The sequence below is a fragment of the Haliotis asinina genome, chromosome 4 (assembly GCF_037392515.1).
Source record: "Haliotis asinina isolate JCU_RB_2024 chromosome 4, JCU_Hal_asi_v2, whole genome shotgun sequence".
Taxonomy (NCBI): Eukaryota; Metazoa; Mollusca; class Gastropoda; order Lepetellida; family Haliotidae; genus Haliotis; species Haliotis asinina.
Window position 1 is genome coordinate 70989798 of NC_090283.1, and position 72089 is coordinate 71061886.

Here is a 72089-nt window from a genome sequence, read left to right on the forward strand (position 1 = left end):
ATAACTCTTGACTTTTGATTTGCAACGTGGGCTGTGGGGTAGCCTAGTCGCTCGTGGAAAAGCTTCCACATAACTCTTGACTTTTGATTTGTAACATGGGCTGTGGGGTAGCGTAGTCGCTCGTCACACCGTATACCCTGGTTCTATTCCCATCATGGGTACAGTGTGTGAGGATCATGTTTGGTGGTCCCATCCGTGATATTGATGGAATATTGCTGAAAGCGGCGTAAAACCATACACAGTCATTGATTTAGTAACGGGCGGCGGGGCAGCCAAGTGGTTAAAGCGATCGCTCGTCACGCCGTAAACCGTGGTTCGATTCCCCATAGAGGTACAATGTGTGAAGCAAGGTTTTGGTGTACGCTACCGAGATATTGCTGGAATGTACCCCTACACAGTCACTGATGAAGTAAAAGGGGCGGTGGGGTAGCCTAGTGGTGAAAGCATTCGCTCGTCACACCGGATTCGATTCCTTACGTGCGTGAAGCCCGTTCGGGTGTCGCCCCCATTGTTAAAGGCACCGTAAAACTAACCTCCCTCACCCACACCTTGATGTAGTACCAGGATCAAGCACGCGACAGCCTTCTACTTACCGTATTAGATACAATGTTATACAATTTCAACATGGATTACACTGCCAGATAGGATTATATATACAAAAAAGTCGTTGTTCCTGGTTAACCTCAACTGACATAAACGTGCCGGCAGTGCCTGACCTGCATGTAATGTGTTGGGTCAGAAAGATGCATGGGGGTCACAACGCTGGTTGATCTCTTGTACACGTCATGCATCAACTTGCGCCTGCATGTACATCAACACGGAAACGTTGTCGCACCTTGTCATGTTGGTGGAGTTTTATGATGAATGGGATTGTAAACAGCCCATACACCCTGATCTTTGATCCGCAGATCCCGATATTTTCAGGATCTAGAAATTAAGGTTGACATAAACACATTCCACATGTGACGGAAGGGCAACGTCATTAGTCATACAAGACTAACGTCGTTCGACACGATGTACGTCCCAGGGGCGTCTTCATTCCCATTGAGATCCTGGCACGGCGTAAAATGTTCCATTTCTTGTGTTTCTTTTCAAATGGAAACGTTAAGCGTTTTGTTAACGGTTTTCTTCACAACTTCTCATGGCTATACATCGTACCGAAGATTTAACACGTACAGCGTAGATCATAGTCTGCGTCTGTGCACGGCGGCGTCGGTGTCCAAGTCGTCTTTCAGTTACAACATGTATTCATCAAATGGTACGTAGACACAAGTTCTTACCACAATTGTTTACGTGTATTTTGAAACAGTTTGTTCAGTGACGAAGTTTAAGTGTAGTATCAGCTTGTAGATATTGGCAGACACCTCTGTAGAAACGATTTAACAGCACAAGAGGGTAATCAAAGATGGCCAAACAAGTTAAACTGACAAAGAAACCCTAAGCAAAATCCTAGTAATTGGTTACCAAATAGAGTTTTGATATTTCTATTAGCGATTCCCGTGAAGATCCGGGTAAGTATTGATCTTCAGCAACACGTTTGCAGCAAGAGAGTATAGTCAGGGGCTCTTTGACGTGGTTAGTACACGTCATCGTCTCTGACGTGGTTAGTACACGTCATCGTCTCTGACGTGGTTAGTACACGTCATCGTCTTTGAGTGGTTAGTACACGTCATCGTCTCTGAAGTGGTCGTGACGTCATCGTATTCCAACTGCGTCGATCGATGTTCATATTATTGATCACTAGCTTGTCTGGTCCAGATTCGATTATTTACTGACCACCAAGATACTGCCGAGAGCGGCATTAAACAAGACACAGGAAAATACTCAGTACTTATGTATCAAGTGGATGAGTTAATCGATTGAGGAACATTTCTCAATAACACGTTCAGCGTAATGGAGACTGGTTGTTACACAAGTATGGCTGGAGTTGTTGGCTGGTCGTCGAGGTAGTGATGTTGTCACTGTCATGTAGTCGTTGGTGATGGTCCAGTCGACTTTATTACTCTGTAACTTGTTATTGCCTACTCATGGCCGCAAGGGCTGACTGTCAGGCTCCAGTCAATGCCTTTATCACTCACATGGTCACTTTAGTGAAAAATCCCCTCGGTGGGTAGACAGACACGGGTCAGTGACGGTCCAGCATGTAGTCAAAACAAGCCCTGACCACTCAATCTCAATCGACACCATGGCGTTAGTATAATTGCGAAGTTCAACACAGAATGTTAATGTTATATGCTTTTCTACCTTAACATTGTACACAGCTGATATTCTGAAATCATAGACTACAGAATAAAGAGATGCATCGATTTGAGTGAGTTTAGTTTTACGCCGTACTCAACTATTTCCCAGCGATATGGCTGTAATCGATTTGAGGCCTGAACAATATGCACATTTCCGAGTTCTCTAAACCATGCAACGCCCTTATGCTGCTGAAAGTAGTAGGAAATTGGTCCCAAATTCAATCATACATCATGGCTGGTAACTTCAAAATCTTACCAGCACAAAATGATTTAACCAGACCAAATATGGTGAATTTACTCAGATGTATGGAACATCTAAACTTTGTAACAGCCCAGACTGGCCCGCTGTAAAGTCAGAGTGTCCGTCAAAATTCTTGCCCGTATTAGACGGTCGGACTGGCTTTGTTTCATACACTGGTATATGTGACAACGTCGTGAACAGTGGAAGCTATTTACAAAGAACAAATACATGATAGTACATTTTTCACTATATGCCAGTGCAGGTGTCTGTTGGACATTACAAATGTTAGTCCTAATATCAATTCCGCGCCATGTTTTTGACATCGATAGTGACATACATACGTGTAGAGAAGTTCAGCATTCATATCTGAGTTGTCAGTAACTTTATCATCGGAAAAATGCAGGCGGAAAACCCCACTCAGTATGTATTGATTCCTGGGAGTTGTTAACAATCATGACCTTTTCAGGTTATTTACTATATACCAAAATGTACAATATCGGCAGTCAAGCATATTCCATTCAAGAAGCATGCAATGTCATGATAAGCAATCGAATGAATAGTAATTACCAAACTATGTTAAGTGAGTAAGTTCAGTTTTACGCCACGCTCAGCAATATTCAAGCTATATGGCAGCGGTCTGTAAATAATTGAGTTTGTATGGGACAGTCCAGTGATCAATAGTACGAGCATCGATCAACGCAATTGGAACGATGACATGTGACAACCAAGTCAGCGAGTCTGAACAAAAGATCCCGTTCGTGGACAAGCATGGGTTACAGAAAGTAAATTTTAACCCGGGCCTTTCCGGGTCACCAACCCGGGTTATGATAAAGTCAGAAAGGATACTTTTGTTCCACACGATGTTCCTCAGACTGGCTAGGAGAAATGGCTGTGTCAAGGATGAGGGTGGTTCAGATTTCAGTCATGCTTTCATTATACATCGGTTTGAATAAGATGAATACTCGGGCCTACTCCGCCATACAGGCAGTGAAACAAACATACTCAATGAAGCCCATATTGCGGTGTGCGGAATAGTTTCCAAATTGCGCTAGCCAGTCAGGCTAGATATGGCTGAACGATACTAGCCCACAAACTATTTCACTAGCCCCAAATCTGCACGCAGAAACTAAGCCAAAGATAACACAAAGATAAGCTGCTAATATCATGAACATTTACGTCAGGCCATAATCTTGAATGATTTGTAAGTGTACTGTAACTTAACAAATCGGAGAGAGTGTGATATGTGCACACAATGATCCCATGAAAATTCACTAGCCAGTGACTGTGGAGATTTACTGGCCCAACTGTTTTTTTAGTAGCCATGGACTAGCGGGCCAGTCACTGTTTCGCACACGTCTTAAATTTGTGGCAGATCGAGATTACCACATGAAATTTAGCAACCTTTCTTTTGTGAAACATGCACATTTCAAAGACTAGATGTCTGTCTGACAGTTTGCTTATATTGCAGGTCCACAGCGATGGCACCTGATTTCTTCCTGCTGTGGGGGAGAGAAGCAGTCCCCCGTACATCTGACTACCCTTGGTGCAGTCTGCTATCAGCCCTACACTCTCACATACAGACAGCCACTAGCTACTTGGGTGTCGTCAGTTACATATAATGATGGTAGGTCATAGTTGTGTGTACAAAATTACCTTCAGTCTTACAGATCTACAAGTCTTACCACCAGTGTGCGAAATAGTTTCTAAATTGTGCTAGCCAATCGGGCTAGCTATTCCTGAATGATACTAACGTGGATGAGGATAGGATATCATTAAGCTGCTAATAGTATGACCATTTTTAGCAGGGCGTAATCTCGCAAGATGTAAAAGCTCCTAATAGTATGACCATTTTTAGCAGGTCATAATCTCGCAAGATGTAAAAGCTGCTAATAGTATGACCATTTTTAGCAGGTCGTAATCACACAAGATGTAAAAGCTGCTAATAGTATGACCATTTTTAGCAGGTCATAATCTCGCAAGATGTAAAAGCTGCTAATAGTATGACCATTTTTTGCAGGTCGTAAGATGTAAAAGCAGCTAATAGTATGACCATTTTTAGCAGGTCGTAAGATGTAAAAGCTGCTAATAGTATGACCATTTCTAGCAGGCCGTAAGATGTAAAAGCTGCTAATAGTATGACCATTTTTAGCAGGTCATAATCTCGCAAGATGTAAAAGTGTATTCTAAGTTAACAGGTCGAAGAGTGTAACATGTTGACAAAATGACCACATGAAAATTCCCGAGCCAGTCGGGGGAGTGAGTGCGGAGAGTTACTGGTCCGACTGATTGTTTTACTAGCCACGGTCTAGTGGGCCAGAGGCTATTTCGCCCACTGCTAACCACAAATCACAAACTCACCGGGTGTCTTCAGTAAAATACGATAACTGTGTTGGCTGTAGATACATACAAATCAATGTAGCACAGCACACAACTGGCTTCTACAAAATACCAGTTTGGCCAACGGCTTTCATAGAATATGATACTTGAGATCAGAGAAGTTTCAGAAATATTAGATAATTTGACTATCATTTATTCAACAATAACCACACCCTAATGTAATATTGATGCATTTATATCATTGCAAATTCATTATGATGTGCAGAATTAAGTTGCAGTACCAGTTTAATGACGGTATAATGTTTTTTGCAAAAAAAAAAATGTTTTTTTTTTAAAAACTCACTGGCAATTGCCATAAAGTCAGTGATAATAATATACACCGAACTGTAAGTGCTTATAAGTGAATATCAAGGGTAAAAAGATCTTCCTCTAACCATTTGTCTTGAAGTATTGTGGTATGTGGTTTGGTATGATGTGTGAGAAACAGATTACTTTACTGGTGTCTCTCAGATACCATTTATCATAAAACGAGTTTTTTTCAAACGTATTTAATTAGCGACACTCGTTTAGAAATGTCAGTTTATCTCTGCCGGCGATTTTCACTTAATTGTTTACACAGGCATTACTGGTTGTTAAAGTCATTTAGAATTCATGCCTAGAATCAAAAGTTTAAATAAATTGAATCAGAAAATATCTAGATTCGTGTTATATTTATTCTATACGTGTTTCATAGTATGAAGAACTGTTTATGTTGCAATCAGGGAAACTGCAGGTGTAAAGGTAACAAGTAACACGTTTCTGTTCGACTGAACCCCGAGAAACTTGTGTATGAGTTTTAATCAGTAAAGAAGTCCGTTATGACTTGACCTTAGGTCATCACAATGGAGTAGCCAATCAGGGAATTAGAACTCGATCTCACACATATATGTGTGATAGCAGTTTTCTCACACGGGTTTCTCACCTATATAAGAAAAAAATAATAAGACTTACCTCAAGACAAGTGGTTGTCCTCGTGTATATAGGTTCAGGGGCTTCCAGAAATGTTCTGGCTTTTTCGGCTGATCTTGGACAAAGATTGTAATTATTTACTACATTGTTTAACGCTGTAATATACCCATGGACTAAACTAACGCAACACCCCATGTTTTTCATAGCATCAATATGTTACCATGTGCCAGCAAACCTAGAACCGTATCCAAACCTTAATTTAACTTACAAACTGGACACACTCATCCTTCGGGAATAATTACATGCTAATTCTAAACGAAAAGAAGAACGAAAGCCTTAAGTCCTCTTAAATGCAATTCTGTCAAACAATGACTGCGTTTGTAGTGTTGATGATGTCGCACAACGTTAACCAGTGTAGTTATTTTTGTTATACAAACGGCGATGCGTAAACCACTCTCTTTTTAACAAACCACTTGACATGACCGGGTGAAGCCGTGTGATTCTGAGAAGGGCTAGACCCTCGCCAGGAGTTGTCACCTGTGTCTGACCTGAACGCTGACGTTTGATGATGTTTTTTGGCAAGTCGTTGATAGTCGAACGTATTGAAAGTAGCACGTGCATTTCGAAAATCAATATATGGTGCGACCGAAGATTCAAAACACTCATACAAACACATGTAATTATAGCATGCAAAAATCATGGTGTTGCGATACTATTTTCATGTGTATACGTTACAATGCCGTTTAAATAACATGGTAAAGTTACTAATCCAGTGATATGAAATGCAATGGAAGGAGAACTCATGTTTTCCATTGACGATGTGAGCCATGTCTCCTGTATGTCTACAGGTCAAACAGCTTCAATGACCTTTCCCAAAGGGAGACTATCTCTGTGTGACGTGCCTCATCGTGAGGGTAGCCGGTTCACCCTAGGGGAGATACACTACCATGCCGGCATCACAGAAGACACAGGCTCCGAGCACTGGGTAGAAGACACGGGGTATGCGGCAGAGGTGGGTAGAGCGAGTGAATGTTGAAATCAGAGTTAGTGAATGAATGTTGCTTGACTCCGCATCGGCAAATTTGCAAAGAGATTATTCAAGTTTGAATGTTTGGAGAAGAAGGGTCACGCGTGACATTTGCAAAACGTTTTATTTAAACAAATCAAATAAAAATATGGGATCTTGCATGGTGGATACTCTTGCTCTTCTCGATACTGAATGTATGTAGAGGGGGATCCTGGACTGAAGATGGACTTTAAGTTCGTCAACTCTCAATACTTACTCTTTGTAAAGTACATTGCAAGGATATTCTGAAGTCATTCCATTATTATTTTGATATCCTTTCACATTTTGGTATTTGGATATTCTGCTTTTGATTCTTTGTTATTACGATATCTCATTTTTATTCTTATTCATTATGATATCACGCTTTGATTCTTTATTATTACTATTTCCCTCTCTGATTCTTTTGTTATTATGATGTCCCGCGGGTCTTTATCATTACAATGTCCAGCTTTTGATTCGTATATTCATGATATCACTCTGTTTTTTATTCTTATTTATTTTGATATCACGCTTTGTTTTGTTTTTTCATTATGAGAATATCCCGCCTTTATTCTTATCTATTACTATTCTCATTAACACGATATCCCGATTTTTATTTTTATTATTACTATATCCCACTTTTAGTTCTTTTTTATTACGATGTTCTTCTTTTAGTACTTACAGATTTCCGAAGTATTTCCGTATCTTTACTGTGTTATGAAAATCTGTTCACATTAGAAAATAAAACCTGTTCATAATTTAGATAAACTATTTTTGGAACTTGTAAACAGTAACGGTGTTGTCCAAGGCGCATTCTCACATATTTGTCTTTTCACAAGACGCGCGCACAATTCAGACGATGCTGTGTGACATTTTACACGGCCCATTCATTCTATCAGGAAGTCATTGTGACACAAGAGCTGAACAGTGGGTGAAACATTAAACAACGCAGAGAGGTGGTTGAATGCGTGTGGCGACGTCAATGTTTATACGTTTATTTTGAGAGTTACAATAATGGCTGTAAATATATGAAAGTTGATGTCCCAGTATTAACCGAAATGAAAAACGGACAGATACATACTGAGTGAGTTTAGTTTTACGCCGTTTTTATCATTAATCCAGCAATGTCACCGCAGGGGACACCAGAAATGGGCTTCACATTTTGTGCTCATGTTGGGAATCGAAACCGGTCTTCGGTGTGACGAGCGAACGATTTAACAACTAGGCTTCCGCCTTGCCCCAGAAAGGTAATGACGTAATAGAACGTCAGTTAATTCTGTAATACAATCAAAACGAATTCCCATGTTGTTATGGGGTAGAATTTATCATTGTTTATCTTTGTAATACCCCCACGTGATCTTTCTGTCCTAGATTCATCTAGTGCACTATAACAGGAAGTATAACGGTATCGCGGAGGCGATGTCCAAACGGGATGGACTTGTTGTCATCGCAGTCCTCATACAGGCGAGTGGCGTGTTTCATCTTGTATTGTGTGCTCACCGTAAAGATTACAGTCGAATTACAGATTACAGTCGTATCTGTGTCCACAGAAGCGCTCAGAGAAAGATTGACCCACTTTACGGTAAAGTGAGTATGCGACTTGGGTTTAACGCCGCTTTAAGCAATGTTGCAGCAACATCACGGCGGGGGACACCCGAAATGGGCTTCACACAATGTTCCCATATGGGGATTCGAACCCGGGTGGTCGGCGTGACGAGCGAACGCCTTAACCACTACACCTTTACGGTATAGAACATACAAAGACATGATCTCTTTTTTGGCAAACGTCTACAAAACTTAGGAAGAGAACGATATAACAGTACACTTATGCGTTTTTATTGCAATGGAATTTATTCTGTATATTTTTTTAACAGTAGTACGTCTTTGACCCATGCTGATTTTTAAAAAAATGTAGTTTAAGCTAAGAGTTGGCAGAAGTCGGGCTCGTTCACGTTACCATAGGAACATCACCGGTTGCAACGTTAACTGATGTAAAGTAATCCCGTAAGCTGGCGTTTAAATCTGTCACTTATATATGTAAAGTTTAACTATATGGACTTATAGTAGGCCAAAACGGTTCCCTACCACACTCCCTAATTAGCCGATTGAAATATATACTGGACAAAATAAGTTAGGGATATTGGTATTTTTAGCATTGATTTTTTGTCAGTGTATCAATGCACAAATGGATCATTATTCCGAATTTCAAAATTTACGTATATCCCTAACTATTTTGGTCAAGCATAAGCATAATGTGCTCAGCATCTATGCCAAACAAAAGCGACCTTCCCAAATCTCATACCAAACAGCTGGTGATTTATCACGTTTGTTGTTTTAGGAAGCCAGAACGTCCCCAAACAGCGAGTTGAGACGATATGTCAGACTGGTATCCAGGTTGAAAGCAAACGGTACAGTGTACATTTATTCACGAACCGACCCGTTAAGGTCGTAAGAGGAGACTAACGGGATCGGGTGGTCTGGCTCGCTGACTTTGTTAACACATGTCATAGGTTTCCAGTTGTGCAGATTGATGATGCTCATGCTTTTGATCACTGGATTGTGTGATCCAGACTCGATTATTTACGGACCACCATGTGGCTGAAATAGTGCTGAGTGCGGCGTAAAACTAAACTCACTCATTCACGAACCAAACTCATGTAAAACATAAACTACCAGTGTAAAACATAAACTACCATCCGCCTCTTGATGAGCGTTCCTTGAGATATATGTTCATTGTAGTGCAGATTTCACAGAAAGTAAACTATAGCACCTACAGCGTTGTATCGTTTCATTAATTATCCGACTCTTGATGAGCGTTCCTTGAGATATATGTCCATTGTTGTGCAGATTTCACAGAAGGTAAACTATAGCACCTACAGCGTTGTATCGTTTCATTAATTATCCGACTCTTGATGAGCGTTCCTTGAGATATATGTCCATTGTTGTGCAGATTTCACAGAAGGTAAACTATAGCACCTACAGCGTTGTATCGTTTCATTAATTATCCGACTCTTGATGAGCGTTCCTTGAGATATATGTTCATTGTTGTGCAGATTTCACAGAAGGTAAACTATGGTACCTATAGCGTTGTATGGTTTCATTACTTATTATTACCACTGTTGAATAATTCACTAATACTTCGTATGGTTAATATATATGCTGCAAAGAAAAACGAATGGTGATCCATATTAAAAGTATCTGAACTCGGAAACAAAAAATGAATTGTTATTTGCAAGACGCACAGAAAGTACAGTGTAGAAGCGTATCCTTATAGATGCAAAACTCAGGACATCAATGAGGCCTCTGCTGCTACTCCCGCGCAATAAGGAGTTCTTCATGTATGAGGGTTCGCTCACGTCACCGCCATGTTCAGAGTCAGTATCGTGGATTGTCATGAGGCAGCCGCTTCAGCTGAGTACAAAAGGGGTACGTAATGAAAGGTTCGCTTGCATTTTACGTAAATATATACCATTAAAACTTTTGGGGAATATTTCATTTGGGGTGACAACACTGGTATTTTAATCACTTGGCATTTTGTATAAGGGGCATGGTAATTCCAATTTCATCTTGTCTGTAACACGCCAATTTCGTACAAGAGTTTTTCAATGTCAAGGTAATGTCGAGGTCAAATTTGAAAATTACTCTGAAATGTGTCAGTGTGTTGCTGTACATTTCAATGACAAAATACAGACTGAAAGTTGCTGTTGCATTGGTTTGAACTGAAATAAATGGGGTTTGGTGACGACACGTGTGACGCCAGGGGCAGCTACGTGCACCTGTCATGCTGGAAGATGGGAAAAGACGAAATCTTGACCTTTCAATCAGTAATTAATAGAATTTCGGCATGGTGATGGCAAACCAAAGTCGACAAAATGCGAACACGGCGGTTTCAATAAAACGACTGTGTTAAGAGACCGTGGCCAAGGTGCCTGTTAAACTGGAGATGAGCTTCACAGAGCTACGTGTGTTGGGGGGCTGGATAGACAGATTACACAGATGGAACCTCCATGCCAAACCTCCAGGTTGTGTCCAACCACTGACGAACCGGGACCGTCACAATGCTGTTAGACGTTGGGGGATGGGGTAGCCTAGCGGATACGGCGGTCGCTCGTGACGTTGAAGACCCGGTTCGATTCCCCAAATGGATACAATGTATGAAGCCTTTTTCTTCTGGTGTCCCCCGCCGTGATATTGTTGGAGGATTGTTGAAAGCGGCGTAAAACCAAACTCACTGCCAGACGTCGTTGATGGCGGCAGCGCTGGACCAATTGTCACATGGCAAAAGTCATGTTTTCGGACAAATTAAGGTTTACTTTGGACTTCCGGATCCTTGACATGCGCAACAGGCTTATGACGTAATGAATGTTTTAATGCCTGACGTTAGACAGAGCAATTGTTTTGAGGGTGGCTCAGTAATGATGTGGGGTGGTATCACTGATTTCGGCAACTGTGGTTCGTTACCAAGTTTATCTTTGACAGTGGGGCAGTTGATTTTCTGTATAATACCTCCTCATTTCCTTTTCAGCTGGAGATTTTGAGGAAGCTTCCAACAAAAAGTGGCCAAGTGTTGGCGACGTATACAAACGTCCGGTCGGAACAAAAACTCAACAACAGACTAGTGGAAACCAATTTCCCTTGTTCAGATCCCCTCGATACCTTTGACACACTGCATATATAACGGAAGTTTGTTTGAAAAACAATCGGAGGTCATTCTGGGTATGAAGACTGGAAATCATATGAACAAGTGTTTTGTCAAGGAGTTTTGCTGCGAATCTTGAAGTATGCATATCAGTGACGATGCCATCCCGAACTCGCGTGCCTGTATTTCTTCAAGGGGAAACTGACGTGCCTATGCGTGTGAGGAAGCACATGCCCACCGCACGAACACCATGAAGATAAGTTTTTCGTTTTTATTTATAAGCAAAGGATCATGTACATGATATTATATCTTGTGGACATGTGTAAGTATATAAGATATAAAGTATATACACATTGATATGTACAATCGGAAAGATAACTCTGTTTCATATACAGGTGTGTTAATGTTATTAAAGATAACAACATACTATTGAAAATAACATGGTATTTGGAATTCATCTGGTCAATGCTTTTTCAAAACACTGTCATTGACAATCCCAAAACTGTACATTGAGAGATAAACACAGAAAAAGGGTAGTGTAAAACTCATTTTTTTTCGGTATCAGAGCTGACCATTTGCGCTGATAAAAACAAAGCAGCGGCGAAATTGATATCGATGCACCAACCGAATATGGTTGCCTTGTCAATGGTGCCACAAATGGACTATCAGATCATGATATTTCACGTGCGTTGCTTTGCTATAGATGATATGTCCAGAGAGATGGTAATGTGTTTTGATGAACATCACCCTGTCTGACTAGTGACGTCATGGCAACGACTCATAGACTGTGATTTTCAGCATGTCGCTAATGGAGATCTGGTATATCAGGATACTGGGGTTTAATTGTTATTTACAGTGTAGGTTTATATACCCGAGGGAATCCTGAGATAGTTTTTAATGTCCAGTTGTTGAGCTGTGCCGAAGAAGACCTCAACATACATCACTGTGACTTATACAATGGCACCTTAAGAAAGAGAGATCATTTTACTATGATGAACCACAGTGTTAATCACTGTAAGGCTGCAAAGTTTTTTTTCGGTGACGAATGCTGTAAAACGTATGGGATGCTTTTGTGCATGAAAGAACAATATTACAACTCGCACTGTTCTGTTTTCTTCGACGCCAAACACCCAGATTGTTTCCCCCCACGAGTTCAGCATGTGAAGTTCAAGACAAAATTGTGACTGATGCATATGTTGAATTCTCATCTTATTCAGAAACCATCGCCCGATGTTGTCTTTGTTTCCAGGAAAAAGATAACGATAAAACCTGAAAAGAATTGATGTGCAGGTTACCACTGGCACATGGACAAGTTTTAGCGTTGACAAGTCTACTGTCTGATTAGAATGATTGATTGTGGAATAAGACGTGAACACCTGTACTTTAGACTGACAGTATTCCGAGACAGCAGAGCTAGCAAACCGGAGTAAGCTCTATGTTTTGAACAAACACTGCCATTTAGCAAAATAGTCACATGCAACGCATTTGTAATTACGTTATTCTCAGTTAAGTACACTTTTCTTAACGTTTGGGGTTGATTCCGATCCGGGATTCGAACCCACGCTTCCAGAGTCTGGCACCTGATCACCAGCACATGAGGTCAGCAATCTAACCCACTTAGCTACCACGGCTTCCACACACAGTGGAAGTTTAATAGCTGGTAGTCTGGATCTTGTGCTTTTTGTACCCCTGGTTGAAACTGTAAATGAGCAGTGCATTTCCATATATCGTTTCGTATCTAGAAAACATTTTGTCTACGTCTTACCGGCTGCCGTGAAACCAGTAGACAGGAAGAACAATCCATGCCAACCAATGGAATCTTTGAGAATTTGACCGAGGAAGGCACTTGTAGCTCCTGTAATGATCTGATGTAACAAGCAAATATATTTGCAATCATCTGATAACATTTTACAACTACTGAATAGAATAAACCCAAATGAATAGATCTGAAGACTGTAGTTATCTAGTATGTTAAACATCACCTGTATAGTATGCTTATAGTACATATTTTTCAGATTCAAAGTGATGAGTGAAAAAGGTCGTGCAGATACAAGTTGTAGACAGCTGTCTGTTTGATGATAACATCTAGTGCAGAAAATCAATTATTTTCTCCTACATATTATATTAGCATGTAAATGCATGAACAATGACTTCAATATCAGTGTTATCATGTCTGATCAGATGTCTAAATACCTGCTTCAGTGAGCGTTGTGAAACCTTAATCATCGTGGCTTGTTGATCAGAAACAGACAATTAATTCTTTTCAGGGATCTGTCATAATCGCCCCTTACCCAATACTCCTGTGGATATATAGTGTCAAGAAACCACGTGATGTACCAACCAGGGACTACAAAATGTCGGTTGTGTGCAGGAAGCGGCGTAAAGGTTTTGATAGTCTGTTGATTTACGCCGCGGCGATAATAATTGTAATAATGATTTAGCCTGAACCAGACAATCCAGTGATCAATAGTATGAACATTTGAATCTACGCAATCGATCCACGCTGTTGGAGAACGATGACATGTGTCAACAAAGTCAGGGAGTCTGACCACAGATCCCATTTGTCGTCTCTTACGACAAGCATGGGTTGCTGAATACCAGCTCTTACCTGATCTTCACGGGTGAAAGTGTAAGGGTCAATACATTATCTTACCTGGGATGTAAAAAGAAGGCCAAAGTTGACGCCGACGTAAGTGTTCCCATACATCCGGGCTATTGCAGGTGGCATGATGGAGAAGACGCCGGAGAAGGCAAAGAAGATGAGGCACACCCAGGCGAAGAACATCGCCCTGTCTGTGTACTCACACCCCAGGAACGAGGCAATGAGACAGGCGAATGCAATATAGATGCAACGGGCTGCAATCTGGGGAAACAAACGATGAGCAGACCGTGCGATAATACATACCACAGATATGGAGAAAGGTCATGAAAACACTTAGCAATGCTCCAGCTATATGGTGTCTGAATGTAAATGATAATGTCTGGACCAGACAATCCAGTGATAAAAAGCATACGATGATCTGTGCCAACCAAAAAGCCAGCGGGCCTCTAACGACAGACAGGTTGCAGAAGACCAGTTTTAGCCTGGATCTTCACGGGTTCCTCCTATTCAAAGAAAATGGAGATGAAGTGTCCGTAATGTGCATTTATATAATAAATATTGACGTTTCTTAGGTTCGCATGCTGAAAAAGCAATATGGACAGTGAGTGAATGAGTGAGTTGAGTTTTACGCCGCACTCCAGCAATATTCCAGCTATATGGCGGCGGTCTGTAAATAATCGAGTCTGGACCAAACAGTCCAGTGATCAACAACATGCGCAATTAGGAACCGATGACATGTGTCAACCAAGTCAGCGAACCTGACCACCCGATCCCGTTAGTCGCCTCCTGCGACAAGCGTAGTTGCCTTTTATGGCAAGCATGGGTTGTTGAAGGCTTATTCTACCCCGGGACCTTTACGGGTTCTATATGGACAGTGATAATAGACATTGCAAGCGGAAGATGCAATTTGACTCTTGAGTCAGGGGAGACATTCATTTATATCCTACTTCCATATCCATTGCCAAATTCTTTTATTGTACATCTTTTAGTATTTCAAATATGTCTTAGTGTATTTCTTTGTGATATTACACATTTCATTCAAATTAGTTGAGTTATCTGATTTTCTATCAACTTCTTTCAAATATTCCGCCGAGGATAAGTTACAATTTGATATTTAGCACCACAACATTAAATTCCCTTCACTAACACAAAATGAGTAGTGGTAGTAGTAGTACTAGTAGCGATAGTAGATGTAGTAGTTGTAGTAGCATTAGTAGACGTAGAAGTGGTAGTAGTAGTTGTTGTAGTTGGAGTGGTAGAAGTAGTTGTGGTTTCAGTCGTAGTAGTAGTGGTGGTGTGGTGGTAGTAGCAGAAGTCGTAGTAGTAGTGGTGGTGTGGTGGTGGTGGTGTGGTGCGGTGGTGATGGTAGTAGTAGAAGTCGTTGTAGTAGTGGTGGTGTGGTGGTGGTGGTGTGGTGCGGTGGTGATGGTAGTAGTAGAAGTCGTTGTAGTAGTGGTGGTGTGGTGGTGGTGGTGTGGTGCGGTGGTGATGGTAGTAGTAGAAGTCGTAGTAGTAGTGGTGGTGGTGTGGTGGTGGTGGTAGTAGAAGTCGTTGTAGTAGTGGCAGTAGTAGTGGTTGTTGTAGTAGTTGTAATTGTTGTAGTACCTTAAAGGAGAAGCGATCCATCATGAAGCCCCAGAAAATACTGCCGCCTGCATTGAAAACTGATGACACAGACCCCACAATCGCCAGAAAATGGTCATCAGAAATGAATGTCTGTCCATACTTCTGGATATACATAACAAGGAAAAATGATTAGTATGACTTTGAATGCTGTAGATTTAACGAATGTAACATTTGAGATAACTTAAACACAAACATTATGTTTACTTTAAGGCCAATCATATTTTACACTTTTCCTTAAGCGATGAATGTACCTTATATTGCGAAGAAACAAATACAATCCCTTCTCCGCCAAACAGGAATATTAGCCACAAGAGGTAGAAGTTTTTGGACTTGAGGACCTTCTGTGGTGGAACATCTGCACCAGTGCCACTGTTCAGAAATATGGAAGGAGTTAGATGTTAACACCAGATCAGTAATATTCTAAACACATATATAAACAATGGTGATCTATTTATATATATGATATTCAAATTATTTCGGTTGTTGTAATTGTGCCTTACATATTGAAATATACAAACCCATCCATTCGTCGTGGAAATGACGTTCGTGCCAAATCAGGTTTTGCACGTGCAGTCGATCACGTGATCTTCGCATCAAAGTTTTCTTCATTTGGAAACAAAACACTTTTAAACCACAGTTCTAACGGTACTTTAAATGCCATGATTGTCAAATGTGCAACGTGAACGTGCCGTTGGCACGTTGCATACGGGAAGATCAGTTATTGACGTCTCAAGAACAATGGGATGCAGTCGTCATACTGTGTATGACTTGCGAGGTCGTCTACAACAAACTGGCACCACTTCTGATCGCCCAAGGTTGGGTCGTCCACGTGTGACGTCACGAACAGAGGACCGTTAACCTACGTAACAGATTTATGCCGCTACACGAACCAAGGCTGAGATGTTTAGAGGTCGACTGTCCTCACAGGCCATTCGTAATCTGTTGCGGGCTGCCAATCTCCATTCGAATTTTTATTCTTGTGTCTTGACATTCTGTATACCCATGTTTTGGAACGGCGGTGTAGCCTAATGGAACTGATTGTGGCACTGTCAGTGTATCGAGTACATCACACAGAGCTCAGCAATGAAATAATAACAATTTAACCAGCTTACCATCTCTTGTTCTTTTATAGTGCGCTGAAGAAAGAATGTGAAGTTTCTTTTTTCACTCAGTATATTTCTTTCGATCAAAATTATAGCCATTCAGAGACTGAGCAACAGCCTGTACATACAGGGCATGTTACATCAAGAATAGGTATTCTATTCCAAGCCACCCGTGAATTTCGGATTTAAAACTGGCTTTCAGAAATGTCCGTTGTAAGATGCAGCTAACGACATAGGGTGGCTGGGTACGCTGAAGTGGTTGACTCATAGATCGATGATGTCAGTCACCGGATTGTCTAGTCAAGACTTTTATTTGCAGACCCGTGAAGGTCCGGGGTAGAATAGGCCTTCCTCAACCCATGCTTGCTATGAAAGGCGACTATGTTTGTCGTAAGAGGCGACTTACGGTATCGGGTGGTCTGGCTCGCTGACTTGGTTGACACATGTCAACGGTTCCCATTTGCGCAGATCGATGCTCATGTTGTTGATCACTGGCCTTTCTGGTCCAGACTCGACTGGAATATTGCTGAGTGCGGCGTAAAACTCAACTCACTCACTCACATTTATTTAGAGGCATCCGGCATGTGGTGTTATGTGCTAACAAAGAAACCCACTATACGTACCCAACAAGAACTTAACTGATACCATAACCTTAATCCTCATCGTCGTCGCCGTCATCATTATCAATTTTGAATTATTGCGGATTGTTTTATAGAACAATTAATCATATCGGTGCTGCTTTACAGTGAATCTGATGTATTGCCTTAACGCATTTGCCATCGTTTCACACAACCATTGTAAACGCGACCCAGCTGCTGTGCAACACACACGCCTGTCCCGACTCAGCTATTCATGTACAAAGTAATGACATGTAGAACATCAAAACATGCCGGGTTACACGTGTCACGTCTTTGCATTAAAACGCTACAGTATACGCTGGAGGCAGTTCTTTCAAGGGGACCGGTTCAAAGTAGGTCTGTCTACATAGAGAATATGTAAACACATTCCAGGGGTCGTTCTGTGAGAAGGGTAACGATCGAGGAGAGTGTCAGTGCTTACGACTTACGACAGTGCTTTGAGTGGTGGTAACTATACACACGCACGACAATGTTCAACCATGGACCGATGTGTGCGTGGTTTTAGGATGACATAAACACTGCGTAAGGTCAGAGTGACATGTCATTCACTTGTTAATAGTTGGGACAACAGACATGCAGTATAAGGGCACATGTTCAATGGGGTAGGGCTTTGTGAATCGCCATGAAAGTACCTGTCAGGGTAGCACGTGTAATGAGTATCTATGCACGAACAACCCAATGATAACCCTGGGGTATTAATCGCAAATAGAAATGTCTGGGTTGAAACAGAAATGTCTCAACATGGAAACAAATGAACTCAGTAGTGAAAGTTTGAGCTGTACTAATAACAAGCCAGGTCGGCAGTGAAAGCCAAACCTGAACACATAACAGGCCGATTCAGGAATGAAACCCTGCTCCGTCCTGCAAACACATAAAATCAGCAGTGAAACCACGAGTTGTGCAATGAACCGATTCATTCAAGAGTGAAGCCCCACACTGTACAATAAACAGATACATGTAGCAGCGAAACCCTAAGTTGTACATCAAACAGATACATGTAGCAGCGAAACCCTAAGTTGTACATCAAACAGATCAAATCAGCAGCTCGCTGACTTGGTTGGCACATGTATTCGGTTCCCAGTTGCGTATAGCGATGATCATACTGTTAGTCACTGGTTTGTCTGGCCCAGACTCGATTATTTACAGATCGCCGCCATATAGCTGGGATATTGCTGAATGAAGGCAAACTCACTCACTCACTCACTCAAATCAGCAGTGAAACCCAAGAGACAATTGAACAATAAAATAATTATCTAATTTGAGATTTGTGTGTTTGAAAGTAACATGAAACATGTATATCACAGAATAATATGTCTGGTTTATCTTCACAAACAAAATCCACTGAGCATTAAAAACAAAATAACGGTGAAAGTTAAATGAACAAATCACAAGTCAACGATGACACAAGCTATACGTGAATAATATAAGCATGTCCTGCCCTACCGGTGATAACCCGCCTATCACACAATGTGCCTTACACACACTGTCTCAGTTCACCCAGCTATAAAAAGGGCACCCGTAAGGATGTGCTGGCAACACGAGTGTTTATTTCATTGCACCTAAAAGGCAACATGACTGTATGATCCCCAGGGAGTTGAAAAAGTACCATAGTATCCTATGACCGGGAATGGTAATGTTCGTAGCGCCGTGAACAAACTATGAGCGCCGAAACAATGGACAATTACTGTTACTACTTCTACTTAACAACGTGAATGTTTAATGGAGTATTTCTGCCATGTGACGGCTGTATACATCTAGACAGTCAATTGATGGATCATATGAGCCAGTGACAAGATAGCGGGTTTAGTGATTTTGTTGCAACTGCTAAAATACGATTATTAAGTGTTGAGCAAACTGGCAGAAATTCTGTGATTTATGAGTGAACTTACTCATTGTCTTTGTTTTGAACAACTGCGGTCTCTGGGGTTGATTTGGTCATCTCCACGTCGCCAGAAAATCCTTCGTTGATGTTGCACATTTCATCAGCAGTCTTGTAGCTTTTTACTTCAACCTCGGCCTTAAACAATAGGTGTCGTTAAAAAAATGTTCATTCAAAATTTTGTTTAAATATTACACAAGTGCAAGGTTGGTGATTCGTGTTCCAAGAATGTGACTACGTCTGCAAATATCAAACTGGGACCATACAATCCAGTGATCGACATCATAAGCACCAATATATGCAATAAGATCGATACACATGCAGACATGCTGTTGAACACAGGAGCGCCTGGCCCAGAGGCTATTATGTATAGGACCCGTGAAGGTCCAAGGTTAGAATACGCCTTCAGCAACCCATGCTTGTCGTAAGAAGACTAACGGGATCGGGTGGTCAGGCTCGCTGACTTGGATGACACGTGTCATCGATTCCCAGTTGAGCAGATCGATGCTCATGTTGTTGTCACTGGATTGTCTGGTCCAGACTCGATTATTTACAGACCGTCGCCATATAGCTGAGTGCCGCCATTGCTGAGTGCGGCTTAAAACTAAACTCACTCACTCACTATTATGTATAGACTGCGCCGTCATATATCTTGAAACAAATGAATATATTTCACATGACTTGGTGACATGGTTATGCATGAACAGCTGGTTTTATCAGTAACAACAATTTTTATGTCGTATATCATTAACAATCCTATCGACGATATTTCACTTTATCGATCTCTTTAGCCAGCACTAACAACCACTGTTTTTATGTACCTGGGCCTCCTCGGGCGGGTCAACCAATAGAAGGCATGAAAACAGCTGTATCACGGCGTATGTTCCCCCGAGCACCAGGAAGCAGTAGGGGACCCGGTCCAGGACCACGTCCTGGGAGAAGTAGCTGAAGAAGAGGTACAAGTTGTATGTGCAGACCAGCCCTTGCTACAAAACATTGTGTGTCTGAAAACGCACTGCACAGTTGGAGACAAGCGCCACAATGGCTTTGTATTTTAATGGTGTCACATATATGGTGAGTTTGGAGATAGTCACAGTTTCATATTTTTAATGTTATCGATGAACAGTTCTAGACGCTTTCAAGTAGAAACCCTTTAAACCAAAGAACCATCTCAAAATGGATTTCAGCACTTTCTCATGAATAAATATATCAATGCCAGCTTAACCACGATTATAATCATTATGATAATCGGTACCTGCACGTATTTACTTATGTACAATAGTATATGGCATTTACTTTTCAATTCTCATGAATAACTATATCAGTGCAAGCTTACCTGCACGTATTTACTTATGTACAATAGTATATGGCATTTACTTTTCAATTCTCATGAATAACTATATCAGTGCAAGCTTACCTGCACGTATTTACTTATGTACAATAGTATATGGCATCTACTTCTCAGTTCTCATGAATAACTATATCAGTGCAAGCTTACCTGCACGTATTTACTTATGTACAATAGTATATGGCATCTACTTCTCAATTCTCATGAATAACTATATCAGTGCAAGCTTATCTGCACGTATTTACTTATGTACAATAGTATATGGCATTTACTTTTCAGTTCTCATGAATAACTATATCAGTGCAAGCTTACCTGCACGTATTTATTTATGTACAATAGTATATGGCATTTACTTTTCAATTCTCACGAATAACTATATCAGTGCAAGCTTACCTGCACGTATTTACTTATGTACAATAGTATATGGCATCTACTTCTCAGTTCTCATGAATAACTATATCAGTGCAAGCTTATCTGCAAGTATTTACTTATGTACAATAGTATATGGCATTTACTTCTCAGTTCTCATGAATAACTATATCAGTGCAAGCTTACCTGCACGTATTTACTTATGTACAATAGTATATGGCATTTACTTCTCAGTTCTCATGAATAACTATATCAGTGCAAGCTTACCTGCACGTATTTACTTATGTACAATAGTATATGGCATTTACTTCTCAGTTCTCATGAATAACTATATCAGTGCAAGCTTACCTGCACGTATTTACTTATGTACAATAGTATATGGCATCTACTTCTCAGTTCTCATGAATAACTATATCAGTGCAAGCTTACCTGCACGTATTTACTTATGTACAATAGTCTATGGCATCTACTTCTCAATTCTCATGAATAACTATATCAGTGCAAGCTTAACCACGATGAGGATGATTGTAGTGCAAGTGATGGTGGTGGTGGTGGTGATGGTGATGAAGATTATGATTATCATCATAAATGTCTGGGTATTGGGATGACTTAAAATTTGAAGTCTGTTACGATTTTGATGATAATGTTGATGACGACGACTGTGATGATGATGACGACGACGATGGTGGTGGTCATGATGGTGGTGATGATGATGATGATGATGAAGACGACGATAAAAAGCAGTAGCTATCAACACATGTTTTCTCACTTGTCTCCATCACCCGTATCGTCGGGGCTGTAGTTCTCTGGGTTGACATAGGCAGTGATAACCTGGTTGAACACAAGAGCCCCAGCTCCGAACCCTGCTATGATGGAACCGCTCACAAGTCCCCTCCAGTTCGGCAACCACTGATAACATAATACATGCAGGTGAGGGGTGGGGTGAGACGAGGTGAGGTGAGGTGGAACTGAGTGATGCGAGGAGGCGAGGAACTGGGGGTTGGGGTGAAATGGAATGGGGTCGGCTAAATTTGGGTGGGAAGGGATGAGATGAGGTGAGGTGTTGTGATGGGTGATTTGGGGTGGCCCGAGGTGAGGTGAAGTGGTGTTGTGACGGGTGATTTGGGGTGGCCTGAGGTGAGGTGAAGTGGGGTCGGGTCGGGTCGGGTAGAAACGGGTAAGGTGGAGTGGACTTGGGTCGGGTCGGGTCGGGTCGGGTCGGGTCGGGTCGGGTCGGGTCGCGTCAGATGAGGTGAGGTTATTTACTTTTGTGTGTTTGATGTATTCTAGCGTCATGGCCTGTATTTTATTATTGCGTACACTTACACTTCAGCTTCGTGATGGGTCACCATAATCAATAGTCATCAATAGACATACCATATTTGGACCTCCGCCACATAGCTGGAATATTGCTAAGTGCGGCATAAAACTAAACTCAATCACTTATGACGTTTAACCAACCTTCATGGCACAACCTAGTGGTATAGGATACGCTATACCCGTACCCATGCCAAACATGACGCCGTATGTGAAGACTGTGGCGATATAGGAACTCTTGACAGCGAAGTAGGAGAGCATCACTCCCAGGCTGCAAGAATGAACAGGAACATTCATATACTCTTCAAAAAAATTAGGGATCTTCATTTTTTCAATTTACGATTAAAATTATTTAGGGCATTTATCTGAGTCGATCAATGTTGATATGATATCTTTTAATGTTTTGCGAGTGCATCACCATTTGCTCTTTCTTACAACCATTGTTATTTGGAATGTAGTCGCTTTTGAAAGATGATTGGTGTATGGCATGTAATATGCATGTATACGATTTTCATTTGAAAACAAACGACAAGAAACAAACACTAGCAAGTGTGTGATGCAAGACGGGAGTCAAGATTAATGTTCTGTGTGATTTCTCGACCTTCTTGAAAAAAAACCCCGTCAAAACCAAGAATGGGTCTCTATGCACGTGTATGGGGTTACTGAGTTGTGCCCGTGCATATCATGCGTTGTGTCTTGGGGCGGTAATAGAGGGAAATGGTGTTGCGTTCATAAGATGTCTGTCCTTGAAACGTTTGTTGACGTTTACACTTCCTATCCAAATTGAAAGTCCATTATCCTCTACTGTTTTTGAAGAATATATTTTACCGTTAACACAGCTCTTATGATAATCATCTGACTTCATTCGGTATATGTGTTACCTGTGATCAAAACTTGTTATTTGTACAACGTGTATGTATATACATCTATATGTTAGTATATGGCGTATAATTCTCAATGTTTGGTTGTAATCACCAACTTGCTGAAGGGTAACATGCTACAATGAACCGTCGGTGATTTCCATGAACAAGATGTCGATATATATACATCTTGCTTTGTTCATATTTACCAACTTCTAGAATTCCCTTAAAACACAAATTATGATGTTTTCATTGGCATAAACTATTCATTGTAAAGCTAAAAATGTAAAAGACGACCGTAAACCTAATGCAGCTGCAGGTGAGTGTGTGAAATGACATTTGGCTATTCCTATGTTTCGCACCTTAAATCTCCAAAAGTTATTTACTTATGACATCCAAGTTTATGGAATGCTCTCTCCTCTCCAATAAAATATACAGATTCACTGTCATCGTTTAAATTAGAGTTATCTTAAAAATGACAAAGTTCCAACATATTTTCAATTTGATGAAAGATAGATAAATATACTACACAGAAAGTTAAGGCATTCATGTAGTTCATTACATGCTTGTCTTTTTCGTGTTAATTTTCAGAGTAAAACTTGCAAATGTAGTGCTCCACTGGAAGATGCAAACCATTTCTTCTTAAAATCTCCACAATCTTTCCAGCTGCCGTTTTGGTCTGAAGCAAGACTTTGAACTATCAAAAGTTCACGTAGACATTGATACCATTCTGTACGGCAACCCTGCTCTGTCAAATACTGTTTATGAAAATATCTTTACTCATGTGCAAAAATACATTGTAGGAAGTAAGCGCCGCGATTAATGATTAATATGTCTTAATATCATATTACACAAATGGCGGACGATAGCAACCGTCGACCAATGAGAGGGCTTTCTTTGACCACACCCCATTTATGCGGCCTTATCGTCCTTGTTATCGTCCGTCATTTGTGTCAAGATCGTTTAGCTGAGGGTCAAAATCGTCTTTCAGTCGACTTGTGGAAATAACAGTAGAGAACTGGTGCGTGTTTTGAGTGGTGATCGATAGGCCAGTCACCCATGCTTATCTTTTTAGATTTTAGTTTTGATAGGCTGCATGTAGTGGTAGCGTAGCGATCAGCAAAGCAGGCGGGTGGGGTACACTGAAATGTACGGCCTTGTCTAGATATATTGTACTATGAAACGTTTTAAGTCGGGGGTCATCTAAACACTTTTTTTATGTTTTAAAAAAACCCCTTTAAACCTCGCAATGACACGTGGGCCTGTGAGAGGGTGGCAACAAGTTGCACAACTTGTGCACAATTCCTTTCAACATTGGATAAAATATGTGCAAACAACAACAAACAAAGTTGTTTTACGCCGCATATATACAAGACTACCGCCAGTCTTAAGCAGCTACAGTATGTGCGTGTGTGTGTGTGTGTGTGTGTGTGTGTGTGTGTGTGTGTGTGTGTGTGTGAGAGAGAGAGAGAGAGAGAGAGAGAGAGAGAATGAGTTTAGTTTTACGCCGCACTCAGCAATATTCAAGCTATATGGCGGCGGTCGGATCAACAACATGAGCATCGATCTGCGCAAATGGGAACCAATGACACGTGTCAACCAAGTCAGCGAGCCTGACCATCCCGTTAGTCGCCTCTTACGACAACCATAGTCGCCTTTTATGGCAAGCATGGGTTGTTGAAGGCCTATTCTACCCCGGGACCTTCACGGGTCAGGCAGCTACAGTGTAGATACAGGTGAGTGAGTGAAAGCTGTTATACGGCGCATCGGCAATTGTGCCGCTATGCCGCGGATATATACAGGTGATGACATTCCATTGTTGCTTTATATTTCCTGACCTTTATTTCCTGGCTTTATTTACTGACCTCATAGTCCATGATCCAATGAGCGTTGTTATCCTGGGCCCAAGCTTCCGTTCGAGCAGACCTCCTGCAAACATTGTGATCCCTTGGCCTATCATCATACATGCTTGTATCCATATCCCATCGACATAGCGGAGGTCACTCGGGGAGGACCGTCGTCTTATGTACGATATTATGTAAGGGCTGAAGTTGCCTGGAATCGGAAATATACAACCTTTTTACCCCTAACTGTTCAATTTAATAGTGTCGAGGGGGAAATGAATAAAAAAAGGCGATCAGATCTCTCTTCGAGATGTTTAATATGCAAATATTCTTCCAACAAAAACATTAGATATCAACCGTCGATTGTACATATATCGATGATTGATTTGTCCACTAACTTGGGGGAACGAAAATAAACTGCACGAGGATCATGCGTCAAATTACTGAAAAGCATGTGCAAATATCGTGCATGTGAACTGCTGCATTTGGGTGAAAAGTTTCGTTAAGAATTCCCCAAATGATTTTCGTCATTTTTTGAACTCATGACAATAATCTTTTCAACGTTTCGAATTTGTTTTACAATGCATCAGTTCGAATGTAAACAACACCTTTAAACAGTAAGGAATATTTTGCAAAATTGTGTTTAGAACAGTTTTGTTAAGTAAGTGGCTATATTTACAAACAGGAGTCTAAACATTTGATGGTAAGTATATATGGTCTGTGAAGACATACATGACGAAAATAGCTTAACGAAATAACGGTAATGACACCGGGTGTCTACAGTCATGAATGTTCATAGTCTATCACAAGTACTCATGTACCTGTGAAAATTCGGGTTAGAACTACAACCAATGCTTGTCGTAAGAAGCGACTAACGGGATCGGGTGATCAGGTTCCGGACTTGGTTGACACATGTGTTCGAATCACATCTGAGCTGATAGATGCTTGTGGTTTTGATCACTGGGTGGTCTTCCAGGCTCGATTATTCGCAAGCCGTTGCCATATGGGTGGAACATTGCTGAGTGCGTCGTCAAACAACAAACAAACGAAAGAGGCGACATGTCATTTAGTATTGTTGATGATGAATGTTTATTCCCGAACAAGTGACATCTGTGAGACCATAAATCTACACCTGGGCTGTATATCACAGAGCGTTTGTTACCGGTTGTACCTGACATCCAGCAGGTGTATATGCACACATCTAGGTCACAGACACTGATAACTGAATTATGATATTCACCGTAAGTATTAAAAAACACAAGGTTGTTTGGACATGGCGGTGTGTGTTTCTGAGCATTCAGCACAGGTCACAAACCACGTAGTATTATGCAACGCTGGACGAGGAGATATCTACATGGGAGCCCGTGTTTGGAAGCTTGATTCCTGTGAGTTTCTAAAACTGCTCCCCTGTCCTGCAAGGAAGCGCGTGTGATACACGTAATGTCGCCCTAGACGAGAGTTTTCTCAAGCTTGCCTCAGTTCATTCAGCAAACAATGAGTACCCAATTGGATAGGTCATATTAGCCATCTTGTCCTTCACAGACTGTTTGGGTTATCCAGTATAATAATATTTCAGTTGATGCCCTCTCCGCATGATATGAAACTTGTTAAGCCTCGCTTTTCGCACTGACTGTGATTATAGTTATAGAAGCATATGTAATTTTAATACTCACCGTATGAGTAGAGTGTGCCAAGTGTGAGGTGTATTAAACACCCTGCGACAATAATAACACATCCTCGCAAGCTGCACTGACTTTTTCGAAATGTGGTGGTTTGATTGTTACATGGCTCTACAAACACACCGTGGCTGTTTCCTACAACGTCCGCGCTGTTTTGTTCCAGCACGTGCGCAACATCGTCCTCTCTGACGTCCGTGCCTCTTTCTTTAATATTCTGCATATCGGTAAAGGTTTTCGTATCGGTATGGTTTAATCCATCACTTCTTTTTTCCACCGACATTTTATCTTACACGGTGGAAGGTTGTTTGTACCCGGCCTGATCACGGGACGGACAGATGACGGAGTAGGATTGAGTTTGACAAATGTACCACCGGGCTATTTATACCCCACAAGTTGTGCTGTGGCTATATTGTCCTATGGCTATATTTTTATTCGTTGTAGTTGAACCGTATGAACAACCCGCGTAGCTTAGATGGTTTGTGTGTGTATGTACTTGTCCTTTCAAACGTGTTGTTCAGGCCGAGTGTGAGTGAGGTCGTTAATTGATATTATATTGTTACATGTTATTCCTGTGTTGTTGGCAGCACTGTCATGGCACAGTGACAAACTATCAACATACCATTCTTGTTCAAGTCCATTCTTGAAAATGTGGACCGTTGCCAAAACCACAAATTACCCTCATCACACGCGCACACACAACTATTCATACGTTCCCACGCAGCTACAAACATTCACACAGCTACTTACATACAGAGCTAGACACATTCAAACAGCTACTCACACACAGAGCTAGACACATTCACACAGTTACTCACATACAGAGCTAGACACATTCACACATCTACTCACATACAGAGCTAGACACATTCACACAGCTGCTCACTTACAGAGCTAGACACATTCACACAGCTACTCACACAGAGCTAGACACATTCACACAGCTACTCACTTACAGAGCTAGACACATTCACACAGCTACTCACACACAGAGCTAGACACATTCACACAGTTACTCACATACAGAGCTAGACACATTCACACATCTACTCACATACAGAGCTAGACACATTCACACAGCTGCTCACTTACAGAGCTAGACACATTCACACAGCTACTCACACACAGAGCTAGACACATTCACACAGCTACTCACTTACAGAGCTAGACACATTCACACAGCTACTCACACACAGAGCTAGACACATTCACACAGCTACTCACTTACAGAGCTAGACACATTCACACAGCTACACACATACAGAGTTAGACACATTCACACAGCTACTCACATACAGAGCTAGACACATTCACACAACTGCTCACATACAGAGCTAGACACATTCATTCACACAGCTACTCACATACAGAGCTAGACACATTTTACACAATTATTCTCTCATGCGAAGCTACACACACATTTACACTCTCAAACTGCTACTCTCACACACAAATGTACTCTCTCTCGCACACATCAACTCTCACACACATGGCTACATACAGTTACACTCACACCCATCTACTCTCACTCACAGCTACTCTCAGACACACAGCTAGACACATGTAATCTCTCACAAACAGCTACACATATGTCTCTCTCTCTCTCGCTACACACACCTACTCTTACATATACATCTAAACAGGTCTCTCACACCCACCTACTCTCTCACACACTGCTACACACATTTACTCTCACACAGCTGCATATACGTAGTCACACACACAGCTACACACATTTACTCTCACACAGCTGCATATATGTAGTCACACACACAGCTACACACATTTACTCTTACACAATTACACACATTTACTCTTACACAAGCTACTCACACACAACTACACACATCTATTTACACACACAGATACTCTCAGACATATCTACACACAGCTATTTACACATCTGCTCTCACACACCTGCTATCATACACAGCTACTCGCTCACGCAAATGCACGTATCTTTTCTCACACATCTACACACAGCTACTCTCTTTCTCCCATGCAGTGTTTAATACATCAAACAAATGTGTCGTTTTTCCAACTTGAATGATGGACTCGGTGCGGTTTTGATGTGTTTTGTTGCTAGGTGGCTGTTGCTGTTGCTGTGGCTGTGGCTGTGGCTGTGGCTAGTGTTGTGTGCACTGGGCGTGTAGTGTGCCTTGGTTCTGTATTCGTATTGGCTGGTGCTGTCAACAACCAGTCCGTTCAGTATTTTACGTGCGCCTCAAACATTCAGTTGCGCGCAAAAGCATTCCTATATACAAACCAGTCTAAAAGGTGAACCGCATCAATTCGCTACTGGTAGTCGAGTCTTGTACGGACTCATTTGATAATTTGGCGAAGTTCAGAAGAGCAGTCTAAGTAAACTGAGTCTCAGTATATTTCGTTACACCCCACCACTTAGTCGAACACAACCTAGTAGAAGGTCGCGTCAGGTAACCCTTGAGCGACCAGTGACCATCCAATCAAACGCGAGACGGTTAAATAGATTTAACCAATCAGACAACGGCTACTATTTTGGGATCGGAGGTACTTTCAAAATATTCAGGTCACTGACACAGATCTCTCCACAAACAAAAATTCGCATATAACACAATTATTTGACCTGCAGTATATACGCTTTGGGCTTTCTGTTGACATGGTTACCATAAGCTAATATTTCCGCATGATGACATCCTTGAATATTGCCAAAAACACTATTTTCAGCGACTGTTTACTCACCGTTGTCATGGTTGTACGTACGCCGTGTGCATCACCTGGAAGCGAGCGTAAGCTAAATAGCATTCGGAATCGTTCGGGTATGAATCTTTTCGAGATAAAAAGTTCAAAAGGTATGTGCAAATGTGCATTTTCGCGATTTGGTAAGCTGTGTTCTGATTGGTCAATCTCAAAAGTTTCCTGACACGACATCTCATAAGGTTTTGTTAGTCAGTGGTGGAGTGTAACGAAAAATACTGAGACTAAGCTTACTTAGACTGTTCAGAAGAGAAGCTTTGAGTACTAGTGTTGGTGGGCGGCTGTCGTACGCCTATTTAGCCCTTAGTCTTACTGTCGACCCTGGGACGATGTTAAGAGGGTATAGATCCTTGTTGTTTCAGTTGAACACCTTGGTAACATAAAAACACAATGCCAAACCCAGTTCCGGTTAACAAGGTGTTTGTAAGTAAATGTATATATATTTATAGCTTGTCAAACAAGCATACGTTGAAAATCATAATATACCAGTTATTGCAATGACACTAAGAACAGTTAAATTTCAAGCAAGGCGTTTGCTGTTTCGGTGAAGTATCGTCGTCGTCGTCGTTGTTGTTGTTGTTGCTGCTGCTGCTGAAAAACAGTATCTAATCTAATCTTATCTCAGCAATAGGAAGTTCTTAATTCATTGACCTTTCTTCAGAAATCAACGATATTAAGTTAAATTGACAAACCATAGACAGTACTCGTCCTGGTAGTTTGAGTCGCTAACGTTTGCTACTATCATTATTTTTCTTTGTAACACATTTAGTAGGTGGTCAAATGTAACAAATGTCATATTTGGGTTTATACTTTCTTTCCTAAAGTACAAATTCTAGTACTTCATAGGTTGAGTCCCATCCGGGATTCGAACCCGCACCCTCACAGTCAGGCACCTAATCGCCAGCACACAAAGTCAGCCGCCTAGCCCGGTCTACCAGACGTTGCGGTGGCTGAGCGGGCTAGGCGGCTGACTTTGTGTGCTGGCGATTAGGTGCCTGACTGTGAGGATGCGGGTTCGAATCCCGGATGGGACTCAACCAAAATAGTACCACATGTCATGGCACATATCGAGTTCTACATGCACAAAATTTACATAACTCAATTCAATTTCACAGCAAATGTTAATTACTATATCTGACACACAATGCACATTATTTCACTTGTACACGTAACTTAAAGAAGACATCAATATCTCCCGCCACACTGCTCTGTTCCTATTTGGCTCAAACCAACAACAATTCATGTAATTGATGTGGTGCAAACTCCGCTGTATGTACAGCAATACGTGAAATTTGTACAACAAGATAAATTATAGGAGATTGTAATTTGCTAAAAAACTTGGGGGATTCTGCAATTTGCTTTTGGGGCACAAAATTGCATTTCAAATACGATAGGGGTCGAGTGGTCGTCTAGTAGTTAAAACGTTCGTTCGTCATGTTGATGATCCGGGTTCGAGTCCAACCATGGGTGCAATATATGTACATTTCTGATGTCCCCTGTTGTGGTAGTGCTTGAATATTGTTTAAAGCGGCGTAAAACTCAATTCAAATATCAAAGCATTACATTTTACATATTGTATCAGGAGGGAGCAATGATCAAATTTAACAAGTTGAACAGTTAATTCAAGCACATTCACACAAAACTAGGCATTCTGTCATTGGTATAAGTATCTTGTTTTCTTTCTGTCTGGTAATTAGTTCACCCCGTTCGCAAGCACAGTTTACATTCATAATCATCATTGTATCGTTACTACAATGAAATGGATAGTGTTCGGCAACGCATGCTCAGCCATCAAGTATACAATACCGCCTATTATGACGAATACCGATAAAAATCACCATTTATTATTAATTTGTTTAACTAACAAAACCAAAACGTTGGAAATATGGCGCGTGAAAAATGGCTTTACACAATTCAAAAATGTGGTTAATCAATGTGACAAGACAACGCTTAAAACTCACTCCTATAGTCTATAAACCACGCACCTGTCTTTGTCGGTTATCAATTGTATAAACAAATGTCATGTCATCTCAGAATGGTGTATATTTCACGCAGGTGTTCACAGGCCGATGGGTGTCATGGTAACGAATTTAACCAATCGGGATACACTTCCATTGCACGAGCTTTCCGTGCATGCAATCCAGATTTTGATGGAAGCAGACGTAACGCAATGTATGATATGCACAGATGTGTGTCAAAGGAATTCGTACATATGTCAAGAATTCATGTTAAATTGGCACTAGCGTCAGTTTTGACCTTGGCTTGGGCAACTGAACGAGCACTGCGTTTTTTATTTGGGCCGTACTGAAGACAGTGAACAGAGAAATGCTCATCATTTAATCGTGTGGGAAAGACGTTGAACAAAACGACAAGGTAAGTGCACATATGTGTAATTATGTATAATATGGGAGAATGCGTATTTATTCCCAATATATTCACTAGGCCACGATTTCTCTAAACAAACTAAAGTTTGAGTTTAGGCTTAAGTTAAAGTTTTTACTCAAAGTTGAAAAAATGTATTTCCCAGAATGAACTCTAATGGATATTAAACTCAACATAGTAGACTATCTGACTTTGATGGACAGATTACTGAAGTTGTTTGTGTTTGTTATTTTTGAAAATGCAGTTGAGTTAATTTCAAATTGTCAACGTCAGTTTGAAATTTGAGTAAAAGTTTGTTTCGTCAAATCGGATCCAGAACTTTGATAATATTGCGTTAAAGTAAGTGAATGGATTTATAGATAACCCCGTGTTATATGTTAGTTTAACCCAATCTGTATAGATCTAGGACGTCGTGAAGCATTCTGGGAATATTCCTTGCATATTGTTCCCCACTTCACCTAGGAGATATCGTCGGATCTCACACAAGTGATATCTCCTGTAGAACACAGTTTTGGATGATAAAACCACATCTTCACGTTGTGGATCTTTTCGATATCTATAAACAGATTGTCAACGCTGCTTGTGGCGCCTTTATTTCTTGATAGGATGTTCAAATTTAGTTAAATCAGTGATGTGAAAACATGGTTTTCTACCTTTTTATGAACACAGCAGAAAACATATTTCCCGTCCACTATTTAGTGCACTTTATTTGTCTATAGATATGTATTAATGTAAACAAAATCACAAACCAATCACAGCACTATGACCTATTTGATTCTAGTTTGTAAGAGGTAATTGAGCTTGTATACAGAATGTTTCCATGGATGTACCTTGACATACCAAGAATATTCAGCACCTAATCTGCAGCAATTTTCTGTGCAATTTTTCTCTTCAAAATGTGTTCACGATCCTAAAATTACAGTGAAGGTCCCGGAGTAGAATAGGCCTTCACCAACCCATGCTTGCCCAAAAAGCGACTATGCTTGTCGTAAGAGGCGACTAACGGGATCGGGTGGTCTGGCTTGCTGAATTGGTTGACACGTATCATTGGTTCCCAAATGCGCAGATCGATGCTCATGTTGTTATCACTGGATTGTTTGGTCCAAGCTCGATTATTTACAAACCACCGCCATATAACTGGAATATTGCTGAGTGCGGAGTAAAACTCAGCTCACTCACTCACTGTCCATATTGCTTTTTACATATATGGACATCCTTGCTTCTTAAACAGAGGTAATCTTTGTTTTATTAGATTTGAGATCATATCCCCGGAGGACAAACCATTAATTATGATCTATTTCCTTTTCTGAAATTCCTACTAGTGTCATCAAAAATATACACCTTGAAGTTTACTCATCTGCCAGTGGTATAAAAACCCGTTAGGACTGAAAGTAACGAAGTCAATGTACGCACACAGAGTTCTCCCCTTTTCCGAGTATTCGATTTTTAGAAATAGGACTCGATTCCAGGTAGACCCGACCAGGATTCGAGTACCCGAGTACCCGTCCCAGCCCAATAACAAGGGTACCAAAATATACCCGTTGTTTACTAAAAGAGAATATCTTATAAGGAGAGTTATACGTATTTTCATTTTGTTTGTGTATAGATGTCAAATGGTGGGCAGAGGTGAATGACATGTTCGGTGTAGATCACGTGTGAGGTTTTATGAACTAGCTATAGAACCGTATAGACTTTCAGACAACCGTGTTAGGCTGGATACGGACCTGTCAGTATAATTGTACCCTTTAGGGGCAGGGTCATTGAAGTTTTCTTTGGAAAGTCCACTCTAATTTTATGGAAAACGTAAACATAAGTGCATGTGTATATTGTAGATCGTGTTGGTATTTATAAATGTCTTGTTAACCTTTGTTCAAATTACGTTAAGTCTATGATCTGCAAGCAAAAACGTTACCATTTATAATGGATAAAACTAAATAACAGAAATAGAAACAAAGCAATAAATTACTTCCCTTCTCTGATGTGTTTTAGACCTATTTATTTTGATGTAAAAATGTTTTATTTATTTTGGGCAGCTGGAGTATGGTATTGAACTCGTAAACATTCCACCAGGGATGTATCTAGATCCGCACAGAACCTAATATTCAGATCCAAGTCTGCAATTCTCACTGAACATATGGATGTCAGGATTATAGTAATTCAGAATCTAATTTTTGAACTTATCATTTTTTCCCAAATTACCTTTCGGAGTTGGCACCTTGTTTGAAATAGTAATTCAAATACAAACTTCTGGTTCAACTTCATGAAAACATCATTCAATGAACTGGTCTTTTACTATAGGTACATCACAAAATGTACAGGTATATCACAAAATGTATCGGTATATCACAAAATGTATCGGTATATCACAAAATGTACAGGTACATCACAAAATGTACAGGTACTTCACAAAATGTACAGGTACATCACAAAATGTACAGGTGTATCACGAAATGTACCGGTACATCAAAAAATGTACAGGTCTATCACAAAAATGTACAGGTACATCACAAAATGTACAGGTACATCACAAAATGTACAGGTACATCACAAAAGTGACAGTAGTAGGATCAGTATTGGAGAAATAGGAAGGCAACGTCGAACATATGATCGGTAGTTTTACCTTCACTTATCCAGCTCAAATTATATACAATATAACATAACTATGTCATTTTAATTTTAATAGACATTTTACAGTTATTCTGTAATGCAAATTAGGCACAAGTTATATCTGCAAAGTTCAAATCATTCATCGATAAATGTATACTTTGACATATTCAGTAATTGTTTCTAACTAAGTGGTAATATTTTTCATGTGATTAGAGACTACATGCCACAACGTACCGCTAAGATATTTCACATAGAAAAACTGTTGAAGTGGGGTGTATTACTTATTAAGTGCCCATTATGCACACAAACACTGCATTTACCGTAGAGTATAAATGACCGCTCCATGTATAAATTTGAACAATGACTATAAAATTTTTAGGGCATTCTCACAGGTTTTGCCTGTAAAGCAACAGCCAAAAATGTATTGGCATTGGAGAAATAGGAAGGCATTGGTGCACATAAACCCATTTGATATATACTTATGTCGTTCAGATATCAGTCAATATTTTGGTCACTCCACTTTCCGAAAAGACGCCAAATTACACAAAGAATCCGTTGCACAGAGTTTTTATCGGTGCAGGATAAAACGTGGATAGATTTATTATTTTTAGCGTATAGCAGTGTCTATCTTTTTTCAAACCGCCTATGTATTTGCACTCGAATGTATACCATCAGGTGGGAAATTTAACATTCTACAAACCCGTGCCACTTACATTCGGACGCTTGACATAATTTCCATAGACGCTTATATTAATTTAGTGTAGCATAAATAATGTTCCTAAATCTAGTTTTCGTCAGATTCAAGCCAAATTTTGCACATTTGTGAGGAATCATCGTACCTATAATCCCATAATTTCTGTTTGATTTCCGTTGCTTATTTATCAAATGTCAACATTTTAGTCAACATATGTACAGTGCCGTGAACTCTCATGGCGGCCTATGGGGCATCATTGTGGAACCATACCAAAGTTGATAAATGTGATGTCATTAGTTAAATAGTGTTCTGAATATTGGACTGAAATTATGTGCCCAGACCAGAGATAATTTCACATTTGCCTGCAAAATTTTACAAAGATCCATCCTCAACCCACTTCATGAAAATTATCTATGTTACACTGAAATAACATGGGAGTCTATGGAAATTACGAGTGTCCGAATATACGTGGCACGACCCTGTACATTTCCGTGTAATTGAGTAGGTAGATCCAGGACCAGGGTGCCGTTCCACTATCCGATCTTAGCCCTACGCCAATCGTAAACCCCTACAATTCCAGTCTTAGCGTGACGTTACGATCGGCATGGCGTTCCTCTAACCAATCTTACCAAAGCCAATCGTAAGGTTAAGATCCAAAGTTGCTCATGACCGACTTAGGATTGCTAAAATCAATCGAAGAGAAACAAAAACAAACTTTCCTTATTGCCTGTGAAGAAGAGGAGCAAGTCTACACTACTCTTAATGTGTCAGTTTCCTATGTAAATGTTATTCGAACAATCAAAAACATTCAAAGTATAAATACACATGCCTCATATCCGCATATGATATGATATTGAACAAGGCTAAATGTAGAAATTAGTTTCATGAAGAAACATCTGTTCGATACGCAAAATATACACCATGTAACGCTGAAAGTGCAATCGGAAACATAGGGTCATTGTGAATACTCTTGTTCAGCTGACCTTCACCTCAAGGAAAATACCTAATATGTACAACAATATTGACGTATGACATCACTGTCAATGACCGATTTCTTGCAAAATGGAGGATTTGTGCGAGAACTCTTCCCTTGATTCAAGGAATTCGTTTGTACATAAATATGAGATGTAAGTAATCAGAATGAATCTGACTATTTGTGTATTGTTATATGCTTTTATCGTTTTCATTGTACGTAAGACGAGAAGCCAGAAATGAAGATGATTACCGTTGTCGTTCTGCGTGATTTTGCGTCTGTCATGGCCTCACACTGCGCGGAAACTTTGATAATTTCCTTTAAATTATCAGATCATTGCATTGTATCTATTTCTAATTTCCTATATCTTGCTACGATGCTTTTCCGTGCATATTCTAAAGCCATTAAGCCATTCAAAACAATGAAAAGACGGCTGGATGCCAGAAAAATTCAGTAAATTGGCGGAAGTAGTTAAGATCGGTTAGTGGAACGGGACCCAGGCCTGTTGTGCCCTTAATTAAACCAACAATGCCTGTTATTCGGACATAGATCTACGGCGGAAAAACTCGTCTGTGACGTAACACGTAAGCTCCGCCCACTAGTGTTCATTATGCACTTTAAAAGGCAGCACACACGCCAGCGCAATTCTCGTAAAATGTTCACTTTTCAAACCTTATGAAAATATGTGCCAGAAACAAAACACGGCGTCCAGGATCACTTGCACAAAGCGATCTTAGTGTTACAAAGATTGTAACTCCCATTCTCCAGTCTAGGCTAAGATACGTGAAGAAGACTAGGGGGATACCTTAGCCAACTATTTTGTCGTTGAGGCCTAGCGGGGCGAACGTGTGGAGTCTGAATGTCCACCTAAGTTCGATTGATCTCCTCTTTAAGGTGGTGCTAACAAGTTCAGGGTCTTCTCTGAGTTGTGCGATGATCTCATCATCTGATTTGCTATGCTTTTCTGAATTGAAATGAATCGCAACTGGTTTATCGCTGTTGTGAGTGATGTCGGCGAAGTGTTCATTCAGCCTCGTTTTGAAGCGTCTTTTGCTTTCCCGTACATATTGTTTTTTTTCCCACTTTTGGCAGGTGAGCAGATAAACCACAGTTTTGTTGGCGCATCTGTGTTGTCGTTTGCGGTATTTGACACCAGACACCAGATTTTGCAGTTGTGTTTATGACACGGGTCGTCAATGAATGTGACTATACTCGGTGGCTGATCTGTGGCGTAGTTTTAGGGTATTCTGGTGAGCCTCGTACTAGTGGTCCTTCAGGGTTTTATTTTTCCTGTAGGGGTGAGTTTAGCACGTTTTGGCATATTTGTGATCCTGATAGGAAATGACATCGCTTTCTGATGGAGGCGTTGAGCTCCATGTTCACAGGGTTGAAATCATTTCAATTAAGAAAAGCATGGCAAATCAGATCTCACCTATGAGATCATCGCACAACTCAGAGAAGACCCTGAACATGTTAGCACCACCCAAAAATTGGAATTTTTCTTTGTTTGAATTCAATCAAGCGAACAGCGTTCGTTTTCATACCAAGTATATTTCTATCCGCTTTGTCTAGACAGTTGGTATTGGTGACAAAGACCATTTGTAATTTGATTCTAAGATGCTTTGGGAGTTCAGTGATGCATTTGTCGCAGCTAACTATGAAGCATACATGATGTAATAGGCGTCTCAATACCGGCCTTGTCGAAACGTGATTTTGTAAACACTATCCATTATGGCGGAAAGCGCACTTCGGCGTTCGTGTAAGTGTATTTACGAAAACATCCCAACCCATACTGGATTCATCGGCGAAGTTCCAGAATTATCATTACTGGTTACATGAAAACTTGATATCAGTGATCATTAATATGCTATTTTTGAAATTCATTACTCCCAGTAATTATCCGATGTTCACATTTCAAAACATACTGCAAATAACGCTGTGAATCTCGTTTTTGCACAGTTTGAAAGTTGATGACATTTACGATGAAGCCTATTTTGAAAGGCAATTTTAAGCACTTTAGCTTGGTCTGAGATAGTAGTGGATGGTATCAAGAAACAGGGAATTTTCAGCAGAATTCAAAACTGTGAAGTATTTATATGTGGTATATTTAGAATTTTATTGGACTTCAATGTAATGGGGTGAAGGGGAAGGACATACTAGTATATAGTCTGGTTCATAATTATTGAGAATTTTTCTTCTTACTTTGAGCTATCCTAACACCTCAACTGATTCACTGATACTTAAAACTAAGTAATGGTATAAGGGAGGTAACTCATCTTGGCCTACTGAGTATAGTACAATTAGAGTTACCTCCCCTGAATTTGTAGCAGACGTCATTTTCCTCAGCACTGTCAACAATGTCTGCTGAAGATAAAAGAAGGTTGATTTTTGAGTTGTGTAATCAAGGAATTGATGATGTAAATACATTGGCAGAGAGAACAGGAACTCCTCTTTCTACTGTGTATAGGATTAGGAAGAATTTTAAAGAGGGAAAGGATTTGGGGCACCAGAAAGGAGCAGGGAGCCTCAGAAAATTGGACTTCTCAGATCGCGTCCGGCTGGGAATTTTAGCGTCTAAAAAGCAAAGGGCAAGCATCTCCAACATCAGGTATGAAATGATAGAAAGGGGATCAACAGTTGTATCAAAATCTACAGTTAGAAGAAATTTGATTGATCTTAGATGGGAGAAAAAGACTGGAATTCCTTCTCCTCTCATGAAACAAGAACATAAAGACAGGCGTGTTGAGTGGTGTTTGGCACATGAAAACTTTGACTGGGAAAATGTGATTTTTACTGATGAAAGCTCAATATGGGTATATCCCAATAATGTGAAAATATGGACAAAGTCTGCGTCAGCACCGTTGTATCGACGACCTAAATACAGCCCAAAGTTTCATGTATGGGGAGGGATATCCTTATTAGGAACGACCCCGCTGTGTGTGTTTGAGGGAAATCTGACAAGTCAACGCTACACTAACATATTAGATAATTTTCTCCTTCCAAGTGCACATGTGTTTTATGGAAATGACTGGATTTTGCAGCAAGATAATGATCCTAAACACACCGGAAAACATGCCAAGCAGTGGTTTCAGGAGAAAAATGTGACTGCATTACCATTTCCTGGATATAGTCCTGACTTAAATCCCATTGAGAACATTTGGGGGATGATGAAGGAATGTGTGAATCAAAAGGGGTTGACAAAAATTGAAGACATGAAGAGAGAAGTGGTCCGATACTGGGACAGCATAACTCACGAGACACTAACCTCTCTGATAGGAAGTATGCCTACCCGTCTTAGACTGTGCCGTGAAGCTCAAGGAGACTTGATAAAATATTAAATTGTTACCTACACAACATGAAAAGGTCAGTTCACTTTTACAATACATTCAATTTTATCTGATTTGTTCTCGTTTAATAATATGAAATGCTTTAGCTATTCTCAATAATTGTGAACCATACTGTATGTCCCTGTGGCATCCAGGGCCTAGATTTTCGAAGCTCCCTTAGCGCTAAGATAGTCGTAAGTCTAAGTTAATGTTTCGCACTTACTACTATCTTAGCCCTAAGAGAGCTTCGAAAATCTCGGCCCAGGGAGTTAAGGGCCGCGCAGCCATTGCAGAACGGTCTGATGAGTTCATTTCGAACGAAACGGGTCACCCCACTGCTACTCACACATAGTGCCTGTCTCACTCCGACGGGGCCCACCGTCAATTTCACTAGGCTAAGATAGTCGCAGGGCTAAGCGGTACGTCGGGGACAGACAGCAGGCATAGTACCGAGTCAGCTCCAAAGGTTTTGCAACAGCGTGGATCATATGTGACGTCACAATAACACGCATCGTCATTTATTAGATGACGTCATGGATATGATGTCACGTTGTAACGGCGACACGTTTGATCTCTGGAGTGAGGTGAACGCACACACTCCGACGCAACGATAACTTAGCATAACACGCACGTACATCCTAGTGTGTTCTCAAGATAAAGCGACGGAAAAAAATTGGATTCCCTTACAGCAGGATTTATGTCACATTTCAGTGAGTATTGAGTGACAGAAGTAACATTCACCGTATTATCCATTCGAGTGTCTTGTTCGACCCCAAGGGCACCCCTTCCAAATTTTCTATTACAACTTTTCATATGCAAATATAATTTATAGTTATCAATGTTATCAAAGAAAGCCAAATATTTGTTGAAATTATCCCCACTGCCCCATGTCTCTAGCCTTTATGAAAATTTATTTTCGAGTGATTTTTGGAACAAGCCCCTGGATGCCGGGTTTTCCAAGTGAGGTATGTAGAGGAGGGACATATATGTCCCTGTGGCATCCAGGGGGTTAATGACGACGAATATGCTTTGATATTCAATGTAGTTGTTATTCGTTAACTCATGCCAACACATGCGGAATACTGTATATTTAACCCTTTAGTGCTCACATGTTTCACACTTCCCTGCTGCCAATAGTGTCGTCGGACCATGATGTTATAGACCAGCAAGTAAACACTGAATTGTCAAGCACGAAATAATCGACTGAGCTCGTACGCATCATAGACAAGGTGTGCCGCGATTTTTTGCCATTCGCTTACCTTTCGTGAAAGCCCGAATAGACAAGTAAATGATGCTTTTTGTATATAAAATGTTTACGAATCACGTGTGGTTCATCAAACTACCCAGCCGTTTGAATAATATTTATTCCCACTATTCTGTCGTAAAAGGAGATATAAAAGTGTGATTATAACATTTTCAGAGTATCGACGCCATTTTGCAAACTGTCTAAGTGGGCTCCTGATCATTTTTAACATCAGGAATACGTACCCCTTAATGTTTCAATACAGGAGTACTGGAAAAGAAATAGGAGTACATTTAGAATACTGAATGAAATTTAATGGAGTATCAGTTTTCTTGTTGTTCGTTTGATATATGCAACACGGCATTCCCATTCTTGGGTAAACAGGTTAATAAACAATGAAACAATACTTTTTTTCAGAAAAATACGTCCGTAAATGAAAATAAGACCGTATACCATTGCTGTGGTACGTTTTCTGAATTATTTCCTACCGTATTGTGTATATTTTGTATGCGTACATACGCCGATACGATCCTTAATTGGAGCCTTGGTGAGTTCTGTACGGAATCTGGTGATCAGGCTCGCGGACGTGGTTGGCACGTGTCGTCATATCCCTATTGCGTTGATTGATGCTCATGATGTTGTTTACCGGATTGTCTGGCCCAGATCTAATTATTCACAATTTGTTTATCCGGTAATTTTAATTCGTTGACAGTTCTCAATGATTGTATATTTTGACATAGACAGCATATATGTTCTACAACGTAAGAAAGAGTACTTTACAAAAGTATGCATTGTTGGACGATTAGATTTTAATTAAGGTTTGACGTCTCAGCCCGGTTCGATATTGACGAAATACAGTTTGCTCTACTCACATGCATAGTGTAATGAAGTACAGTTTTGCCCTGAACTAGTATAGTTAAAGTACGACATGACGCTTTCCTCCTAAGATGCCAAATTAAATACTTACCGACGATTATTCTAAGGTAGAAACAAACAAAGGTTTGTTGAACTAATAACTAATAATAAAAGATTGTTAAAATGTTACCCTAACCAACCAAACAAAAATAAACATAAAAAAAATAACCCCAACAAACAACCCGTCACGATATGGATGAAATATTGCCAACGTGACGTTAAATATTAACTCACTCACCCACTCATCCAACAAACAAAAACAACAAAAACAAAAAAAGAAAAAACAACAACAAAAAACATAACAGGAACGTACTTTAATGGATATTTTCAAGTTTTAGGGGTGACTTTTCATACCTTAGGACAGGTATTTCAGAACCGGTTGCAAGAAACCTCATCTTTCCTTGGGAGACATTTTAGAAGGTGTAAAGATGAAGGGAAAAAAATATTGCAGTAAGTGGTACGTTTCAGTAATAAATTGTTATTAAGCAAAATATACCCTTTAAGCCTAAACCTGCAGTTGGTATTTATTTGTCTTTCAATGTTTAGATCCATTTGAAGAGTGTTACTTAATAATGTTGTTACATTTTGGAATTTGAATGTTTCAGCTCAAACCTTGCAGATGTATTAACCGGAGAGAATCTTATGAATATGGGTCGGCACTGTCTCTCATTTAAAGTAAACGTGTCTTTAACCATACCTAGACGACCCACGGGCCTGGACAGGGTTACATATATAACAGCTGTCCTTGGTCATTTGGGCTCGATTCCCAGAGAGCCATGCTATGCTGGACTTTCCCTGTGAAGAATGTGGTCAGTAGATATAGGGGGTGTATTTTGCTTGTCCAAATGTTCCGAGTAGCGGGGAAAGTATAGCCCTCCGCATTCATGGTGAAGTGTAAGAGGCCTCATGAATATTCATATCTGTACCAAAACGAGGATAAACTGGGCAAGGACACATTCGCATAATGGCGACAAATCTCAATCTGTACTTCATGGTTTGAAATGTTCTTTGAACGGCACATTACCAAACTATCCATTTGTCCCGGGCAATCGCGAAGAAATGGGAAAGGGCTAAAAATACTTCTCTGAAGCATATGCAAGGACTGAAGGGGGAGTAATTACTGTTCTTCACAACACATCACGATGACACAGTCATACGACCTACATATCTAGGTTAATGTTTACGATGCTGCTCTGCAGTTATGAAGGGAAACTACTCTAAAGTCATGATAGTGGAAATATTACCAAGGCAACTCATTCTCGGTTACTTTAACAACATACGAACAAAGCAAGAGGCTCAACGTATTTCGTGACCTGGATTCAAATAATCCACTTCCGCGTGGGAGTGGCGTTGTTATTTCTTGCGCTAGGTAATCGAGATTATAATCAATATTATGTGGATCTAGATAGCTATCTCTCTTTGAATGGATCTGGACCAAACAAACTTGTATTATTCATGCGATAGAATTCTTTGTTTGGTATTTTTTCTGTTTAAAGTATTTTTCCTATCCAATCAGATTCATGGATACAAGGTATTAAATTTATTCACGCATATATTTTCTGATGTAGCCACTAGGGGAGGCGATGTGCGCATGTCATAACTCATATATAACCGCATGCATGTTACAATAGAAGCGCCCTCTTGCGCAAGCATTCTTAGCGCTACAACGATTGCAACTCACATTCCCCAACACAGGTTTAAGATAGTTGGCGCGCTAAGATCACTTTGAGCAGGTGGGCCCAGGGGAAAAACGAAGAAAAGAAGAAAATATTTATTTTAATCAACATGAGTGGGGCACAAGGTGCCAGACAAAACTGGATGATCTTTTCAAGTTCTTTCGTCACTGAATTTGAGGTGGATAATTATTTAACCTGGATGAACTTATGGTACCTGCATGAGGAATATTTGAAACAACTGTCAAAATTGATTTATTGTAGATCTGGTTTATTTGTTCTGTACCGCTGTAACGGAGTGAGTGAGTTAGTGAGTTAATATATAACGTCACCTTGGCAAGATCTCAGTCATATCGTGACGAGAACATTTAACATTTAAATGGAATATATGCATATATTAAAAATCTGTCAATGATGGACAGTAAAACAACGAGAATATCACAATTAGAATTAAAACTAGCTTGGAAGTTAAAACTGATTTCACTATTTAGACAATACAATAGAAAACAGGCTACAGATAGCCAACCACAGAAGGTAGATCACCATACTAGGGACCATGGCGACTTACAGTACCTTTGTTGCCTACATGGACCCCAGTTGGATGTACACAATCCCTTCAGCTGCTGGCGATTGAAGAAACCACTTTAACTGAAAACCGTTATAAGGAGAACACATTATCATATTAATATACCAGGATTCACACTACAGCAAACAAGTAAACCATATAAATAACACCTGGAGTGCAATTAATTTAAATTTTATTTTGGAATGGTGTCTAAAAGTTGAATAACAAGACACATTCACAATAGCTTCAAACTGTAAGTCTGATGAATCAACAATACAGTTTTCGCAGGACTCAAACTGCACATAGCATCACTTATTGATTAAACAGCAGCAAATTGTCAAAGACTTTCCTATTATGCAGCTAAATCCATCAATGTGGAATCTTTTTTCATCCATCATTTACACAACAGGAACAAACTCATTTACATACATTACATTCAATTGTTGTGCTGAGTGGGCAAGGTATTTCACAAAACCTGGGAAATATTCAGCAAATGAAAGAGTACCAGCTAATAAGTGCCGTTTTAAATGATGGAATACCGTAAAGTGTTCAATCGTTTTTATCACCGTACATGAATTTTCAAACTCCAAACTTTTCAAGTTCCAGTTTTCTGTTCAGTTTGCCTATCGTGTCATCCGTTTCCTTGAGTTGCCTCTCCTGTTTATGTAATTTGTGATGGAGTTGTTCTATGTAGGGCTGGGGGTCAGTCGCTGCTGTATCAATGCTTCACTGTAATATAAACACTGTAAAAGCATCACTATTATTTCTTTGATCACACAAACATAAATAAATAATTAAATTTTTATTGTGTTCATTAAAATTCTGCCAATCTGATTGGTTAACTGGGAACATTTCTTTTGAGTTCATTTCCCAATGAATCTGAAAAAAAAATAAGCCACGCCCACCGAACCGGACTACTTTCGGACCTGAGGAATGTCGGGGAATACCTTTACACAGCGAGGGAATTCCCTTGCACTAGGGTACCTTAATGAACTTTGGGTAAACATTGAAGTGATACATTGTGATTAACATAAACAAACAACTCAACATTATCCGTGAACGTTAATAACGTTGCAACGCCTCGACAAGAGCATGCGCACGTTGGAACATCAGTTCATGGCATCGCAATCCCAGTCACATCACAGCCTCTTTCTACTTGCGCAAATACTACAATCTCAGTTCCACTAACTTCATATCATCGGGCTTCATTTCCAATTCTCACTTTTCAAACTGTCTCTTTCAGTTCGCAGGTAGTAATTCAAACGTTTGAACTTGAAACTTTGCCGATACCGGGACGTGTCACGTTGAGTTGTTCCACCCTGATTCGCCGACCGATGTTAGCTTGATTGACTGACGGCTGTTTGGGGGTGCTGTATGCTGATTGGCTAATGGTTTGGTAGGCGTGTCATTTTATGTAAATGAGTCATGTCACGCCATTACCGAATTCTTGCACCGAAAATGTTAATCGGTGGTTACAAAGATATCTGTTTGGATGAATGTGATTATGTTTAAAGAAAATATTGTTGAAAGGGTATAGTATTTGTTGCTGAATTTAATTATAAGGATTGACTGTGTATTTCTTTCGTTGCATTGAATTATGAAACTAAAAACCAATGTGCAAACTGTATGAATCCGCGTAGCCGTACCCGTACTCGATGTAAACAAGTGCGGACAGTAAAACCCATTGGTTTTTACATTTTTTTTGTTTACAAAGTCGATAAATGAATTCCCGTGCATCAAATACTCAATAACATCCGGAAATTGTCCAACACATGATGTTTATCTCTCAATTAGTTGAGATACATACTAATCGGCAAACCAATGTCGTCTTTTTCCGACATCACAAAATGCACAAAACATGTCATAACGTCAACTAAAACGTTGTATTATTTTCGGTAATTTCATTACATTTGGAGATCTTACTCCGTTAATAATGATGCAAAATTAGTCAAAATACTTCTGCTCATACAGGAGAATATGAAAATCTTTTAACTTACTTATGTATGGGATAGGGCCCTCCAAATGCCCATAACTTGCTTGAGAACTTAATTTATACGTGCATGGCCTCTGTCGACGTTTCATGTCATTGAAGAAAATTTGACATTTATGTCATTCTTGCACAAAGAAATCTTAGCGCTAGGTGATAAAACCCCCATACTTTAACATAGCCCTACGATCATCGTAAGGTGATCAAACCCACATACCTTAAGGTAGCCCTACGATAACATATAAGATGATCAGACTAGCTATTCTCGAAACGTCCGTAGCCGTGCGAAGTTCTTAAGCCCATTCTTAACACACTGGCTACGATCAAAGTTAAGAATTCTTAGGGCTACGCTTTGAGTCCTTATTCTCGAAACGTTCGTAGCCCTAAGAATTCGTAACTTCTTAGGGCTAATTCGTAAAAAACACCCGTACTTTAAGACATCCCTACGATCATCTTAGTCTAAGGATATCAAACACCCTTGCTTTAAGATGTCCCTACAATCACCAAGCCCCCAAAACCTTGTCATAGGCCTACGATCATCGTAGCATAAAGATTACTTTGTTCAAGAGGATTATGGCCTGATTTGAATCTTTTGGTTGATTCGTGATACCGTCGTAGTTATTATTTATCGATCTTCTGTCTTTCAAAATGTGTGTTTGCACAAGTAACAAGTTAGAACTTCATTAATGCAGACGCATTTGGTATGGAAGGCTTTTTTCATTTGATGACGAAAAGTCTATATGTGGACAGAGCTTAATGCTGTCGATTTCTATTGGTTTAACTCTATTACAGACTGTAAACTATGCGGTAAAACATAATTAATTTGTAAAACTAGCCGCGACATCTGGTAAGAGAAGGAAGTACGGTATTTTATTTCTTAATTTACTGTCTGTCCTGTGGATGCAACAAGGACGTTGTTACGGTATGAGGGCGCAAGGAAACATGTTTCCACGTTTTAAGAAATGTCAGTCCTAAGAATGCCGAAAAGAACTGGATCGATATTTATCAAGGGGAAACCAGGCTCTGGGCTCAAGTTACTAGCAAATATCACGTCAGAAACTGAACGGACGCCCCTGCTATCCAGTGGAATACCATTCCTAAGTCAGGAAAAGAAGAAATGTGTTGTCATGCTGGATGACATATTTGGTTCACGCAGCAGTGCAAACACATGTTGATGCATGGCTGGGAAAGTTCAGTACCATGTGGCCACTCGCAGAAACGTGAAGAATCTTCCCAGTCTTAACATCGAGACCTCAGATATATGACCAGTGTGCAAAACAACTAAACACAACCATACTTAGAGAAGCATTAAATGTGTAACTCTTGGCAAAGACAAGTTTAAGCTTGGACCCAGCCTTTTGTAAATATTTCTTTATCCAATGATCCAACCGATCTCAGACTTTGCAAGTGGATGTTTTGTCAGACAACCTAATCACATTGTAAATCACCGCTTATATGCATTTGTATTACGAATCTCTCTATGTAACTGTCAACAAAATAAACAGCAGAACCCACCCTGCTTGCGGTTGGAGGGAGCCAATGACCTGTTACAGCGGCGGTGTTGGGTCAGAAAGGTCAACGTTTGTCGATGTAGGTCAGCTCTGCACGTGACAGGTATGCAAGGATGTGTTTTAACTTTCTTGTGGACAGGTGTTCATTTCTAGCAAATAGCCGGCGAATGACATCTCTGATGACCCCGATGTAAAAAGAATCTAACGTTGGATGCCTACCTTTGTTTATTGGTTGTTGGTGTATTTCCCACAGTTTTTAGCACGATGTGCTTTTTGATGCCAAGAGCAAACGTTGTACGTTTCATGTAATCCGACACCTTATAAATCGGGTTGCAGCGTTTGCTCTCTTTTTGAAAACAAACAAACAAAACACCTTTCTAATTAATCGTTTAGCATTATCTGAATTAGCTTTCATGATGACAGCTAGAAGTAGTCAATGTGAATGATCCAAACGGTCTATCACTGTGCAGTGAACGGGTAACTACATGTATCATGAACTGCACGTGCTTTTACCTTTCTGACCCAAAACTGGTTACAGGTCATTGGCTCCCTCCCTCTGCAACCTGAGCCACCTCTTGGGTTTCCACAGTGTTGCAATGTCTTTGCCATCAGCAGACAAGCACAGTCACATGGCAAACATGTTTTCTTGAAACCGTATGAGTTCATCGCCCAAGAATTAGACATCTTGGAAGAGAGCGACCCGTTTCGGTACTTAGTACTGCTGCTTATAATGATGCATAACGGTATACTTGGAACAGATGAGCGAGACTCCATTCGACCATCAGAGGACTTTCGTAAGGCAGTTCGTGTTTTGAAAACCATTTACAAGCTGCTATGCATGACATCGCGCATCAACATAAGACAGAAAGCTCTATCATTAAGTGATGTCTGTCTCATTCACAGCAACAAAAGTTTCCAGTTTTGTCATCAATCAGGATTTGATGTTTTATTCATGAAAGTGAGTCTAAAAGATCATCCGGTGAACATGAACATATACAAAGCTCGTTTGTTAGTTGAATATGAGTACAAAAACAAGAAAACGTTTGTTCAACCTGCGGCTTTGAGATCCCACTCGGAAGCTTTGATATAATAGCCGATAGAAGCACTGCTATACTGTTGTCAGGTAAAGATATAAGAAGTGCTTGACCATCCGTCCTTACGAGAACCATGCTTTGTCCAGTTTCTGTTTCACAAATGGTGCGAAGATGATGTTGTATCTAAATTGTTCATGTACACTTTCAATCACGTCTTGACGGCAGAAGTGCCCAAACCTAATGGAGGGCGTGGAGTGATTTCACTGTTTGAATGTGATAATATGTTCTCGTGCATGGCGTTAAAGGGAAACGTTGAACTTCAGAGCTTACTTACACCCGTTTTTGAACAATATTTAAATCCCTCCTTGCTTCAGCAGGTGCTTGCATGTGCCATATTTGGCTGCAAACGTCAGCAGTGTGAGATGTTAATAGCAATGGGGGTGATGACGATTGTTTCGAGCGGTGACGAGCGATGTTTGCCATTCAAACGAAAGACATGGATATGGCAAATCATGCTGTGTTTTTACCATAGTTGTTTACACTTGCCGTTCTAAATCACAATCAGCAAATGGCAAAGCTTCTTTTGAGTCCAGACCCAATACATTTACCGATCCATAGTGAATGTGTGACAAATTGATGCTATATATTTGATGTTTGAAAGAGCTGTCATATTCACAGAGTAGCATGTTTGAACTAAAAGACAATAATGATGAGGTGAACACTTCTGCCATTGAGGGGCTATAAAGAACTGGGTGCAAGGTCGACCCAGAGTCCCTCCTAATTACTGCAGTGTGTCTTGCAACAGCAACACCTTTGAGTTACCATGTTATCTTGAACTATATTAGTTTCAGTTGTGAAAACTATGCGGAAACGCTAATTGTCTGTTTCCGGAATTTGAAACCTATATTACCCAGTATCCATCAGGTTTCCACAAAAAGGGAAACCAAGTTATTTTTGCTGTGTATATGCAAGGGTAAACAACTGCTTTATGATGCGCGATTAAATATGGAGGAGCTGAATGTGTATCTTTTCTTCTGAACCACGGTGCGGACATATCTGTGACCGAATAGAGGTCTTACAAATATACAGTATTTCATCTGGCAGCAATATCGAAAAAGAAATAGTAGTCCGAAACTGAAAATGATGTTTGCAAGCATCGCCTCACACATGAAAACTATCGTTGTTCAGCACCAGGCCCTAGATTTACGAAGCTCTCTTTGCGCTAAGATACACGTAGGTGCCATATATTAACATAAACTTACGACTATCTTAACACCAAGAGGGCTTCGGAAATCTAGGCCCTGGCTCAAACAGCTATCTGCATGAACGGTAAAGAACAAAAGAATACCATTTCAGTACCCATGAGATTAGAACCTTTTATAAATAAAACTGGATATAAACATAGAGGTACCACTTCAAGCGGCAGCTGAAGTTTGAAATGCTGATTCAGCTGATTCTTGATACATGCTGGAGCTAGGACAAATGAAAAAGGAGATGGTCAGTGGCCCCACACGTTCGTGATGCAAGATCATTCGGAGTGTATGACACATCTTATAGAAGCAAATGAATCTTTGGAAGGAAGTTATGGACATGTTCAAAAACCGTCCTTTGGACATGCCTTTCGGATGTGGCATCTGTTCTTTGAAGGCAATTGTTTTTTCAGCTGCAAAAAACACGTCGCTTAAACAATATTGTAGATCAAAGTGGACACTTGCTGAGAGCCGTTCAACATAATGAACTAGACAAAGTAAAGCTGCTATGCGGGAATGGAGGTGATGTAAATTCGAATTTTGATAACAGAACTCCATTACATCACGCAGTCAAGACTAGTGACATCGACATGGTGACGTACCTGTAAGCGGGGGTGTTCTGTTGTTTACAGGGCATTAGAAATTGCACAAGTTGAAAAACTGATGTACTTGACGATAGACATGCACCAGTTATTGTTGATGAAGGAAGCAATAAAGAAACTGCTTTGTTTCTGGCAATGTTGTCAGGAGATGGTGCAATTGTGGAACTCATGTTAGAACGCCAATTCTTCCACATGCATACAAACGTGTATGGCGGTTCGATTCTCCACAAGCTTTACTATCACAGGAATTTTCAATTTTTTGTTAATATTTGATCCCCAGTTTCTAAATATCCAGTCTAATGCGGGAAGTGCTGTTACTCACATACTTGCAGCAAACGACAATGCATATGGTGTGGAAATGCTACTGACCAGACGTGCTGACCACTGTGATGGAGACAATGAAGGTAAGACCCCACTTCATGTTGCAGCATTGTGGAGTGTTGATTGCCTGCAGCTTCTGCTGCATTTTAAGGCAGACCCGCACATCCAAACGTCGTGCCTAGGAACGCCTCACAACAAAATTAGATCTAAATTCCGTTGATGAAGTACCCCACCCGCCTGCTTTGCCGATCGGTTTGTACTATCGCATGCTGTCAATTAAAACTTCATCTTCATCTTCATAAACATGGGTGATTGACCCTTGTCGTTATTTAGGAGATAAACATCCGGAAAGTGGCCAACACATGGTGTTTATCGACATTGTAAACAAAAAGGTCAACTAGAGGGTTTTACTGTCTGCACTCGTTTACATCGAGTACGAGTACAGCAGTGAAGTGTCATCAGCTGGCCGTTTGCGCTGGTTCCCACGGCAGCATCTTGAGTTGCTCATTTGTGACGTCATTAAACTTTACGTCACAATATGGTTTGAATGACATCACCACTGTTGATGACACAACAAAATAATTGTTTGCGATGGTTCTACGTGTCAATACGCAGCGAACAGTCTTAGGTCACAAGTCACTAAGACAGGCAACCAGATTGTGAGAACCCGTCGGACGCTAACCCGCAACCTTCGGATTGTTATCTCGACAGCTAACCGACTGAACTACATCCACTGCTGCACAATGAGCAAATTTAGCTAGTCATTCTTGTGACGTCACGGAAATGAACGAAAGATAGAGTTGAATACGTTAACGACAATTACAAAGGTTACGGGTAGACTTGGTGCCTCGTGATTTCAATCTACGGACGGTTGCCAAATGGCCCCGATACCAATCGTCCTGTTCCGTAATCTACATGCAAGATACCATGTTGTGTGGAATGAGATATGGTTCGAACTGAAAGGGATTGTTGATGTCATATCCGCCGTCAGACGTCGATTTCACGGTGCATGCATGAATGACGTGCTTGTATAAAATCATTGGGTGCTTTCGTGACAGAACAGTGTTGTAGGGAACACAGTAAGGATAATGTGGATCGCGCTAATGAATAAGTGAGACATGGGCATGTTTGGTGACGGCACGAGGTTGAGCTAGACTTCAAATCATTACTGAACATATTATGTAGATCTAGCAGTGAAAGTGTCCTGAGTGCATGTTCGAGGCCGATTTCCATTAGCCCAGAATTTCTGCATTAAACATTTTAGAGTTCTTTTAATCGTTCATTTAACCGTTTTTTTGTGAACAAAGAATATAAAATGCAAAAGGAAATCAAAAGGTACTCATGCATCTACCTACTATATTGGATTAGGCCCCCTATCCTAACCCTAACCCTAGCCCTAAACCCTTGAAATAATTCTAATAAACAGAATACATTGACGGAATCTTCACGAAAATGGCTGACGTGTCCAGGGTAATGCATTCTTACCTCTTTGAAAAACAAATACTACAACACATATTAATTTATTATTGGTGCAGTATTATTACATGTACTCATGTAACTCAACATATTGAATTTGCAAAATTAACTGTTGTCAACAAAGTGTGTAAACATAGACTCTTGATGTTATCGTCACATATGGCCGCCTGCACGAATAACATTGCCGAAGTAATAGCTCTGACAGAAGGGCAGTTAAATATAAGTTTTATCAGGTAAAAAGAGTGCATTAGAGTGTACACATCAGTGAACAGTTTTACGTCTCCCAGTCTAAACTAAAGACTGAGGATAAATGCAATGGAACCGACTGCCTAAATACTGACGGGGAAAACTCGTCGAATGTAAACACCTCCGGAATTAACCCAGGACCCAGTGTGAGGAAAGACAACTGGGTTAGGAGAGAAACATCATGTGTTGGACAATTTTCGGGTGTTATTGAATATTTGAAGCACGGGAATGCATTTGGAACCGACACCGTCAAATACTCAATAACACCCGGAAATTGACTGACACATGATGTTTATCGACATTCTAAACAAAAAAAGTAAACCAAAGGGTTTTACTGTCTGCACTCGTTTACATCGAGTGCGAGTACTGCAGTGAAGTGTCATCAGCTGGCCGTTTCAGCTGGTTCCCATTGAAGCATCTGGAGTTGTTCATTTGTGACGTCATTCTAACTTTACGTCACAATATGGTTTGAATGACATCACCACTGTTGATGACATAACAAAACCATTGTTTACGAGGTTACTACGTGTCAATACGCAGTGAATAGTCTTGCAGTTTGCGGGAATCTAATACCATTTGATCATGTTTTTCAACCAATCAGATTACAGAACACAGTGACTTTTGGTTTACAATACACGGTGTAAAACTAAACTCACTTAAGTGAGTGGCCATCTTTAACCGTTTATAGAATTGTGGACATTGATCATCTCTAATCTGATCTTGGATAGTGGTAATCTCTGTTAATAAATTAGGACAGTGGCTTTCTTTAACCGTTTATAGAATTGTGGACAATGATCCTCTGTAACTGGGTCTAGATAATAGACAGTTCTCATCTCTAACTGGTTCTAGATCATGGACAGTGCCCATGGACAGTGCCCATGGACAATGATGATCTCTAACTGTTTCAGTTGTCAACTCTAACTGTTCATGGATTAAGTACAGTGGTCAACTCTAACTGCCTAATTTTTTACAGACAGCGGTCATCTCTAACTGCCTAAAGGTTTACAGACAGTGGTCAACTCTAACTGCCTAAAGGTTTACGGACAGTGATCCTCTCTAACTGCCTAAAGGTTTACAGACTGTGGTGCGCTCTAACTGCCTAAAGGTAAACAGACAGTGGTCCTCTCTAACTGCCTAAAGGTTTACAGACTGTGGAGCTCTCTAACTGCCTAAAGGTTTACGGACTGTGGTCCTCTCTAACTGCCTAAAGGTTTACAGACTGTGGTCCTCTCTAACTGCTTAAAGGTTTACGGACTGTTGTCCTCTCCAACTGCCTAAAGGTTAACAGACAGTGGTCCTCTCTAACTGCCTAAAGGTTTACAGACAGTGGTCAACTCTAACTGCTTAAAGGTTTACGGACAGTGGTCCTCTCTAACTGCCTAAAGGTTTACAGACTGTGGTGCGCTCTAACTGCCTAAAGGTTTACGGACAGTGGTCCTCTCTAACTGCCTAAAGGTTTACAGACTGTGGTGCTCTCTAACTGCCTAAAGGTTTACAGACTGTGGTGCGCTCTAACTGCCTAAAGGTTTACGGACTGTGGTCCTCTCTAACTGCCTAAAGGTTTACAGACTGTGGTGCTCTCTAACTGCCTAAAGGTTTACAGACTGTGGTCCTCTCTAACTGCTTAAAGGTTTACGGACTGTTGTCCTCTCCAACTGCCTAAAGGTTAACAGACAGTGGTCCTCTCTAACTGACTAAAGGTTTACAGACAGTGGTCCTCTCTAACTGCTTAAAGGTTTACGGACAGTGGTCCTCTCTAACTGCCTAAAGGTTTACAGACTGTGGTGCGCTCTAACTGCTTAAAGGTTTACGGACAGTGGTCCTCTCTAACTGCCTAAAGGTTTACGGACAGTGGTCCTCTCTAACTGCCTAAAGGTTTACGGACAGTGGGCATCTCTAACTTCCTAAAGGTTTATGGACAGTGATCCCCTCTAACTTCATAACGGCTTACGGACTGTGGTCATCTCTAACTGCCTAAAGGTTTATGGACAGTGGTCATCTCTAACTGCCTAAAGGTTTACGGACAGTGGTCCTCTCTAACTGCCTAAAAGTTTACGGACAGTGGTCATCTCTAACTGCCTAAAGGTTTATGGACAGTGATCCCCTCTAACTTCATAACGGCTTACGGACTGTGGTCCTCTCTAACTGCCTAAAGGTTTACGGACAGTGGTCCTTTCTAACTGCCTAAAGGTTTATGGACAGTGGTCCTCTCTAACTGCCTAAAGGTTTACGGACAGTGGTCCTGTCTAACTGGCTAAAGGTTTACAGACAGTGGTCCCCTCTAACTTTCTAAATGCTTACGGACAGTTGTCATCTCTAACTGCGTAAAGGTTTACGGACAGTGGTCTTCTCTAACTGCCTGAAGGTTTACGGACAGTGGTCATCTCTAACTGCCTAAAGGTTTACGGACAGTGGTCATCTCTACCTGGTTATAGATTATCAACAGTGGCCACCTTCAACAACTAGAAGATTCACTAGCAATGGTAATCTGTAACTGGTTATAGATTTATTGAAAATTGTAATCTCTGTTTATAGATTATGGACACTGGTCATTGCTGAATGTTATAAGAGCGAGGCTATTTTTCAGGGCATTATCATTTGCAGAAGTCCGAGGTCTTTTATTACCTGCCCAAATAATGAGGGCAGTTGAAAAGGCCGTTTTCAGTGCTCAACAACGTGAGCGTGCTAGTAGATGTTTTCTTTGCTGCATGCTGTAATTTATGGTGCAATTGTTATGGTTGGCACAGGCAAGAAAGTACATAATGGCAAAGGTACAAGTGACGAATATGAGCCAGGAATATCGCGAATAATAAACCCAAGTTAAAACGAGCTGTAGGTGATTGAACATCAACAGCTGAGCTACTTTTGACGTCACCTAACAAAGGGCTTCATACTGGCAGTCTTCAAGCATTTTGCGGGCATTATCAAATTACAGTGGCCACTCATTTCTGATGCCGTGAGGGCGTTTTAATGATAATTCTATATATTGTAACACCCCCGAGCCTGGAGCGTCAGTAAATGAGAGACCAAGTCAGGATTTAACAACAAATGTAAATTTTTAATAAATATTCAGAAGTGGTCCTTTCTTACAGTATGTTTGCACTTGATATCAGAGGTGTGACATGTCAGGATTCCTAATAAAGCTCAGTGATCAGCATATCAACTTACTTCAATGAACCAATAATGGAAATAAAATAATCTCCTATATTAGCAATTGAATTTCCCAAGGAGAATGATATATATAATAGTGTATTCACCTATATAAATATTCTTGTTTAGTCCTTTTAATATTCTATGGATTTGTGTTTGGGCCTAAAGGTATCGACAACATCAGCTATTACACAAGTAGTGCCTCTGAGGAGGTCTGATCAAGCCCCTGTTCGAAATTCGCGCCGAGCTTATATAGATTCCTGACATGTCATGTGACTAGATATTAGGCAATCAGAATCCACGTAGATGACTGGCTTGTTTACACTGGAAATAAACAAATCAAATTTACATCAATACAAATGCACATGAGGTTGTCCTTTCAATGTCCGTTTTGTCCGAATTTTACAAGGAAAATTGTGGCATGGTTTGTTTTATGATCGACAGTAACATTACAAAACGGACAAGAAAAAGGTTAACTGAGCCGATGCCGTGACATGACGGTAGAGACGACCTCACATAGGTAAGGTAAATACATGAAAATATGTTTAACCAGATGATCTTAAGTTGTCCGTGTTAATTTGTATAAGTCCGTTTTTATCGCAGAAAATAATTATGGAGTTAAGTATTTCATAAGACAAACATTAAGAAAACGGACAAGAAGTTTTGGTATCTAAGTTATGATATTACCGTAATGGCGGCTTCCTTTGATGTTACACTTCTGTAGCCGTTATTTTGTAGAAAACTCAATCACAGAGTTTCCATGAAATGGATTTTGTGTCATGGTTTTAAGGACTGAATTCATCATAACTAGGATCTAATTGTAAATACAAAAAAACAAAAACAAAAACAGACAAGACACTAACGTGAAAGCGACCTACACCATTACGCTAGTGACAGGTCATGGTAACATGTCAAAACGTCACTCGATTGCGTCGAGTGATCTGATCGTACAATACAATGCATTAAATAATATCAGGAAAACACTCTTACTATGTCCTGTTGCAATAAAATGTTTTCAAGGATAATTTATACCAAATTAAGACCAAATATTAAGTTCGGTTTGATTTTAACAAACTTACCGTAATTACAATAGAACTGCAATGGACATGGAGCAAGAAACTAGTTCCATTATGGTAGCATAGTCATAAAGCTAAATAACAATTATTCATGCGCATGAATAACACAGCTATGCTTGTCATGTCGAAAAGACATGTTTCTGAACACTTTCCCCCCAAAATAGTGGTTAAATATAGAAGGTAAACATGAGTAGTGATCAAGTGCGTGATGCGGCAACGTATAACGATGGAGCGACAACGCCGCGAACTCTGAATTTGCAATGGACAGTTTGGGACAATTCCCGAAGAGCACTGGACTTAGAAGGTAAAACACATCCATAGTAATGATCCTTTTAACTTCAACAACATTATACAACCTCAGGGAAAACATGTCAGTTTGTAGTCTAACGTGCCGAAGCAAAAATAGAAATTACATGTCACGAAAGTAGGTGACGATATTACCACATTACGACCGAGCACACACTTTGTTGGGAATCATCGCGATACTAGTTATGAAAAGTTATGGCAATGGTACAGTGATGCTTCTAAGTGATTATGAATACTTGTCTAGTGTTCAAGAGTGAAATAATAACATCTAACTTCTATAATTTCCAACATGTATCCTTCAGCAATTTCAGATACTAGGAAAATCAGTAATGAATATTACAATATTTTAGCCATAATTAGCGAGTGTGCACACTGATCATCTCTGTTTATAGATTATGGAGACTGTCATCTTGGAGTGATTATAGATTATGGACACTGGTCATCTCTAACTGTTTATAGAATGTGGACACTGGTCATCTCTGACTTTATAGATTATGGACACTGGTAATCTTTAGAGATGACTGACAGTGGTGTCCTCTTGTTATAGATTTGTGGACAAAGACATCTCAAACTGTTCGATTTTATGGGCACTGGTAATCTCTATCTGTTGACACGTTATGGACAGTGGTCATCTCTGTGTATAGATTATGGGAAGTGGTCTTTTCCAACGGCTTATAGGTTTCTACCAACAGCAGCACCCAAAAGACCCATACGACATACATTCCAGTACCGACGGCAACAACGCCTGACCTACATCCATAGCAACATTCACAACGCCCACCTGACACCTATCTCATTACCGACGGCAACAGCGACTGACCCACATCCTTACACTCAGAGCAACATCCACGTGCAACACCCACCTAACCTACATCCCACTACGCATGTGTGACTCAAAACCTGACAACATTAAGACCGGATCTCATCCCAACCTACACACCGACCCATGCAAAATACACCTAACCCAATATTTTAGGTCCCACACCACAATTCTAGCGAAGTCACTCTCTTCCTCTTAAATTTCAAGCGTAGATTTATTCCATCTGCCCAAACGTGTCAATGCCGTTGCAACCGATCCAAGGACCAAGCATGTACCTGAAATGAAGAAACAGAATACGTACATCCAGTAAATGACTACCAAAAATCAAAAGTGCATTTCAAATTGCAGTTAGTGTGCATTTCAATAAACCCTTATAGAACTATCTGTCTATAGACTATATCTGTCTGTCACTGTTTGTTCGGCCATGTTGCTACATATCCCTTCTGCGAGTAACAAAATATAAACCTATCACACATTACCTGCAAAGACATATGTGTACTCGTATATTCCAGTTCTTTTGTACAAGGTGCCTGAAACAGTTTAAAAATAATAAGAATAATGCAGCGTTAAAAAGAGAAAATATTTCAGTGCACAGGCAAAATTCTTGCAACCCTTCAATAACTGAACAATTCTCATATTACTCAACATACACGTTTTAACATACTACCATCTTTGACAACAATTCACATACGCAGCTCTCAAAGATACAGACATCTTTTCCTCAAAGCAATCTTGTCAATTTATGTAATGAAACTGATACATTTACCTTCCCGACTGAAAAGTGAGAAATTGTCCAAGGGTCATTACACTGTACATTGATTATGACCAAAATGAGATATCTATGGGTATAACACACTGACAGAAATGGAAGCAACAGTGAAGCGATGTAATCAGAAATATAAAGCTTCTGGAAAAATATACTGAGTCAGAAAAGAAACTTCACAAAATGTAATTTTAAAAAATAATGATCAATTTTTCTCTGATGATACATCTATGTATCCGAAATGGTATCCCTATCTTTCGACTCTAGAAAAACGTTAGCAAAACCCACTCAAACCCATCCATTAGTCGTGCAAATGACGTTAGTGCCGAATCAGGTTTTGCACGTACAATTGATCACGGTCATCTTCATTAATTTTGCACTTGTTTGCACTGGCCTCAAGAATTACAGAAACAAACCACAGTTCTAAAGGTACTTTAAATGGCACTATTGTCAAATGTGCGACGTGAACATGCCGTTGGCATGTTGCAAGAGGGAAGAACAGTTACTGACGTCGCAAAAGGTCGTCTACAACAAACTGGCACCACTTCTGATCGCCCAAGGTCGGGTCGTCCACGTGTGACGTCACGAGCAGAAGACCGTCAAATCGTCCTACGTCACCTACTTGACAGATTTCCGCCGGCTACACTTACCAGGACTGAGATGTCTAGATGTCTACTGTCCTCATAGACCATTCGAATCGGCTGCCAATCTCCATTCTCGACGTCTATATCGTGGGCCAATACTGACGCCGTTTCATCAACGTCAACATCTGTTGTGGGCCAACGTCACCTCCGATGGACCCAGAGAGACTGGAATCGAGTGGTCTTTAGCGATGAATCCAGGGTTACGTTCAGATTCGCGGACGGAAGATATACAGTGTGGAGACGACGTCGTGAATGGTATGCCCAGTGTTGTGTACAGGAAGTCGACAGGTTCGGGGACGGAAGTTGCATGGTGTGGGGTGTTTTCTGTGGGAACAACCGTTCCCGACTTCTGGTCATCCGTGGAAACCTCACAACTACTGCTTACCGCGACCAGGTGCTCACCCCTGAACTCGTTCCTTTCATGGTGGCTCATGGCCCAGGTCTACAGTTCCAGCATGATAATGCTCGGTCGCATACCGCGATGTTGACACGAAATTTACTTCAAACCCTGGAATCAACGTCATGGACTGGCCATCGAGGTCCCCTGACCTTAATCAAATAGAGCACGTTTGGGATGCACTTCGGGGGAGGCTTCGTGGTCTGAGGAACCAGCCTCAAAATTTGCAGGAACTTTGGCGCTGCCAAGCGCAAAGGCGCAGAATCCCCAACCACATGTCCACAAGCATCAGGCAGTCGATGAGGAGACGATGTCTGGCAGTGGTGAATGCGCGGGGCGGCCATACACAATATTGAACTGAGAAATTTCGATTTTTTTCTCTTGTGACATACAGTATACCCATGTTTTGGAACGGCCAAATGGAACTGACTGTGTCACTGTAGGTGTATAGAGTACATCACATAGATCCCAGCAATGAAATAATAACAATTTAACCATCTTACATCACTTGTTCTTTTATAGTACCCTGAAGAAAGAATGTGAAGTTTGTTTTTTTACTCAGTATAATATGAGCTACAAGTACAGATTCACGTACTTGCTATAGGAGGACCCAACAAATGACCAAGACCACAGAAGAAACACACGATTCCATATGCCACAGCAACGTGGGGCAAACCAAGCAGATTTATGATGACTGGTCCGATGAGGGTATTAATACCTTGGCTGTATGTCGCATAAAAGTAGCTGAAAGCCAGCTGTGACATGTATGAAGATGGGCCAACAGTAAACAAGAATGAAACTGTTCCTGCTAAACCCGCTAACCCAACTTGTAGCAACACGGCATCTATATTGGAGTCTGAGGCTGCCATTCCTGCAAATACCCTTGAGAAAATACTCCCTGCTCCCATAGCAGTTAAGAGACTTGCAGCTTCTGTTGGAGAGCATCCTTTACTTTCAGCATAGTTCGGCAAGTGGAACACCCAAGCACCTTCCCCAAGACTCCAAAGCATAATGCTCAAGCTATACATGACAAAATGAAATTGTCCAAATATTTGAAATGCTTTGCGAAACAAAGGCCAATTGAAACACATTTCCCTCTTGTGTTTGGTTTCATATACAGAAGTCGATTCTTCAAATTGTATCGTGACTTGTGGTTTTTTAGAATTGTCTGTTGTCTGCATATGCCTCGTGTGAACTTCGTTCACCAAACAAAGTGACTTTTCATCCGTCAGTGATATATCAACTGTGTCATCAGTTGGAAATGTCTTCAAGACTACGCCTTCTTGTGTTTCTGGTCCAGCTTCAACTGGACGTGGTCTGTCTACAGTCACTGGTCTCAGTAACGCACCTGCCACACACATGTTGAATCCAATACCACCCATTATCAACAATGTTCCATGAAGGTTATAGTGATGCAGCAGGTACCGGCAGAGTGGACCTCCCACAAACAGACCAGCTCCACATCCTGTCATGCAGATTCCGTATGCTGCAGGCCTTCGTTTACGGAAGTACTGCCCTGGTATCGCTCCGATCACATTGCCACCAAGGCCTACACCTACACCTGAAAATACAATGAGGCACTGTATACAATGTATATCTGACGTAATACATACTATCCACCATCTATATTTATAAATTGGTCCTTGTCAGGTACTCAATCAACGAAAGGTTCAACTGATGTTAAAGTAAAATGAATTTTAGATTATTAGACTTATAACATTGACACTTAGATTATGAAAACAAAGAAACATGATTGCTTTATATGTTCAGGAACAGTATGCTACGATCAGGATAGGATGGGATAAGACAGGATAGGATTTCTCATAGTCGTGTTCATTATAAGCGTAGTTAGTTGTATAAGAAACATGGATATAATGAAACAGAACCATGATGATGTTTAAACATATGTTTACCCGTTCTTCAAATTAAAGTGCATTTGAAGGGATACTTTATCAACCCCTATCAAATTCCATCATGCGTATCACCTCCATCCAAACGGCATTTAAAGTCAATATAAACTCTTTCAAAATAGGTCATCTAACATTATAATGTAATTTTAATGAAAGAAGACAAACAATATAAACACGGGCTATAGATCGCCATCAGCTGAAGGTAGGTCACGGTGCTAGGAGTGAGTGAGTTAATATTTAACGTCACATTGGACACGTTGTGAAAGGAACACTTAACGCTGCAATCTAATTTGTTGTTGTTCCTCATTCGTTCTCGAATATGACCATTGACAGCTGGATGTTGAGCTGCACCTATGGGCCCGGAGATGGCTTGCAAGGGCAGATATGGGTTGGGGTTTTCCTGTTGATTTTGGCTGCTCTGGCCTTGCTGGGCGCTCTGCTCCTCTGCTCTTCGGGCTCCTGCTGAAACAACGCAGCGCCAGGAGGGGCGGTCAGCAGCGAACGTCTCCCAGGACTCAGTGTCAATAGAGAAGTCTTTAAGGCAGACCTTCAGGCTGTCCCTGAAGCGCTTCCCCTGTCCTCCCACCTTGCGCTTCTAATCGGTGAGTTGTTTCGGGATGCGGTCATCGGACATGCTGGAGACGTGGCCTGCCCACCTCAAGTGATCCTTGGTGGTGATGGCACTTGGCATGCCTTCCTGCTTGAAGACCTCCATGTCTGGGATCCTGTCCTACCAACGGATGTGTGCGGAGACACCTGAGATGGAAGTGGTTGATCGTACCTTCTGTACAGTGTCAATGTTGCACAGGCATAGAGTACTGTAGTGAGGACGACTGCACGGGTGACCTTCAACTTTGTAGGAATCGTTACAGTGAACAACGTTTATTCTCAAGCATGTACAACATGATGTACCAGTGTGCCTGTGTTTTGTATGATGGGTCTTTGGCCTAGAACTTCAGAAATAAACCTGTCTGTTACCTGCATGGACCCTAGATGGATTTACACCATCCCTTCAACTGCTCAATATAATCATGGATTTAATGTCAATAGCATCCTACCTGCAACAACACCATACGTGAGTAGAAGGCTGATCACAGTTCGGCAGATTGAGGCTACAGACATTCCTAGAAGCATCAACAGACCTCCTGTCATAGCTGTGAGTCTCGCACCAAATCTCTGTTGAACAATGCCAGCAATGGGACCTGCGTATACGAAAACGATCAGAACATGTTTGTGAACATAGTATGATTGCCTGACATTATTTTGTATTATGATTAAATACTAGTAATAATTATTATTGTGTGACAACGTTTAGTGTTTTGAGTGACAGTTATTCTGGGTTACATTTCGTATCATAAATGATCAGTGCTATTAGTATTTTAGCGGCACGTCTTTAAGGTAGCACTTCAGAACAAATCATTGCACTTCAGAGTTACTCCTCTTTGGTTTGTTCGACATGTCATCGAAACATGGCAAAGGTTCCATGCTTCCCTGGAACATTCAGGAAGCAAGGACTAAATATACTTATAAGGCTGGTTATTGTGTTGGTATTTCAGACTTCTCAGTGTTATATTTTGTACAGGGACTTTATTCTGCATTCAAGGGTGACCATGTGGAAATTGATACCATTCAATCAGTATTGCGCTGATCAAAATAAAAATGGTGATATACCTGACGTATAAATTATCACAAAAATACAGCGATTGCGTTTACATTTCACAGCTACTGATTTATATTCTGTCCATGCTGATAGAAAACATAATCATTTTAGGTTTCAGAAAACAATTGCATATTTTTTCATAAACCTGCCTGACGCTCTCAATACAAATAGCTATGACGGCTTTATTTTCATAAACAAGATTTGTGCATTCTATGGCTGCCATTTGCAGACACAGTGTTCATACTAACCAAGTAGTGTGTATGTTCCAAAAAGAGTTGAACCAATCCATGAAGTTTTTGTAATATCGCCTTCGACTTCTTCCATTACTGCTATATTTATTACTCCTGTTGAGTACGTCATGATTCCAATTATGAACTGGATGCTGAAGACGGACAGCAGCGCCACCCAGGCATATCCATGGTCAATATCCCTTGTATACGCCATCTGTAGATACAAGAAACCATTGTCCCTTATGTTGGACTCATGTGTATAAAGAAATATATATCCATGGTCAATATCACTTGTATACGCCATCAGTAGATACAAGAAACCATTCTCCCTTATGTTTGACTCCTGTGTATAAAGGAGATATTGTCCGTGGTCAATATCCCTAAATGTCAGGAATGAGGCGGCGCTGTTCCACCAGCTTTTTCTCACCCTCAGAGTGAAGCGCGAATATAGCACAACGTTACATGATGATTTCTTAAACAATGTTATCCATGATCGATAACAAAACGCCATAACATATATGTACATAGCCAATTTTCTTGTGGGATCTCTGAATATAAAGAAAATATTTCAGTGGTCAATATCTCTTGTATATGGACCCTGTAAAAAAACCTAAAGATTTCCATGGTCAGTGTGACTTGTACACGTATAAAAAATGGAATGTATACATGAAGTGTAATGTATCAGTCATCTGTATATAAATATGTAATGCCTCAGGTCAATGCCACTTGTGTACGCGACGTCAGTGTCGTGGCTCAGGTTTGGTGTCTCAAGCTCAATTACTGTCGTGTAAGCACACACGTTCCAGAAAGTGTGGTCAGATCGACAAATTGTTTGACACGCCGAAAACCCGAGACTGATTCCCGATATGGCTTGAATGTCTGAAGCCGATTTCTGGTGCCCTCCGCCGTGATACATGCACAGTTGGAATATTGCTAAAAGCAGTGTAGAAAAGACTCACTCACCCTGTCAAACAGGTCATATACTGCTCAAGTCATTTTCCAAATCAAATACTACATGTCGACCATACAACCTGTTGGTTCAAGCAACCGCCCTTAAACGCCTGTATAAATTGCCTTGATACGGCTTGCATATTCACAAGTATTACACGTGCATTTGAAAAGATAAATCGTTTTTTCTAACATGCTTCAGTGCCTCTATTGATGCTTCTAGGAGATGCCCTACAGGTTACATCCTTCCGTTTGACATGGACGCTAAAGTATTGTTCAGTGGCTAATGCATCCAGAAACAGACTGACATTGATAGTGCATCTATTTCATTTCCATGACGTTGTGCACATGGGCTTTCATAATTCGAAACCAGAGGACCATACTAGGTATGCACACACAAAAATATACAGAGAGAACAATACATGAATATCCTGTTTGGACCGGTTTCCCGAAAATTCTTGAAAACTGATTGTAAGGGTGTGGGCCTCCTTTCACAGGCGCTAAAGTGATCGTTAGTCACTACGGTAACCGTAATGCGATGTCCAAAAATGGGAGTTACGGTTAACCTTAGTAAAGGTTGCCTCGTGAAAAGAGCTCATGGTGTCATAAGATGTAATTTTGCGATTAAGTGAGGTTGTGTAAACCCATAACTGGCACGTGAAAGTTAATTGCGAACTTTGGACCACATGTGTCCCAGCCCCGACGTGGAGCCCGGATCAGAAGTTACGTCGGTTTGTCCTCATTAAGATTGTGGGGCAAGATTAAATATTTTTCTCAGTAGTATTCTGTATGGTGCTATACCCATAACACCTCCTGAACATAACTATTGGCAATGCATGTGTCGTTTGTGACAATGTAAACTGAAAAAAAGAACTGCTAGAGTGCAGGCTTGACTCAACCAAGTGTTCTCGGGTGAAGGCAGTGAGCTAGATTTTGATGTGGCGAATGGAAACTGACGGGATAAAGCGTTCATATATTTAGAGGAAGGAAGAACAGTGGGATTTGCCTGAGGACTGTAGCATAGGTCTCCGACAGAAATACTGCATTATGTGATTTTTACTGGCCCACCCTGACGAATTGCTTCTCCCCCATGAGAGGAGTGAGTGAGTGAGTGAGTGAGGTAATATCTAACGTCACATCGGCAATATCTCAGCCATCGAGAACATTCAACAGTGAAAAAGACCACATGTACATTATAAATCCTGTCAACGAAGGACAGTAAAACAATATCACAATTTGAATGAAAACTAGCTTGGAAAGTTAAAAGTAATTTCACTATTTAGACAATACAGTATAAAACAGGCTACAGATCGAGAACAACACTAGGGACCATGGGGACTTACAGTACCCTTGCTACCTACATGGACTCTAGTTGAATTTACACCATCCCTTCAGCCGTTGGCGATTGTAGGAAACGTTAGCCAAAGTTAGAACAGCAAGAATATTACGTTAAAAAGCCTGGGAAGTTCACACCCATGGGAGGATGAATGGATTTTTTAAGGATAATGCAGGTTTGTTCGGAAAGGTCCTAAGATGGTTACAATATAGATCTTGCAATATATACCAGTGAAAAAAAACCCCAGACTGTCATTACTTTTTTAACTTCGACGCACTGCCGCAACGTGTCGGTACACAGCAAGAGTCCTGTGCGCGCTGTGGTTCCATAAAATTGTCGGTCACGGTTGGCGCACTGTGTACAATTTCAACAGTACATGTGTACATGTGACACGACTTCTACATGTTAACAGGTACGTATACCATATTACACTGAACAGGGACTCCTTCAGTGAATGCAATGACAAGGAAAAGGTTTTTGTTGGGATGATAAAAACTTCAAAGGACCAATTCTTACCTATCTCTGCTAAAAACTAAAAACTATACCGGACATTTTCAAGGAACCTGTTCACAGTCTATTATATATTTACTACCTCCACATAAGAAGGGGGATATAAATATCCCCGATAATTACAGAGGTAACCCACTATACTAGGGGCGGTGGGGACTTAAAGTACTTTCGCTACCTGCATGGGCCATAGCTGGTATATCGTCTCTCTGCAGCCGCTGACGATTATAATGGACTTTAGCCATAAATAAAAGTCACAAAAATACGAAGATTTAAAAAATCTGGAAAGTATAAATTGACTTTAAATGTTTGGGGGCGTATATACCCTCTCGGGAATTAGAAAATGAAATAGTTCCTATAGGGAAATTATACCCTGATATTTTGGAGATTTCAATGTTACTGTTTGCTGATGACGTGATGGAAGTAAGTAGATGTTGGCGGTGGATGGATGGATGCATGTATGTATGTACTTTAAGTTTTTCACTGGTCACGAGGGGGCCATGGATTGATAAATCGATGTACCCTCAATGTTTGTTTATGTGTGTTTGTTTCGTCGGAAGGGCAATGAAAGATCAGTACTCATCGAGGGTATAACAGCCCATGGGCCCCGAGGGACAATTGAACAACGTACTGCTGTGCTTGCTTGCTTGCATGCATGTGAGAGAGTGCGTGTGTGAGAAAGTGCGTATGTGCATGCATGCATATGTATGTGGGAGAGTGCATTGGCCCCGAGGGACAATTGAACAACGTATTGCTGTGCTTGCTTGCAGTCATGTGAGAGAGTGCGTCTGTGAGAAAGTGCGTATGTGCATACATGCATATGTATGTGGGAGAGTGCACGCGGACGTCTGTACGTATGTTTGTGTGCGTGTGTGTCTGTACGTATGTGTGCGATACGTGCGTGCCTGTGCTTGTATGAGCGCCCAACAGTGTACCTACTCGCTGTTTCATAGTTGTATTGCTTCAGCCTATACCTCCTGGCCCGGGGCGCTACTGACGGAAATAATACAGACTGTTGTTACATTATTAAGTTACATTAATATTGCATGACTGAGTGATTTGCTCTTTCAGGGGTATTTGTGTCAAACGGTCTGGAAATGCAGTGAACTGAGACTAGAAGGCGGATACATGTTCATGAGACGACCATACATTTTATCTCTAGTTAGGTCGCAGGCAACAGAGGTTAGGTTACCATGATAAGGACTGTGGGTACTTTCATTGCTTTAGCTTCCAGCACGATTCCCTCGCTGGATTTATACCATCCATTCAGCTGCTTACGATTGCTGGTCATGTTAGCCATGTATTTAAAATCTACAAATAAACGACGGTAGGTATGAATATGTCGTGATTGAAATGGGCTTATATAACCTCTCAAGGGGAATATACTCAGAGAATACTTCGGCTCCTGTAAACGATACTTCAAATGACAGTAAATGGTCATGTGTTACCTGTCTATAAAGTATCCTTATGCACATCAAAATTAGGTTAACCGGGACTTACCTGTAAGGTGAAGGTTGACTCCTATTCTTCCACCCAGTCTACACATTCGTAAATAACCGTGTCGTTCCGGCAAGTCGGATGGCGTCTCGTACGACTCTCGTGGTTATGTTTACGACTGGGGCCTGCCAAAGTGCAAACGGGCGTGGAGAGTAAAATAGCCTAGTGCTATTATCAAGGAAAGATAACTCTGAATTTCAAACATGGCTCTTAAAATGTGCTACATCCCGAGGGCAAACCAGCAGTACGGTCATCCCCTTTGCAAATACGTTTCAGTGTTGCCCTTTTTAAATTTTTGATAGAAAATATGTGATCCGTGAGGAACACATTTTTATTTTTTCTCTCACAGAAATACAGCTTGGGTTTAGCACGTGTTAACGAGTAGTAGATTCAGCCACACTCGTTCTTACACGCCCTCATTTTTATACGGGACAAATGGATGATCGGGGCGCGGCCAAGTAAAAAACTTTTTTTTAAAAAAAGCGATAAAAAACCGCGCCGATGCCGAGAAACATTTCACTCTGTTTGTTTAGTTTAACTAATCAACGTTAATCCTGAAAATTGGTTATATATTTTACATCTCGGGGGATACTTTACTTTTGTTAGTCAGGCATATTTTTTAAGCGAATTCATTTAAAATTCTCCTAGGGGTATGGCAGCAAGGTTAAACGAATGTACAGCTTGAGAAATATGTTTATGACAGTTTTGAGTGTCAGCTTTTGGGTTTAATGTGACAGAAAACAAATTCGCATATGCAACAAAAATGCCGTTTGTGATTATTATGTGATTATTACATTGGAAACGTAAGGAGAGCAGATGGATATAATGACATTAGAATATGTCTTAAACAAATACGGTTCTCCTTTTGTTGTATCAAAGAAGTTTAAATATTTCAAGTGAATACGTAGAAACAGCAATATCATGTACGAGTGCTTCGTTGTATTAAGAAACATTGGAATCAAACAGGGATAGCGTTATTGTTCTTGTGTAAAGTTGTTCAAAGTTCAAAATGAAATCCTTCCAAGGGGGCACTAGTCGACCTGTTCCAGAATAACACGAGTTGGTCACGAATGCTTTCAGCCGGCTTGTCGCCAGTTTGACTCTCGTCTCGTGGCTCGCCAGATTCCATACGGGAGAAATCATTGTTTGGTTGTGCACGAGAGATTTCATAATCACTGATATAATCATTGTAATCCCCAGAATCCTTGCAAGGACTTTGTGTACATCCATGAGCCTTTCTAATCCATGAGCCTTTCTATATTACCGTTCATCGTGTAACTGATATGTGAAAATTCCACGTTCATTTCCTTGAATTCATTTAAGAGAGTCAACATAGCTTCGATAGCAATAGGGAGTGCGGCGTAAAACTAAACTCACTCACTCACTCACTCACTCATTCACTCACTCACTCACTCTATAGGCGAAAATTCTGTTTTCTCAGGCTGCAGCATGTTTCAATATGTTCATCTTTAGTTTGCTATTCTGCTATTCAGTTTGGTTAGAACTGAGAGATTTCCCCGCCTAACATGGCGTCCACCTTTTGTGAATATGTCGTTCAGTCGAGCGATTAGACCATCGTGTTTACAGAAATAAAGTTTATTGAACTTCGCTAACAGATAAAGTAATGTCAGCACCACGTACTGCTAGTATTATTTCGTGTTGATAACCTAACGAGCCAGGGGCGTGCTCAACATGTCCGATCGCTTTGGCGATTCGCATGTGCTCTGACTGCACATTGTTATATCATGTGACTTCTTGTCACGTGACTGGTTGGTAGAATTTATTATTAAAACGATCCTTCATAGTTAGTGATTTGAATAGTTACCCCTTGTGATAAAAAAATAAATACAATAAAGCAGGGCATGTTTGAGTGTGGTTCTATCATTACAAGGGATGCAGACCGGAGCATCGTCACCTTTATTCGTGAGTAAATCTAAACTGAGCAATAGACTGGTCATAGAATGTCCTCCTCAAATCTGGATTGACGGCTGGTCATACAGTACCTTTGCTGCCTGCGTGGACCCTAGATGGATGTTTATAGAATATGCATACATATTTGGACCCGTGAAGGTCCCGGGGTAGAATAGGTTTTCACAACCCATGCTTGCCATAAAGGGCGACTATGCTTGTCGTAAGAGGGGACTAATGGAATTGGGTGGTCAGGCTTGCTGACTTGGTTGACACATGTCATCGGTTCCCAATTTCGCAGATCGATGCTCATGTTGTTGATCACTGGATTGTCTGGTCCAGACTTGATTATTTACAGACCACCGCCGCCATATAGCTGGAATATTGCTGAGTGCGGCATAAAACTGAACTCACTCACTCACTGCATACATGTTTGAACATGTTTATGTGATAATGAAGCTTATTGCATTATTATCATATTCATGACGCTGCAACACAAGGATACGACAGCATACTACACGGCATTACAAGACTTTGATTTAAATGTGTATTAACATGTGAGACTAATAAAACAATAACACCACTTAGCCAATAATAAAATGATTACATTAGTTCATGATTCACTCCTATTGAAAATACTTTTTATGTTTCATAAATGAGGGAACACTGTAAGTCCCCATAGTCCCTGGGATAGTAATCCCCCTACAGTTGTTGGCGATCTATAGCCCGTGTTTCATATTGTATTGTCTTCTTTAATTACAATATGTTAGTTTTACATGCTAGTTTTATATTCGTATCTTCAGAACGTTCACATCTTCAGAATGTTTACGTCTTTATTGTATAAGTTGATTTCGTCACTGAGATATTGCCGATGTGACGATAAATATTAACTTACGCACATTCATACATCAGTGAACCAATCCAATTCACAGTCAATACGTAAACATTATAAGATACACCATGCGTTATACAGGATAACTGTAATAAAAAGAAACATCCAATTCAAAACAAACACAATACACGACCAAACCCATTAAATCTTTTTACAATAGATTGCTAAATATAACGTGACAACTGTTCATTCATGCACATTACTTTACACGTCGACAAAGCTCATCAACGGAGAGTGAAGAAAATTCTGAATTCTAAAGATATGACGGTGCAGCCAAATGGTTCAGATGAATTTAGCAGAGGCTTCTTATACATGTGGAAAGGGCTTGGTCGAGTCTGTTCGCAGATTTCGGGTTGTACAAAGTATTTCTCAACCTAGATATTAGACTACTCAAACAGTTACCGCTTGATAGCAAAACGAGCGGAGACAGGAATGGGCAAATTGAGGAAGTTGTCACGGGGTAACCAAGCACTCGAGAACTTCGTCACAAAAACATAGAGCCTGATGTCGCGACTGATTGCCATAAGATTGTGTTGTTTTCTGCAATAACAGAGCATGCTAGTTTTAAACCCAAACCTGTAAATGCTGGTATGTCAATGTCCTGTGACAACAGGTTTTATGGTATATATATTTTTTGGTTTCACGCATGGATTGCTCTCGTCATGGTATGGCTGAAGTATGGCCGATGTGACGTTAAATATTATTTTGAGAACAGCCACAAGGAAGACAAATTTTCATCTCAAAACAGAATCGGTGTCATGCAAATGCCATTGTGATGGTGTCAGTATGTGACCTTATACAATGCTTGCTTACTGAGATATTTTGGCAGACAAGCAAACATTTAAATGTGAATGACAGTGATGTACGTACGTACATATTTACGTACAATATTTATGTGAAACTATGCAATATTGATCGACACGTTAGAGACATTCAGTGACTTGAAATTTGTATCTGCTGACAAACATCCTTAGCAAATCAACGTATGTAAAATATCCCGGAGGCAGATCGCCCTCTGTTTAAATATCAGATGTGTTGACGTCAGATAGAGAAAGCAATCGTTTCATGGAATGCTACGTCATGATGAAAACACAAGCGAAATTCTTTGTGGAAGAGTAAAGCGTAACTGTAAAACATTACGTGCCAGCGTTTACAAGGAAGTTTCCTAGTAAACACAGTCATATCATCGTAGCCCTACCCAAACCGCATTGGCCGTGGAGCAGGTAAGCAAACATTCTTATATACCACAACTCTAGATACATTAGCCTTAACTGGAAAGGGAGAAACGGTCACTTCGTCTTGGTGTCGAGTACTTGAACATAAGGAGGTTCAACTACAATACACAGCATTGCGTTCAAAGACACATTACATGAACGTACAAATGCACGCGCATTACAGTTCTGAAAACTTTGTGATGCACCATGTATGTATTTCAGACTCCTGAAAGAGGGACAAGGTGCAGTAATATAATTTTCATTTTAAACATACTAGGTTTTATTAAACGTGGTATTTTGGGCTTTTAAGTTAGGCTAAAGATTCGAACAGTCGTGGCTGAAGGGATGGTGTACACAAATGCATCCCATGCAGTTAGCAAAGGTACTGTAAGTCCCCATGGGCTCTAGTATGGCGATCTCCCTTCAGTTGTTGGCGATCTACAGCCTGCTTTAATATTGAATCGTCTTCAATACGTACACTGTTTTAGATTTAATGACTGCCTGTTTCATTAGAATCTGCTTCAAATTCATGGTTTAGTTTTTTCTTCACTTGCATACATGGACTCACCCATATTACT

The 72089-nt window shown here is 40.5% G+C and overlaps 3 protein-coding genes and 2 pseudogenes across 3 annotated transcripts; 3 read left to right on the plus strand and 2 right to left on the minus strand.

Annotated features, from left to right (window-relative positions):
- The first annotated feature begins 988 nt into the window (after positions 1-988).
- LOC137282692 (carbonic anhydrase 1-like) lies at positions 989-12547 on the plus strand. The gene is made up of 7 exons (XM_067814478.1): positions 989-1258; positions 3950-4105; positions 6615-6778; positions 8183-8275; positions 9150-9219; positions 10086-10237; positions 11337-12547. The coding sequence occupies exons 1-7, from the start codon at positions 1015-1017 to the stop codon at positions 11487-11489; spliced, it is 1032 nt and encodes a 343-aa protein (XP_067670579.1). The 5' UTR covers positions 989-1014; the 3' UTR covers positions 11490-12547.
- LOC137282691 (L-lactate transporter-like) lies at positions 11712-27098 on the minus strand. The gene is made up of 11 exons (XM_067814477.1): positions 26710-27098; positions 25058-25247; positions 22477-22603; positions 21785-21924; positions 20120-20243; positions 19309-19436; positions 15930-16047; positions 15658-15780; positions 14104-14313; positions 13216-13315; positions 11712-12719 (listed from the first exon to the last, which is right to left on the minus strand). Exons 1-11 carry the CDS (start codon positions 26993-26995, stop codon positions 12664-12666), a joined length of 1602 nt encoding a protein of 533 aa, XP_067670578.1. The 5' UTR covers positions 26996-27098; the 3' UTR covers positions 11712-12663.
- Positions 27099-46703: 19605 nt separating this feature from the next.
- On the plus strand, positions 46704-49835 carry LOC137281137 (uncharacterized; annotated as a pseudogene).
- A 43-nt stretch (positions 49836-49878) lies between these two features.
- LOC137281138 (26S proteasome non-ATPase regulatory subunit 10-like) lies at positions 49879-50751 on the plus strand (annotated as a pseudogene).
- A 4557-nt stretch (positions 50752-55308) lies between these two features.
- On the minus strand, positions 55309-67627 carry LOC137282693 (monocarboxylate transporter 9-like). Its single transcript, XM_067814479.1, has 6 exons — positions 67501-67627; positions 63228-63423; positions 62378-62521; positions 60005-60970; positions 58085-58135; positions 55309-57880 (listed from the first exon to the last, which is right to left on the minus strand). Exons 2-6 carry the CDS (start codon positions 63421-63423, stop codon positions 57801-57803), a joined length of 1437 nt encoding a protein of 478 aa, XP_067670580.1. The 5' UTR covers positions 67501-67627; the 3' UTR covers positions 55309-57800.
- Positions 67628-72089: the final 4462 nt, after the last annotated feature.

What these genes read in the sequence shown, in the direction of transcription:
- LOC137282692 (XM_067814478.1), top strand. Translation starts at nt 1,015, where the DNA reads ATGTACGTCCCAGGGGCGTCTTCATTCCCATTGAGATCCTGGCACGGC. An exon ending in ACACGGGGTATGCGGCAGAG is followed by an intron (nt 6,779 to 8,182) that starts GTGGGTAGAGCG and finishes TTTCTGTCCTAG; the next exon opens with ATTCATCTAGTGCACTATAA. An exon ending in TTCAGCTGAGTACAAAAGGG is followed by an intron (nt 10,238 to 11,336) that starts GTACGTAATGAA and finishes TTTCCTTTTCAG; the next exon opens with CTGGAGATTTTGAGGAAGCT.
- LOC137282691 (XM_067814477.1), bottom strand. Translation starts at nt 26,995, where the DNA reads ATGTCGGTGGAAAAAAGAAGTGATGGATTAAACCATACCGATACGAAA. An exon ending in ACCCGCCCGAGGAGGCCCAG is followed by an intron (nt 19,437 to 20,119) that starts GTACATAAAAAC and finishes CTATTGTTTAAG; the next exon opens with GCCGAGGTTGAAGTAAAAAG. An exon ending in TGGATCGCTTCTCCTTTAAG is followed by an intron (nt 14,314 to 15,657) that starts GTACTACAACAA and finishes TTGTTTCCCCAG; the next exon opens with ATTGCAGCCCGTTGCATCTA.
- LOC137282693 (XM_067814479.1), bottom strand. Translation starts at nt 63,423, where the DNA reads ATGGCGTATACAAGGGATATTGACCATGGATATGCCTGGGTGGCGCTG. An exon ending in GTTGGGTCCTCCTATAGCAA is followed by an intron (nt 58,136 to 60,004) that starts GTACGTGAATCT and finishes AAACTGTTTCAG; the next exon opens with GCACCTTGTACAAAAGAACT. An exon ending in GTACACATATGTCTTTGCAG is followed by an intron (nt 57,881 to 58,084) that starts GTAATGTGTGAT and finishes TCTTCATTTCAG; the next exon opens with GTACATGCTTGGTCCTTGGA.